Source organism: Ambystoma mexicanum, chromosome 10 (assembly GCF_040938575.1).
Source record: "Ambystoma mexicanum isolate Mex_15411 chromosome 10, UKY_AmexF1_1, whole genome shotgun sequence".
Classification (NCBI taxonomy): Eukaryota; Metazoa; Chordata; class Amphibia; order Caudata; family Ambystomatidae; genus Ambystoma; species Ambystoma mexicanum.
The window spans coordinates 1553240398-1553312486 of NC_090932.1; positions in this window are offsets into that span (position 1 = coordinate 1553240398).

The window sequence follows — 72089 nt, forward strand, 5'->3', positions numbered from 1 at the left end:
GCCCGTCCCATGCCCGGAGACTTAACCCCACGACCTATGGTACCGGTCAAACAGGACACAGGTAACCATGCACGGATAAATCACCATCAAACCCCTCACAAGGTGCATTCCTCCTGTGTTGCATTAACCTGTAGGATAACCTATTGATAGATTTACTAAAGGAGATAACATTGCAATGACTGAATGACTGCGGTGTGCATGGCATAGGGCAAATAAGTCAGGAGAGGACATTCATCTCTGACACTGGCCACAATGGCACAACAACACCGCCCGGATGAACTCAGCTGACCTGCCAGGCCCAGCCCAACCCACGAGGCTGACAAGTGACGTCCTCCAGCCAAGGCCAACCACATCGCAGCAGCACCTATAGCTAGTCATCGCCACCCAATCCCATTGAACTTGTGCCCCTTATAGTATGTAGGTACTGATGACGTTTTTTGTAAATAAATACGCCTGTCTTTGCTATTGTCAGACAGAGCGCTCTCGGAGGTTGCAGAGTTCTTTGCATGCCCTATTCTGATTGATACTCTCTCATTTAAGCTCACCCGCACTCTGTCTTGGCTTTATTCCCAACTTGGGAGAGTCCGTCATTGTCTCTCATTGCGGGGAGGATCGTGCTGGCTGGGGACGCTTGCCTTCATAATCCAGAATAGGACTACAAGATTTATCCTTGGCCATAAACCCAGAGACGGCATCTCTCCAGCCCTAAAGCCTCTCCACTGTCTCCTGGTTGCTGCGAGGATCAAGTTCAAGATCCTCTGCATCATCCACAAGGCTTTCTACATCCAACTATCTCTCCCTAGATACCTCACTGCTAGAGCGCTTCAGTCGTCTAGCTCGGACTCTCTGCAGACCAGACGCCTTTCCAAGCAGGGGGGGGGGGTGTGTAGATCTCGCTCTCCTCTGCAGGTTCCTCACTCTGGAATGGTCTCCCTACCCCTCTCAGACTTGAGCCGGATCTCCTTAAGTTCCGGAAAACATTTATTTTCTCTTTTTCCTTCCCTCTCCCTGCTAAGGTCTCTCTCTGCTTCTTGACTGGCTTTCTGGTTCCTTCTGAGTTCTCCAGGGCACCATCCCCCCATTCCAGTCTACCCCTGCACTTGGTCTCCTCAGACAACCCCCTCTCAACCTGCACTTGCCCTTCTGGCTCCCTCCCCCTGCACTTACCTGGCTGGTCCTGCACCCTTATATCCCTTCTAGCCCCTTACCTCGCACTTAGCTCGTGGGACCTTGCTTTCCCTCCGCTCTCTCCTCCCCTGGCACTCGCTTTTTCCTCACGGGCCCTTCTGCCCTGACTGGCACTTCTTCCCCACCCATCCCCCACTGTCCCCTCTCCCCTACTCTTCTCTTACTGCACATGCACGTTCCGAAAGTCTCAAGGCCTAGTAGGAAAGTTATTGTTTTGTCCTCCCTGTTCCCCCACCCTCTCATCTTAATGCGCCTTGAAACACATTGGGCGTCATTACGAGTATGGAGGTAGCCATGACGTTTTTAGTGGCATGGCTACCCCCAAACCGGGTACCGGGTCCGGGTCCCGCAAAAGGGGACATACCGGGCCATTCCGACCTTTGCGGGCCCGGTAATTCCCTTTCGCGTGACCCAGACCAGGTACATCCCCATTCCCATTTGATCCCCCTTAGGGCTCAATTGGAATGGGGAGGATGCTAATGACGGGCCTGTTGTTAGCATCCTGGTCTGCTAGCGGATCCTGCTCTGCACGTCTGGTCCTGCTCTGCACGTCTGGTCTGGCCAGGCGTCCAGAGCGGGATCCGCTGCAGACCTCGGGATGTGGCAGCCCGGAATTAACGGTGCCGGTCCCTTACCGGCACCGTTTATTCCGCGGCCGCACTCGTTGTAATGATGCCCATTGTGTATAGGTGCATTATAAATATCCAATAAATAAAATAAACTTAAACTGGACAACCAACTTCCATCTACTACAGGCCATCTTTTCAGAGATGGCCGCCACTTATTGTATAAGCGACTATGCCACTGTCTTCCTTTCGGGTAATTTGGCTGCCCGCCTCTCTATATGAATGAGAATCTGCGAGACCACTATCGGTTTAGTGATAACTGGGGGGATTTCTTATGATAGACTGTTTTGGCCTCCTCTACCCAATACGATACACAAATTAAATGGAGGGCTCTGCAAAAGATGAGAAAAACATTTCTGGAATAATGGCACAGGGGTGGGACACTGCAAGACATTGTGCAACTAATGTGAACAAACAATGTTTGTTCTCTCCAATGGAGCCACCCAAGCCGGTTTTGTATACAATTAAAAAAAAAGCTGATATATTATGGACCAGTGTGGTCAATCTCTTTTGTGTCACAGAAGGCCATGTAGGCTGTCAGCAAGGGGTTGGATGGCATTGTGCTTTACTTGAATGATGGTGACCTTTAGATAACGCTATTACTCTGTTGATGTATTTCTTCCCCCTTCTCCCATTTGAGGGGGTCGGGGTGAAAGGCAATAATATGTTCCAATCCCAATGAGCGGTTGTGACACAGTACAGCATGGAAATTCTCAGTAGCAAAACGTGAGCAACTTGTTTCCACTTGAGTGCTGTTTGGCAACTTAAAGGCTCACCAGGTTTCCTACTGGAAGCCCCTGGTTGCCAAAATCTAGATTAGCCGGGCTCGGCAATGGTGGGCATGGGTAGTGGGGCATTATTTGCAGGTATGGCACGACTGCCATTTCAGAAAGCCTGCCTGGAGAGTGAGATCCACCTGTTGTGAGAAGGCTGGTCAATAGAAGAGTGCAGGCCAGCAACGGAACCAGCAGGTGGAGGGAATCTGTGGAGATTGCTGGACCATAAGCCACTGGCACTGTGTTGGGTCTGACAAAATATTAATACCAGAGTTGGGGTTTCAGGGCCTTCCCTGGAACGGCTCCGGAGCTTGCTTTCTGAGAACAAAGCAGTTAGTTAAACTGGGTCCTTTTACTTCAGCCCTTCTGGTGGTCTACTGTAAGGTTCCTCGGGGCACCTCTTGTTTAAAATATACATTGCTCCATTAATAACCATACTCCGAACATCTCTTTTCATTCATAGGCCTACAATCTGAAATAGTTTTTCAGGGTCTCTGGTCCTCAGGAGAACTTCTCTCACTTTCAGTCCTGTCTGATGGAGGTCAGACTTTGGCTGGGTAATAATTAACATCAATTGACACCCTTCCGAGACAGATACTATGTTGCTCCGGACTGTGCATCTCCTGAAAGACCCAGCGAGATGCCCCCCACACTCATCTCACTGGCCATGTTCAATCTTCGCATTAGCTTCACCAAGAAGATTATAAATCTAGGAGTTATTTTGGAACCAGAAATGAAACTGGTTAAGCAAGAAAAATTCACTAAATGCACTTAACTGTCTACGTAGGATGACATGTACTGTTCCTTTTCTTCCATCTGGCAACCATTCCGTGGTTGCAGGTGACTTGGTTAATTCCCGTCTTGACTATGCCAATGCTCTCTATATCAGATTGCCAAACTATTTACTGAATCGGTTCCATGTGATTACAACGAAAACAGCAATAACGAAAACTTTTTTCACGATACTGAATTATTTTTTTAATTTGGGGGGTGGGGGGTCCGCCCCCAAGCTCCCCATTTCCCTAGGTCTATAACCCTACCCCAAGCTCCTCCCGACCCATTTTATTTAAATAATCATAATTTTTCGTTATTTTAGGGTTGTTTAAAAAGTTGTTTGTTATTCCTAATTCGTTAGTATCACTGTATACCACTGTATTGTCTCCAGAGTCTTCAACACACAGCAGTTGCGCGTGCTTGTATATTACCCAATTCTGCCTCATCTCTCCTTGCAGACGCTCCTTACTTGGGTTGCCCATCTCGCAGCGCATAATGTTTAAAAGCTTCTGCTTAGTTTTCAGATCCATTTATGGACTAGCACGCAAGTATTTATGTTCTAAATTCAAGCCACGTCTCACATCCCGTCCCTCCGGTCCACCAAACAGCATCTACTTCACATTCCTCAAGCTCGTTGATCTACTATTGGCAATAGACGTCTCTCAGTTTATGGTCCTCGCTTATGGAACAAGCTTCCTCCTGAGCTTCGCTCAGTGACTTCCTTGTTTAAATTCCGTAAGCAACAGAAAACGTATCTTTTTTAGCTAAACTTGCCTTTCTGGCCTAGCCTTGAGCAGCAGACACATGTTGGTCATGTTCTATACTTGTATCATGCAGATCTCCCTGTTCGCCAACTATTGGTTATGCTCAATTATAAATAAACAAACCGCATTATCAACCTAAGACAGACCGCTCTCAAGGATGCAGACAACCATATACGCATTTTACCCTCTTTAGGGGTCATCAGTGGGGTACAGTCTGGCATCCATGTGAATGGAGCATTTGGGGTATGTTCTGCAAACCCCATCAATATTATGGTGAGTTTAAAAAAATACATGAAAAAACCCTTGTACCTCAAATATGAGAGTAGAATATGCCATTGCAGCTAACTAGTCACTCATTCCTCAGTGTTATTTAGGAGTAAATGAAGTGTACCAGTGGGCAAAATCTTTGCATACTTGGAAAGAAAGTGTTAAAGAGTAAACTGTTTAAGAATCCTGAACTAAGTCGTAGCACCCATAGCTTTTGTTTGTACAATTGCATTCTGTGAAGGTGCAGTTAACTAAAAAAGCAAAGGTCCAAAACATTCTTTTTTTAATTGTATAGGGTCAAATAAAAAAAAAAATCAAATTGTATATCATGATACACATATAGTACATAATACAAAAAGATGGAACAATAATTGATTAAGCATATTTCCTCAGACGACATATCCTAAAATCAATTTCAACAGTATAAAACATACACAAGCAAATATCACAACATAAAAATACCCAATAAAACGGTTATCTAAAAACTAATTAAATTAAGACCACAATCACTTTAAATATACTTTTCAGAGCATTGATAAATCCGCACACAGCCAGTGCGACCTTTACATTACCAATACCCACACGCATTTTCCATAAAAATTCCTTAGCAATAGACCTGGTCAATACACAAACTGACCCAAGTACAACATTTTGAAGAACAGAAGTGCTGAGCAATGCAAAAACAGATGATTTCAGGTGGTGTCAAATTATGACAGTGCCCACAAAAAGGCTCACCTTTAGGAAGATTTCCTTTACAAGCCATGATTTCACCGGTCTGTAGAACATTGAATCTAAAACACATCAGAGCATTTCTAACATATCTACTCGGGCAACGGGATAAATAGTGAGCTAGTGCACCAGCATTTTTTAAAGAATCATTAGATCTTCTAGTCCTCTAGCTTACCAAGCTGATCAACTTATCATTTGATGAGGGCATGGTTCCAACTGCCTTGAAAACAGCCTGGATAACTCCACTGCAAAAAAAAGAAAAACCTGACCTGACCAACAAAGACAACTATCGGCCTATTACAAATGTACTTTTTATTTTGAAGGTTCTCGACAAGCTACTCTACATTCAACTTCAAGCTCATGTTGAAGAGCATAATATCCTAGGCAATTGTCAATCAGGTTATAGGGCTCGTCATGGCACAGTGAATGCCATGCTTGACCTTTAGTCCACCTTAGCAGGCATAGCAGATAAAAATCAAGCCGCTTTGTTGATGCTGTTAGACCTCTAAACACCCTTCGATCTTGTTCATCACACTCTGCTAGTGACAAGGCTCGGAGAGGTCGCAAACTTCTCCACGCTGGCATCCAAATGGATTTCCTCCTTTTTAGGTCTGCATACAGTGAAGGTTTGTGTGGGCAACAATCACTCCACTCCCATCTCTCAAACCTGCGGTGTTCTGCAGGGCTCATGCCTGTCGCCACTGCTCTTTAACTTGTATATTCGGCCACTATTAGACCTACTGAACAGCCTGGGTGTCCAATATACGTACTATGCAGTTGACACTCAGGTTGTTATTCAGCTCAGTGGCCAATACAAGAATGATGCAGAAACGCTTAATAACAACATCTATAGTGCAATCCAGAATTGGATGGCCTGTAACTCCTTAGCTGTTAACAACTGTAAAACTGAGCTTATGATTGTCTCCACCAAGAACACCCAGAGCAAGCTAACACCTAACTACTCCAAGCTCCTGATAGCAGACCATGTCATAACCGTCTTAAGAAAAGTGAAAACAATGGGCATTTATCTAGATGATGAACTCTCTATGAAGCCCCATGTTGCCAGCATCCGATCAAGTTATGGACTCATCAATAAACAAATACAATATATTCGACCTTTTATAACAACTGAAAACGGCCCTCTTCTGTCCATAGCATTGGTAAATTCCAGGCTAGACTATTGTAACAGTCTGCTGACCAGCACTACCGCCGCCAACATACAAGCACTCCAAGTCACACAGAATAATGCTGTGCGCACTATCTTTAAGCAATCGCACCTTACCCACATCTCCTCCTTCAGGAAAAAGCTACACTGGCTTCCTGTAAGACAAAGAATTACACCCAAAGCGCTCACTTTAGTACACAAATGTGTTTCCATCTCATGTCCTGTATATCTATCAGAGCGTATCAAAATGAAGCCTAATAATAGAAATGTGCGCTCTACTGCAGTTACAGCACTTGTCCAGCCGAGATCTAAACTGTTCAGATTTGGAGTCACTAGCTTTGATTCTCAAGCTCCCATGCTTTGGAATTCTCTCCTGTCGGCTATACGCCAAATACAGAATTACTCTTCTTTCAAAAAAGCTGTAAAACCTCATCTCTTTAACCTCAACTGAGAATATCTGTCTCTAATTCTTTTCCTCTGTTTGCTTTCATGTTTTGTGCGTCCTGTCTCTATTCTATGTGTGCCCTGAGGCCTGCGGGCATGTGGCGCGTTACAAGAATTAAAATAAATAAAATAAATAGTGTGCATAATTTGTTATGCTCCTGTTTCAAATGGGTTAAGGAGGCATATTGATGCATCTTTTCCGTAGTATGTATCCAATTGGCCTGCAACACAGCATACTTTGCACAAAATAAGGACCCCAGCGGAGACCCTCCTCTTTCAACCCTAGTTTACCCAGCAGGGTTTTACACCGGTCTACAAGGCACCCTCCGGTATCATTCTGGGTCCGGTCTATAAAGACTGCCATATTGATGTAGAGAGACTAAGGAACAGAGTTGCAACATTTTGAATATAAACATAAGGGCTTCCAGTCAACCCTGGCTTCTAGTGATTTTAGGCCCAGTTCAAATCTAATAAGGGCAATAGGAACACAATTTGGTAGTTTTAACGCTCGCTGCCATATAATCCCTTCCAAAATCAGGAATTCCACGGCTTCATTGTTTCAATTGCATACACTAGCTTCAGTACGATTTTCACCTCATAGCACTGTACAGCAGGACTTGCAGAGATTTTCCCAAATGTATTATTTACCTTTACCAATGGCGATGAAAGGGACTTTTCTCTGGTTATAAAATAGTCCCACACCTTGTCTTGATGGGTTTACTGAAGACCGGAATGCCCAGGAAGATTAAATTGTCTACCTGAGCCAGTTTCTCCTTATTTATAAACCAGTTTTCTTTACTTCCCTTCTGCTTAGCTGTAAACTCCATTATTTCGGTTTTAGATGGGCTTATCTGGAGCTCATTTTATTCAGCAAAGGATGAGAAGGCATAAATCAATCGTTGTAGTCTCAATCGCGTAAAATCAAACAAGAGATAGTCCTCTTCATAGAATAATAAAGAGTATCTAAAGTTCTGGGAAGTGTTGGCTGTTGGGCTGATAGGGTCGAGGGTGGGGGTACATGTGTGCGGATAATTTCTGTTTGACCAACTAATTCAAAATTGGACTCTAGTGTGTGTTGCATAGCAAGCATAGGAGGTGAGCCACTTCAAGCCTATTTTGAAAAATAGTGAACTGAACCCTGTAAGTATGTCGTCCGGTCTCGGTAGCGGATGGCTCACCGAGGCGTCGTCCAGTATTATTTGTAACATTGATGCTCTGGTGTGTCATGGCAATTTAACTTATCCCGGCTTCCACAAGGCTATGCTCAAGCCCGATCTGACTGCTGTTGTACACGGTAACAATCAAAGAGGGCAATCTGTTCCCGCTGACACAAGTTTGGCTAATGCGGCGAACTGAGAGATTGTAAACAATCTACCAATTAACAATCTGGGAACACACAGTGCTCAGGTGCACATTGAGAATGATAAAGAGGGAACGCATGATGAATATGTGAAAAAAGAAACGATTGTGAGGAGTGAGCTGGAGGCGACTACTTCTCCGGAGCCCAGTTCACAGAATTCCTCTGAGTTAAGCAGTGGAATTAGCAATAGGACATTGGGGATTGGAGCAGCAGCAGTGGAGGAACTTAACAATCGCATTAGCCACTCCATAGGTGTGCCGACCCCCCTGGTGAAATGTTGTAGGGGAACAAATGGCCATTGGAGCAATCCCCTGCACTATCCTTTGATAATATTATCCAACCTTTAAAATGTGCTACCCCTAGGTGTAAAGAGGCCCACGGTGAAGGTATAAAAGCTGATGCAAGTAGGGTAAGGAAGGAATCCTTAGTGTTTAAAACTGATGACCTCCGGACCTCCAGACCTCCATTAAAACCAACGGTGTTGATCTGGATTTACAGGGAGAGGACAGGAATGAAAATGTATTTTTTCCATCTAGTACTGAGAGTCCTTACTCCTTCCCTGTGATCATTAGAATACTGGATTTACTAGATAAGCGTCACAATTTCACCCACCTAGTAATTTGTGAAATAAAATTAGTATCTAATGATATTCTAACGAAATTAAATCGCTTGGAGGGATTTGTCATGGCAAGGGAGTCCAGTTGCTATCCGAAGCATTTTGAGTCTTTAGGTAGACATTCCACATGTCCATTGCATGAAGTATAAAACTGTGTAGACAAATGCACTCCACATTGTGAATCCTCGGTAAGTGATGGGGATTTGGAGGGGTGTAGAAAACCGCAGACGTTAATGATGGGTCTAAGTACATCTGTTATTAGTCATAGGTTTGAAGCCCTGTTTGATGATATTAATTCCATCAAAAATGACATTAAGTCAAATCTTGCAGTTCCCAATGTCCCTAGGTTGATTCAGTCTACACTTCAAGAGGAGGTAACTCCCGACAGTCTCTCTGCTCTCACTAAGATCATTGAGCAGATGGGGAAAGAAGATGAGTTGCAAGTTTCACCTAAAGATAAAATAGGTTTCTGGTCGAGACGCTCTAAAAGAATGCATCTTGCAGTGAAAAGAGCAGAAAAACATAGGAAGGAAAGTCATAATTTGAAGGGTAATAATAGCACAATTAATAATATAAATAAAAAGGAACCATCACAGCAAGGGAACCAACCATTAGTAGATGCAGATACCAAATCGGGAAATCGCACTGTAGATGAAGATATCATTGATGTGGAACAACTCTCTGAGGAGAGTCACACGCTCCTGTTACCACCTAAAGTATTGGTGGGTTTGGATACCTCTGACATATCTGCTAATGATATTATCAAGAAAGTCGTAGAGGTTAAACCAACTTTACCAACAAAGTATGCCACTCAGATGAGGGACAAAGGCAAGGTGGTACAAGGAATAATTAATAAAGCTTCTGTGACATTAGCCACTATGGATGATATCAAATCACAAAAGAATATGATTAATTTTTTCCCCATAGTAGGTAGGAAGCGAACAAGGATGCCCTGATGGCTGACATCAATCATGATCAGCAGCAAGGGGTTCAGCTGAGTAGTGACAATATACTCAATGTGCATGTGGATAATAGAAATACAAACGCATGTAGTACCTATGCAGATGTATGTACATTTCCACATTTACTGCAGCTCTGCAACAAGATTTTGTGATCGTCAGAGTGCTACCCGAGCAAAACATGGCCTCCTATAATAACATGGAGCATTCCGGGCAGATTAGTGCTCTAGGGGATAATGGTTTGACGATGTCAAAATGTATCCGTTCTAAAGTACCCAAACCCCACAAGAATTTGAGGAGCCTTTTGCCCACCCAAGCAGATCTTGATAGCTACCCTCAAAGGGTGTAATTGGCCCATAACTCACACTGCAACTTACCCCCCTTATTGACTATTACCTACCCTCATACTAATATAATAAGCTCACTGAAAGCAGCTTTGGAGTGTGGTGTGAATAAAGGCAGGAACATTAGTCAAGGAACTTGATTTGAATAGAGGAAAAAGCCCTGTTTCAAAATTAAATCAGGGGGTGAGCTCACATGAAACTAACCCAGTTAATGGCCTGCGAGGGGAAGGGATGGCAGCTCTACATATGTACTCTTCTGCCCAAGCATCTTCAGCTAATGAGATTAGGCATAAACCTTTAGAAAATGTAAACGATAGTACTAAGGGAGTGGATGAACCACAAAATGGTTATAACATTATTGGTTTAGAAGGCAATCAGGATACCTTAAGAAGTGCAAGAATTAATCACGGATACTTAATGGATCTGATTGCTCAAATTCCTTCACAAAAAATTCTGTTTCGAATAGTGTAGGAAATATATGTATTTTTGTAAAGGTTTTTTCTTAACCATACACAAATACATTTTTTTTAAAAAAGAGTATCTCTGATTTAGGAGGAACAAAAGAAACTGGCCTTACTGATTCATCGATGTCTGCCATAAACAGATTAAGGAGGCAAGGCGTCAATGCCACCCTTGCCTCCTTGCCTCAGCCCAAATTTGGTTTCTATTTTCGTACTCAGGGAATCATCCATATTCAGCCTCTGAATTTCATCAATATGCATAGTAACCCTGCAGGCAGACCCGACACCGCCAGCTCGACCCTTAGCTTTCCCCTGCTAACCAGGTCAAACGCTGATGTGAGGTCAATAGGAGCCATATAGTTGGAGTCATATTTCTTTTCCCAGGCCAAGCCCTGGAGACAATACAGAAAATAGCCATTCAACGCCGTCCCATGACCACGCCGGAATCCTGTTTGATATTTCAAAATAATATTTTGGTCTAAGGCCCATTTTTCAAGATGTGCTAAGACCGTGGGTGCGAATATCTTGCTATCCTAGTCCATGATCATAATCAGTTGATAGTTTTTAGGGTCTGTGCACGGTCCCTTTTTATAAATTGGTATGACAAATTAAGTTTGCCATGAAACTGGAAAGGTATTTGTTTGGAGAATCTGTCGAAAAAAATTCTCCAAGATTGCTCACCATGTTTCTGGGGCCGATTTAAACAGGACATTTGACAGCATGATGGGCCCCATTGCCTGAGAGCCACTTGCCTTCCTGATCTTATATAACACACCCATGATATCAAACTCCATGGCACATGTCCCCTGCACCAGATTAGTCCCATCTCCAGTATAAGATGACTCAATCTGCACCCCAAACTTCCTCATATAATATTTTGACCATTCTGCTTCCGATATGGTATTAGATTACATGGCTGCCTGACTAGTGCCCAGATTTTTCGCCAGTTCCCAGAAGCCATGTTATCTTTCCTCAACTTAACTTCCAACATCAACTTGTTATCCCGCTGCTCCATCTTCCACAGATGTTGCTTTAGCCATCTTCGATAGGCCCATTTAATTTTAGCAAAGGCCTCATTACGCAATTCTCAAGGCATTATGTTTCTCCTTACTTCTTTTAGCATTTCAGCCTTCCTCACCCTAACCTTGAGGTCAAATGCATGAGTGTGTTTCTTACAGTATGTCATGCTGCCCCTCAGTGAAAAGATTCTCAGTTTCCAATCATATGTCGTAGATGTTATTACCTGCTTCAGGCTCTCATTGTAGACTGAATCAAACAATTGGGCTCCTGGTATGGAACCTATTCTACCCAGGAGGGTTAGGTGAAGAACAAAGCACACAAGTGAATAGGTACAAGAACACTATTGCTCATACACGCGGAATCCCACAATTTTTTGTGTAAACTCTGCCGTTTCTTCAATGAGACAATACTCATAGAGGTTATATCGTAGAGAAACAAATCTCTCAGACACAATTATTTTATATATTGGAACTGTGTGAGTGGTATACATAAAAGCACAATTCCAGGGAGAAACCGACATCAAAATGGTTTCTTGGACCACAACAGAACAAACAAGAATATGTTTTCAACCCACTGTATCAAGGCGTTTTTCAGGCAAAAATAAAGACAGTGTGTGTATAACAAACCCAATCTGTGTGGGGGTTTGTCAAAAATGCACAATTCAATGGTGTAAAGTTACAAAACAAGGTTCTTAAAACAACATAAAACATTTGCAAGGACACAAAAGAGAAATTTGCATGTGTGGACAGCAATATATGTGCTGTAGTTTCAGGGAAATGGTGCGTCTACACCAGGTGTTTCGGCCATTTGGAGTTGAGCTAGATGAGCCTCATCTTTCATATGGCCATCATCAGGACGGGCTCTGTGTGAAATGACGTCTGTGCTCCAGGGGAGGGAGACCACAATCAGACGGGTGTATGAGCAAAATAATTTAAAAAGAATAAATCAGAGGTATTGTGTAATCAATGTGATTAGAAAACACACAGCTTACCTATGTAGTTTCAGGGAAATGGTGCGTCTACACCAGGTGTTTCGGCCATTTGGAGTTGAGCTAGATGAGCCTCATCATTCATATGGCCATCATCAGGACGGGTTCTGTGTGAAATGACGTCTGTGCTACAGGGGAGGGAGACCACAATCAGACGGGTGTATGAGCAAAATAATTTAAAAAGAATAAATCGGAGGTATTGTGTAATCAATGTGATTAGAAAACACACAGTTTACCTATGGGGTAAATTCACAGGCACTGTATAAGAGATCCGCTAGCCGCGTTGGCTGGTCTCTAGGTAATCCTGTTATACAAAACAGAACAAGTACTATTGGTGGGGAGTTGAAAAACCCTCCAGTGTCATGTACATAATAGTTATAAAAGTACATGCTTTGTTGAATGTAAATGAGTCTTACCTCTCACCGGCAAAATCCAGGTAAGAAGGTCAAGGAGTGCTCTCTCAAAAAACAACAATCTGCCGTTGGGTGCACGGCTAAAAGATAAATATAAAGTAACAATGCGAGTCCGGAATTTATTTGTGGTCGATGGTTGCCATGGCAACCTTTAGATTGAAAATAGCCCCTAAATTGCTTTTTCATAATCACTTGAACATTAGGCACACTCGTATTTGTTTTAGTACAATCATACTAATCTGGATCAAGTGCTATACACCAATTCCTGGGGGCACTCGATCCTAGCCTGACTCTAAGATGGCTGCCATATAAAACAGCCTCTCTGTCCTGGCAACAGCGTTACTAACACTTTGCTGCCGGCTCTCTCCAGTGACTCAGCAGCTTGAGGAGACGCTGCCCGCTGTCTTTTCCTGCAGACTACCAGTTCTGCCTGATACACGATCCAAGGTAATTCTACTTCTACGGTGCCCAGCTTAGACTAAAACGAGGATCCTGTAGTTCTGGGCTATCATTGTTACTTTATATTTATCCTTTAGCGCTGCACCCAACGGCGGATTGTTGTTTTTTGAGAGAGCACTCCTTGACCTTCTTACCTGGATTTTGCCGGTGAGAGGTAAGACTCATTTACATTCAACAAAGCATGTACTTTTATAACTATTATGTACATGACACTGAGGGTTTTTCAACTCCCCACCAATAGTACTTGTTCTGTTTTGTATAACAGGATTACCTAGAGACCAGCCAACGCGGCTAGCGGATCTCTTATACAGTGCCTGTGAATTTACCCCATAGGTAAGCTGTGTGTTTTCTAATCACATTGATTACACAATACCTCTGATTTATTCTTTTTAAATTATTTTGCTCATACACCCGTCTGATTGTGGTCTCCCTCCCCTGCAGCACAGACGTCATTTCACACAGAACCCGTCCTGATGATGGCCATATGAATGATGAGGCTCATCTAGCTCAACTCCAAATGGCTGAAACACCTGGTGTAGACGCACCATTTCTCTGAAACTACAGCACATATATTGCTGTCCACACATGCAAATTTCTCTTTTGTGTCCTTGCAAATGTTTTATGTTGTTTTAAGAACCTTGTTTTGTAACTTCACACCATTGAATTGTGCATTTTTGACAAACCCCCACACAGATTGGGTTTGTTATACACACACTGTCTTTATTTTTGCCTGAAAAACGCCTTGATACAGTGGGTTGAAAACATATTCTTGTTTGTTCTGTTGTGGTCCAAGAAACCATTTTGATGTCTGTTTCTCCCTGGAATTGTGCTTTTATGTATACCACTCACACAGTTCCAATATATAAAATAATTGTCTGAGAGATTTTTTTCTCTACGATATAAGCTCTATGAGTATTGTCTCATTGAAGAAACGGCAGAGTTTACACAAAAAATTGTGGGATTTCGTGTGTATGAGCAATAGTGTTTTTGAACCTATTCACTTGTGTGCTTTGTTCTCATTGTAGACTGCAATTTCCAGGGGGTTCCATCTTTTCCTACTATCAACCACTACTGTATCTCCAGACATAGAGCCCCTGCCTGAATATCATGCTGTTCCCCCACAATCGATTGTGGTGTAAACCTAGCCACAATTAATAGACCCCCCACAAAGGGCGCACTCCCGCCTTATGACTGGCGTTTTGCACCACCATAGTGTAACCATTCAAAACCGGCAGGGATCTCAGCCGCGTTTCTTGTAACATCCCAACCCCTCCTTTCCGGCAAACTATTGCCCGATTTCTATCACTCCTTTCCTGGGCAAACTCATGGAGAAGTTGGCTATCTCCCAGCTAACCCTCCACACCAAAGCTGTTGGTTGTCTCCATGACCATCAGTCTGGCTTCAGAGCAGCCAGAGGCACAGAAACTGCTCTCCTGAACACCTGTGAAGATCTGCTCTCTCACTCTGACTGTAGCTCTCCCTCTGTCCTCATTTTGCTCGGCCTATCCTCTGCTTTTGACACTGTGAACTACAGCATCTAGATCACTCATCTCCGCGATACCCTGGGCATTATGGATCAGGCCCTGGCATGGCTGTCCCTTCATGGACCGACCTTCCCAAGTTCAACTTGGGTCCTTCCTCGCCACCATCTCTCTCTCCACTTTTGGTGTTCCCCAGGGCTCTATCCTCTCCCCCTGGGTTTTCAATGTCTACTTGGCCCCTTCTGATCTCGACCTTTTCTTCTAACTGTCAGTGTTATGTGGATGACATGCAGCTCTCTTTCAGGCTACTCTCGGTCGCCCCCTCCTCCTCACTCCTGACTGGCTATCCACTATTCAGGCATGGTGTGCCTCTAATGATCTCTGCCTTGACGCCGGCTATACCTTTCCTATTACCTGAATTGCATTTCCTGTCTGTGCTCACTGTGCCTTAACAGTATCTTGGTTTTACTAAATTTAACCAAATTTTTATGAACTGCATTTTATGAACTGCTTTTAGCATTCAATTATATTTTTAAACACGAACATCTACTTTGATTTTTACGATACCTTCTGTGTTTGCATACTTCTTTAATTATTTTCTAAGTCTGCCATGCTCATAAAAAGCATACTTTACTGCTGGAAAGTACTGCCTTGTTATTTCGACCAGTGTGCAGTAGAAACTACACTTTCCAGTGCTTTTCTAGTTCTCGCAGGCTTTTCTTGACGTTGTCAGGCGCGTCAAAGCCTGTTTGTGCTGGGTGTTGTTAGACTGTGACCGTGCTCCTATGCTACGCTTTACCCAGCACTCGGCTGCTCAATTGTAACAGAATGTCCACACATTGCAACTCTCTGTCAGCCATTTAAAGGAATTGGCAAGTAAGACTTGCTGCCTTATCAGAGGATGTTTCTCCTCCTCACATCACTCCTGTCCCTTTCGAGCTGGAAGATGTTCTCAAATCGAATGATATGTCTGCTCCAGCGCCCTCTCGCCCAACCCCGGATGGATTGGATGACAGTCATAATTTCGTCTCAACCTCGGCATGAAAAACGCATTGGTGATAATAAGTCTGCTGATCAAAAATCTCCCTCTTCTCCCAAACAAACAGGTTTAAAATGTGTTCTACTCAACCCACGCTCCCTAGTTTGCCATGCAGTCGAAGTGGCTGATTTTATATCTGAGGCTAAACCCAACATTATGGCCATAACTGAGACTTGGCTTTATAAAGCTGCATTACACACTACACTACTGGCAGTCCCAGCGGGATATGATATCCTTGCAGTTTTAATGGGCATGTTTACATAGAAAGAGGTGGTGGTGTTGCCTTGATTTTTAAAAAGAATCTTTAAGTTGTATATTAATGATACATTTCATCTTGACCAGTGTGAGCCCATGCTAGTTAAGTAAAAAAATTAACCGTTACCACACTTAACATCCTGTTATTATATAGGCCACCCGAGGAACAATTTGTGGCCCTTCTAGGCTGTATATCCTAACCACACTCCCCTTTATTGTTTCTGGGTGATTTTAACATACAGGCAAATTACACTTTGGATCGAGAGACATTGTCCTTACTTCACACGCTTGCCTCTCTTGGCTTTAAATAACATTCCACAGCAGCAACACATTCTGGTGGAAACACTCTAGACTGCATCGTGACTACAAATTTGGAGATTGTATCTGATACACCCCAGGCCTGTCCATGGTCAGACCACCATATCCTTGGCTTTGAGACTTTTTTGTCCTCTGATATCATAAAATCCCCCATGTCCATTAAATGTATGGTCCTTACTAGGAAATCAAAAAGGACTACTCACAAGGATTTTGCTTCAGCTGCTCTCCCATTATTACCTTTGGACTCTGATGTGTTGCTTGATGACTTTACGTCTTCCCTTAGGAAGGTCCTCAATCAGACGTTAGAGTCGTTAGCACCACATACAATTGATCCAAAAAAGTTAAACCTGTTTAACCTATGGTTCTTCCCAGAGGTACTCTCTGCAAGGGTAGTAAAAAGGACAGCTGAACGCTTCGGGTGGAAACATCCAACTGAGGCTTCTCTTGAAGCCTACAAGATCACTGTGAAGACCTTTTAAAAAATTGTGTTGAAAGCCAAAGAAGCTAAGCTTAATGCTAGGATTGAGGCTGCTAAATCTAAGCCTAAGCAATTGTGTTTAGTTCTACAACAGCTAAAGGGTAGCCTGGTGGATCCTCATTCAGAGATAGATAATGAATGATGTCAGAAAATTCATGACAGCTTCATTCAGAAAACAAAACTGCACCTTCATAGTATTGGAGACCAACTCACTGCTGCAATCGCGTGGTAAACTAACGTCCCTGGCCTCCTCTCCCAATGTCTCGCTCTCTATTTGCTTCTCCTTTCAAGACTTATCAGAAGAAGTAGTCAGGGACACTGTGCTTAAGATGAAACAAACTTCGTGCTAAGGGGCAGGCTTCCCGGCCCTGCTGTTTAAAAAGATTCTGAGCTTCCTTGTGCCTTGGGTAACCATTTTTGTTAACCGTTCTTTTTCTGAAGCCTCTGTTCCCAACATTATCCAGGAGGCTTGGATCTCGCCATTGTTGAAGAAGGAGAATTTAGATTCTAGTGATCCTGGAAACTTTTGGCCCATTACTAATGTTCCATTCTTGTTGAAAATACTGGACAAGCTGGCTTTTATCAATATCAAAACTTTGTGCAACAAAATGACATCCTTGCTACTGGTCAGTCCGGGTTCCGTGCAATGCACGGAACTGAGACTGCTTTGTCAGATCTTAAATGTAACATTGCAAACATAATTGACAAGGGCGGCCAGGCACTGTTACTTCTTCTTGATCTGTCGGCTGCCTTTGATCTAGTGGATTATGCCTTTTGGCTAATAGAACGGTCAAGGTAGGTGGATGCAACAGTATTGCAGCAGGTTGGTCATTTCTTGGTCCTAGAACCGCTTATGTGACTAAGGACAATGCAGAATCACGGGTGGTCTCTTTGAAATGTGGCGTCCCCCAGGGTTCTTGTCTCTCGCCTCCCTTGTTTAATGTCTACATTAAACCACTCTGTGATTTGAGAACTATGCAGATGATACACAGATTGTGATTTTACTATCGGGTAGCTACAGTAAAGACCTAGAAAGGGTGAATGAAGTATTTGGTGCCGTAAAGTCCAGGGTGGCCACCAACACCCTGGCTTTAAATAACAAGAAAACTGAATTGTTGATTCTAGGCACTCCAATAAAGCTAAACTATCTCCATCATCCTGTAACAGCTTTCCACTGTGGGGAAACATGATTAAAGTCTCTAACTCAGTCAAAACACCGGGGATTTATTTTGACTACCATCTACCCTTTAAAAAACATGTGTTACATCTCAAATCTTCCTGTTCGTATTGCATCCACTTATTGTGACAGATACGTCCATACCTCTCTGAGTCTAACATGACTATGATTGCGGCAGCCATTATCAATACCAAACTGGATTACTGCAAAAGCCTGCTGTCTGGTTCTTCCCAGGCAAATATTAGGAGTCTTCAGGGGATCCAGAATGGAACTGTCCGTGGCGTTTTTGGTATGGGTCGTCGGGTCCATGTAACGGAGGTACGTAGGAGACTGCACTGGCTGCCGGTTGGTCAAAGGATCAGGTTTAAAGGCACTACTCTAGTCTAGATGTGCCTGGCAGGTGAAGCCCGTATCTCTCAGCCAGTCTCTAGGGTCCCTTTCAGGCGTACTCTTCATCTTCATAAGGACATCATCCGCTATCAACCTCGAGTCCTCTTAAAAAAATTGGAGGCTCTGGCTTTCATGCCTGGGCCCAAGTCTTTGGAATCTACTCCCTTTAATTTTGAAGGGTTGTGTGTCAAGTGCCCAATTCAAGAAACAATTAAAAACATCTCTTTTTGATCTGTGTACAGGCTAAGTCTTTTTTTCTCTTCGGTCTGACCATGTCTCTTGACCTGAGGTTAGTCCTCCTTATCTGACATATTGTGTTATTGTTATGTGAGCGCCTTGAGGCCCATGGGCGAATCACACTATACAAGAACTGAATGGATAAATAGATAAGACTAAGATCCTTCTCATTGGGACCCCTGCTCCCGCTGTTCCCCTCTCACTCTGGCCAGCCTCCCTTGGTCCTCTACCTCACCCTCTTGTGAGGCTAAAAACCTTGGGGTCATCTTCAACGCCACTCTCTCCACACATCATAGACCTTGCCAGAAAGGCCAATTTCCAGCTGCACCTCCTTAGAGGTATTCTCCCTTTTCTCACCTACCCCCAGAAGCTCACTGTCTCCAAAGCCCTAGTTCGCGCTAGGAAGGACTACTGCAAGAGCCTCTTTCTCGATATGCCCAACTCTACTCTTCGCCCTCTACAACTCATCCAGAACTGGCCCGCCAGAGTTATCCCCGGTCTCAAGCCCAGGTACTGCATCTCTGCGGCCCTGAAATCGGTATCAGGTAATAATATCGCCATATATATGGTCGCCGTAAATAATATCGCTGGGAAAATGTTGTGGCGATATTATTTGGGTGACCATATATATGGGGACAGGGGCAAGAAAAAAAAAAAGAAAAAAAAAGTTTGGGGGTTGCGGGGTTGTCCTCCGCATGTTCCATGCAATAATGTCGCCACAAAAAACGGCCATTTTTGGGCAATATTTTTGCATGGCGAGATTTTTGTGGCAACATTATTACATGGAACCCTGAAATCCTTCTACTGGCTCCCGGTGGCTGCAAGGATCAAGTCCAAGACCCTCTGCATCATCCACAAGGCTTTCTGGGGCTGGGGCTCTTGCTATCTCCAACTGTCTTCCTAAGTACCTTCCTACTAGAGCCCTCTACTCGTCTACTTTTAATTTTCTGCGGGTGAGTCGCTTCTCCAAGCAGAGGTTCCGAGGGTTGCTGTCTGCCATTCTTAAAAATGACGCAGGACAGGACACCCCCTCCTTCTCAGCCACCGGAACAGGAGCTTCAGGAAGAGCTGCAAGCCCTACTTTTGAAGGGTGCCATGGAAGTTACCTCCCGAGCAGAGAGGATCGGGCTGGTATTCTCTGTATTACCTGGTACCGAAGAAAGGGGGAGGACTACGTCCCATCTTGGTCCTCTGGGCCTTGAAAAAGTTCCTTTATAAAAGACCAGCTCAAAATGGTGATGTTGAGAGAAATTATCCACGCTCTCAAACTCAGGACTGGCTGGTGTCAATAGAGCTCCAGGACGCATATTTCCACGTGCCAATCTACCAGAAGCACAGGAAATTCCTGAGATTCCTCATAGGGGACAAGCACTACCAGTTCAAGGTGCTTCCCTTTGGGCTGACAAGGGACGTCATTTCACCAAAATGCCAGGGGTAGCGGAAGTGACATCACAAGACCCTTGACCCCCCCTGATAACATCACAAGAAGTGATGTCATTTGACCCCATTGCAGGAAGCGATGGAGCACGACCTTTCACCCATTTACAAAACAGGAAGTGGCATAACATGCGTTGTACACTACACTACAATGGTTACGATATCACTATAATGTGATGTACATTTCATAGAAGAATGGATCGCCATATGTATCGTTACGATCAGTGTGTATAGGCCCATATTACCAAATTACTGTGAATGCAAGCAGACGTCCATGACCAAATGATAATGATGTGTTATTATATAGCACTTACACTTAAGCGCTTTATATAGAAAAAATATACACCCAATATCACCCACCCTGTGTTGGTACTCATTATCGACTTCAGAAGGATGAAAGGCTGAGTTGAGGCATTTAAGAACAGACTCACCTCCTGAAGTGTGTCTGAAATAAACCTTTAATGAGTCTAGCAAATATTGTATAGAATTCCAGAAAGACATTATTTGATATTCCTATTCTTTCTTATTTAGGGTCAGTGCTGAAAGTGGTAGACTTGTGGCACTCCTGTTCTTATTTTTTTTGTTTTTTTTAAGGGGCCTGAACAAGAAAGCAAGCCACTCTAGAAGTAAAGAGCCACATGGTGCTGGCCAGGAGCCCAGGAGCATGCATTACAAAAAATAAAACATTAAAAAGTAAATGTTTTCTTTTTTATTAGTTTTTTTTTTTAGAGGTCGCAAGGAAGACCAGGGAGGTCGCAGGGAAGACCACAGAGGTCGCAGTTGCGACCTCTGTCGACCCCTAAATGAAGTCCCTGGGGCTGACCTCCACCCCAAGGGTTTTCACCAAACTAATGGCAGTAGTCGTGGCTAACCTCGGGAGATCTGGCGTCCCCAGGTATGTGTTCCCATACCTGGAAGACTTGCTCTGTCGACTCACTCGGTTCAGCCAGTCTTGTCCCATCTCAAGGACACTTTCTTGCTATTCCACAGGCTGGGCTTCTCCATGAACTTACAGAAGTCCCCCACGACACCAACACAGAGGCTTCAGTTCATCGGAGTGGTCCTGGACACTTGAGTGGGGAAGGATTTTTCCCCCGGGAACAGAGTCGCCAGTGTCAGCCAGATGGTTCAGCTTTTCCAGTAACACAACACCTTTCCAGCGGCTTCCTTCCTCTGCCTCTTAGATCTCATGGCCTCCTACATTTTTCTAGTGCCAGAGGCCAGACTTTGGATGCAGTCCCTGCAATGGCTCCTGTGGGGGTCAATGGTCTCAGTATTTCGGCACTTTGAAAGACATTCTAAAAATGTTAGGTCGGATCTCTCTTGATGGGCCCATCAGCAAGAATATGTTGGCGAGGGAGCCTTTCTGGCCTCCGTAGCCCCAGACCAGGGTGGTCACACATGCGTTACTGAAGGGTTGGGGTGCTCACTGCAAGGATTTGAAGGTGAGCAGCCTTTGGTGTGTGATGGAAGCACAATGGCACATCAACAGGCTGGAACTGCGAGCAATCAGGTTAGCCCTGAAAGCTTTCACCTCTCTAAAAGGCAAGCACATCCTGATCATGACAGACAATACGGTGACCATGCACTACCTGAACAAGCAAGGTGGCATGCACTCCCCTCCCCTTTGCAGAGGCGCGATGCAGCTGTGGCTCTGGCTTTTAGAGAATCAGATCTCAGTCTCAGCAGTACATCTGGAAGGGACGGAAAACACATTGGTGGACGCTCTGAGCAGGAAGAGCATGATCTCACCTGAGTGGGAAATGTGCCAGCAAGTCCTAGAGGTCTTCTCCCAGTGGGGTATCTCAGCAGTGGATCTGTTTGCCACATAGTCCAAAAGTAAGTGCAGACAGTTTTGCTCGAGGAAATTCCTGGCGTGATGCACTGGGGGATGCATTTCTGGTGTAGTGGACTTTTGACCTACAGTATGACTTCCCTACGATTCCCGTCATTCAGTGCGTTCTCAGGAGGTTTCGAGCATCCCTGATCTTCATGCCCCAAATTGGGTGAGTTGAACGTGGTACTCTGAGCTTCTGGATTTGGCCACCTGCCCACCTCTCTGGTTGCCTCGACGGCCGGATCTCCTATCTCAGTCGGAAGGTCGGGTACTCCACCCGAACCCGGACTCCCTCAACCTACATTCATGGCTCTTGAGAGGATGAGGTACAACTGGGACCTCTCAGAGAAGGTACTTGAGGTGCTACTGGCTGCACATAGACCATCAACAAGATTGCTGTATGTGTGCAGGAAGATTAGATTTGAGGCGTTGAGCAGGGAATGCAAGATTTACCCTATCTCTTGCCCCACTACTACAGTGATGGATTTCCTTCTGTCACTGGCCTTGTGAGGCCTTCAGGTTGCAACAGTCAAAAGATACCTGGCGGCTTTGTCTTTGTTCAAAAGGTCTCCAGATCAAGGGTCGTACTTTACGATCCCGCTAATGGCCGAGTTTGTGAAGGGCCTTGTATATAAGTTTCCGCCTGCTCCATTTGTTGTCCCAGACTGGGACCTTAACTTGGTTCTCACTTTCTTCTTGGCGGCTGTAATTGAGCCTTTGCACTCTTGCTCCATTTGTTTACTCACTCTAAAGACTGCTTTCTTTATGCCGTTATGTCTGCCAGACAGGTCAGTGAGCTGCAGGCCCTGTCATGCAAGTTTGCCATTTCTCCGTTTTTTCAGCGAGAAATTTTCTCTGAAGGTTCGACCATGGTTTTTACCAAAAGTGGTCTTGGATTTCCATCTGTCCCAGGTTATTGACCTGCCAGTTTTCTACCCGCCTCTGCACCCCTCCAAGGAGGAGGAGCGGTTCCATAGGCTAGACCTGAAGAGGGCTCTTAGCTTTTATGTTGCAAGAACTGGGAATTTAGGAAAGCGGACAAACTGTAGCCTTCTCGATGGCAAGAAAGGGTTTGGCTTTCTCCAAGCAGACCATCTTTAGGTGGATCACACACTGCATTTCAGAATATTACCTAAATGCAGGGGGGGAATTAACTCCAAGCATCAGAGCTGTAAGGAAGGCATGGTATCAACAGAAAGACAAACACAAGTGACCACAGTTCAAGGGTGTTTATTGAACTTCAACAGTGGTGTGATAAACGCCTATCTAATCCTAAATCAACTTATGGGAGCAAGCTATGACAATCAAATAATAAAACAAAAACACTGTCCTCGTTGTGTCGTGTCAAAATAAAGATGGCCTATACCAATAAAAACTATTGCCAATCCTTACAGCGAAATACAAATAGTATGGGGTAATGTTCATGAAAAAGAAAGAAGTGTTCACAAAATGATAGGTCAGGATGTTCAGGCCATTGGCCTCTTTTTCCCACATTTTCAGCAAGGGATAAGGCGGTTCACTTGAGCAAAGCACACACTCTGGCTTCTCCGGCTCGAGGATACAGTTCCATTACCAGCATCAGGGCCTTCCGTGCCCAAGTCTCTTTACTCATCAAAGTCTCTTGATTCAGAGAGCCTGATGTACCCAAACAAAACACACAAAGTTCCTTTCCTCTTATAAGCACTCAATTCATGCGATTCAGCCTGGACCCCCCCCTCAGCCGGCCTCAGATCACTTTTATCACAATTGTTACTGTGGATCCCCCTCTTCCAGGCTCAGATCCCCCAATGTTCAGAGAATATTCTTTCTCGGATGACTCCCGATTCACCCCGGATTCCCCTCAGCCAGGCTAAAATCCTTCCATTTACACAATTAGTTTCCCTCAGCCGTGCTCGTACTAATTTCAGTTTGCATTAAACTATCAAAGACCTTTGAATGTGAATAGGGTTTAGCTTGACCTGTTGGAGGACCACTTCAATCTCAAAATATCCTTCCACAGTTGCCAACCCGTTGGATACATTACAGAGACCTCCAAATGAACACCCACATGGCGCCGGACCATATATTTCTTCGCCTCCAAAGTTCAGTCACTCCTCTGGGTTTCAGTTATATCCGTGTTGCTCATTACATACTTTTCACACACTGTTTGCTTTAGATTTCTTCATACAATGTTGCTGCTTGCAACCTTGGTACAAACACAGGCTGGTCTAGTATCAGTCTCTCCGACTCACCGGCTGTGCTATCTTTACTGGCGCTGCTTTGTTGTAGGAGTTAATGACAATACCATGGCGGCAACCGTTCCTCCCTGCCTTGGTTATGGACACGGGAGAGGCCTGGGTACCTCAGACACACAATGCAGGTTTCTTCAGTTTAAGTCCCCGGTATCTATCTGATGAGGAATCTGCGGGAGAAGAACCCATGGAAAGAACATTATGATAAGTAATTTCTCCATCTTGCAAGTCTGATATTCATCCACCTACTCTGAGACAAATGCACAGAGATTTGGTGTAGGTGCATCAACCTGAACTGTTCTTTTAAAATACTGTGAATAAGTGAATAAAGCCTAAGTTGATCTGTGCCCTTCTTTTGCACTAGAACGTATCAGGAATAAATCCTCTTCCTTGGCTGCAATCTAGGCATCTTCTATGGAGTTCTACGACAGAAGCATACAAGCTTGTCCAAATGCTGTGGATTTAGTCCCCTTTCCGGGTGCATATTTGGTCAAGAACAGCGGATACACAGAAAATAACCATTCTCAACAATATTAAGCACCCAATTGGCTGGGCCTGGTCTAACGTCCTGGAAAGTGGTTGTCTTTGCTCCCCACTGAGTGCTCAGAAATTGAAGAGGCTGTATGAAGTCATTTTTTTGGGGGTGGCTGTTTCGCCTTAAACGCGTCTCACCTTTAGCAGTCTGATAGATTTGTTGATGGTGAGACAAAGGAGAAAGATGATGATGCTGCTGTTTCCGATATATGATATGGCATTTGTAACGCACCTACACACAAGTGTTTCAAGGTGTGACGAGCCAAATAAGGGGGAACAGAGATAGGACAGAGACAATGATATTACTAGGCCAAGTGACATTGAGATCGTGCAAGTGCAGGGGAGGGGGAAAGTGCCAGGGGAAAGGGGAGAGGGCATGGCTGTACATGGGATCAAAACAATAACATGAAGTGCAGACCGCGTTTGGCAGGTACAAGGGTAAGTGCAGACAGCAAGTGTCCAAAAGTGCAGGTAGGGGGACAGTAGGGTTACAGTTACAGACCCAAAGGCAAGGGTTGCCGGGAGGCAGTGCGAGTGTGCAACTGGGTGAGTCCGGAATCGGAGGGTAGTCAGGTGACCAGTGCAGTATCAGACAGGAAGTCTTGAGGTGCTTCGGGAACCGGAGATGGTTCTCCTCAAGTTTCAGAGAGGCAGGGAGGCTGTTCCACAGGGGGGCCCCAGCCAAAGAAAAAGATCTACCACCGACTTGTTGCTTGGAGAAGCGACTGACCCTGAGGGAGTTGGAGGAGCAAAGAGCTTGAATAGGAAGGTATTTACGAAGAGAGAGTTGGAGATATTGAGGACCCAGGCCCCAGAAGGTCTTGTGGACAATGCAGAGGGCCTTGAACGTAATCCTTGCAGCCACTGGGAGCCAATGCAGAGATTTCAGTGCTGAAGAGATACAATCCCTGGGCTTGAGGCCAAGGACAAGTCTCGCAGTCCTGTTCTGGATGAGTTGCAGAGGGCGGAGTGTAGAAGCAGACAGATTTAAAAAGAGGTCTGTTGCAGTAGTCCAGCCTAGAGACAAACAGAGCTCTAGAGACAGTGAGCTTCTGGGAGAAGAAGAGGAAAGGAAGAATACCTCTGAGGAGGTGCATTTGGTAGTTTGACTTCTTAAAGACGTCAGAGATGTGAGAAAAGAGAAAGAGAGTGTGCAATCGAAGGTGACCCCGAGGTTCTTAGCCTCACACGTGGGAGCAGGAAGAGGACCAAGGGGGGGCCGGCCAGAGAGCGACAGGAAAGGATGGTGCAGGTGTGCCGATGCAAAGAATCTCAGTCTTAATGGCATTAAGGCAGAGATCGTTGGTGGCACACCACATACAGCCCTGGAATCTGATATAGGAATTACCTCTTGCCAGAAGTGCAGTATCAAGGTTTCAATTAATTACTCTTGTGGCACAGCCCTACTGACCTCATGTTTTCATACTGGCTTCTTCTGTGCCACTTCATCCTCTTCCTGTCAACCAGCAGTACATGAGAAAGGCAGGCTTTGCATTTACTTTGAGCATCTGGTTGAAGGGTGGTGCGGTGCAGCCAGAGCAAACTCCTTGTGCGCAGGCCACTACAGTAGAAGTGTAAACTTTGACAACATCTTTAGACATACTGATTACATATCATGCATCCCTTTCTTGAAAGGTATTTTGTCTGCTGTGCAGTAGTTGGCCAGATTTTTTTACAGATTCCTGGAACTATCCATCATACCTGCCAAAAAGAGAAGCACCATGTTTAGACCGCAGATTTGGTATAGACTACATCCCCACTGGGCATTCTGCTTTATTTTTCAACATGAGGTACTGACGTAGGGACCTACCCTCATGTTGAGAGACCTTTCTTGAGTGAGTAAACATTTTTCATCTGTATTTGGTGCATAGAAGCAACTGTGAGGCCATTGCCATTGTCAATGCTGCTGTGGCACGTCCTGATCTAGGGGTAGAAGGGTAAAAGTGAGGGTAGAGCTGAGATTTGAGTGCCTTTTCTTTTCCTGTTCTAGTGTGGAACGCCTAACAGCCATTCAACAGGAACAGCTTCTACAGGACCATTGCATTGCATCCAGCAAATTAATCAAGACCAAGTCTACCTTCAACTCCCCAACGATTAACCTGTAGCCCTCTTTATCCTCTCCCTCCACACCCTTCCTACTGTACCCTTAATATACTCGCCTTCGAATTGTATCATATTGTCCCTTTTTTGTATAGCACTATCTTACTACACAGCCAAGTTTGCGATATATAAAACCCAGCACATACATAATGGCAGCAATCCATACTTGCACCTGGAGCTCGCTCCATGACCACCCACCAGAGTCCCATTTTAGCTACTTTCCACCTGGGCCTGAAGAGCATAATTGTTATAGCAGGCGCTCAGGGGATTGGGTGTGGAAATGAATGTAACCTCAGTCTATAGGCACCCACAGCAAAGGGCATGTACGATAAGGGTGATATCCACAGGACCTGTTAGGCCTCAAGTCCTAAGCCTCTGCCCTAGGGACCAAATGGTGCCCCTTTGCTTAATGGAGGCAAAAACATACTTCCCGCCTGATCAGCTACCATCAACTATGAGTTTTCATGTACCATCAGACTGTTCATTTTGACTAATTTGTCTTTACTGCATTGGAGCCCACTACTAACCTGTAGCATTGCCTCATTGATCTCTTGCAGCCCTGCACTTGCCATTCTAATGGATTGTGTCGTCCTACGGATTTCTAATCTTAGATATATTCTTCTGCAGCACTCAGAAAACTTTTTCCCCCCCCAGCAGAAGTGCCATGCAGCCTGGCATCATCGGGACCAGATTTGACATTGACATCAGTACAAATAGAGTGCTCGGCGCCCCGTGACCTCAGTTCCTTTTTTCTGCATGCCCAGCACGCTACTCTGGAACATGCCTCAGAGACATTCTATGACACACATGTAAACATACTTCGAATTTCTTCATAAAACTTGACTATGTCGACTCATAAACCTTCCGGTTTGAAAAGTGTTGCGATTGTGATGCTAAAATGTCCTTGACCGACCCTGGCAGAATTTGTATGTGGTGTCTTGGTACTGACAACATTGTGTCGGAATGTGGCTCATGTCAAACCATGATGCCAAAACCCTTCAAAGAGAGGGCCTCGAAATTATCTTTTGGTCGTTAGACATCAAAGTCGCTGAGTTTGACTTTATTGAAGTGAAGACCAGACGATGCCAAGATCCCCAAAGCTGAGAAATCGCCAGAGAGGGAAAAAAACGGTCAAAAAAACACTGCAAGCGTTGCCACTGAAGGAGCGACTCCTATTATTCATCCTCTTCTTAGTTCAAAAAGAACAAGAAAAGGAGGAGGCACTCATCCTTGGATTCTTCACCAGAACAGAAAAATGGGAAGAGTTTCATCATCAAGAGGGTGCAGGTCTTTGAGAAAGCAGGCACGTCCTCTCCATCCTCGGGGAAGAAGATCATCAAATCCACTGTGCCACCAAAACAGCTAGAAGGGACTTGGATCACCAACCTCCTCATGCACTTAAAATCCCATGAACGATGAAGGCCTCGAAACGCATTCGAGAGCTATCAATGCCACCAACGTCTTTTTTGGCCGCTGTGTTCTTTGAAGTCCCGGCAGCGCCATCTGCACCAATATCGAAGGATCGGTCAACAATAGAAGACCCATCAACGTCACTGTTTGCACCTAAGTCGACAAGGGATTTTATATCTTCCTTTCAAGGAATCTTCGATGAGGATGATGATCTGGTTCCCTCTGGGTTCGAGCCCATTGGTCCCTTTTGAGAACCTAAGGAGTTTCCACCTGAGGAGAGCAAATTTGCTGATCTAGCCTCCATGCTACTTGATACAAATGGCCTAGATACCTCCTCTGAGACAGATTTTCCACATGGAGTTCGTCAAGCCAAACCAGGAATATGATGGCCAAAGTGGATGATGCCTTGGGCTGGGGCCCACCAGCAAAGGAGATAGAAGAATGTGACCTCACAGACATCTTGGACAAAGGCACATATCCTACCATTCCTCAATGCCATAACAAAACCTCTTTTAGAGCTGTGGAAGACCCCCTGCTCAGGTCCAGTAGTCCATAAGGATTTTACCAGAAAGTACAGACCAGCTCCCTCAGACCCTCGGCAGCTACTATTGATAATAAGGTACAAACAAACAAATTTACAAATAAATGATTACAATTACAGTAAGGGCTTGATACAGCTGGCTTTGTTGGAAGGTCAATGGCAGCAAGTTCCGTCATGAGAAGGTTTGCTTGGCTAAGAGAATCTGGCTTTGCGGAAGACGTACAGGCAAAGCTACTTGACATGCCTTTTGATGGGTCACACCTATTTCAACCAAAGGCAGATGCCAACCATGTGAACCTGCAGGCTTCCAAGGCTGCAGCAACATCCCGAGGGGCGGTGGTAAGACAACTGGCTCAAACTTCCTCTCTGTGAAAAGGCAAGCCTTTTCGTTATTACAGCGACAGCCAAAAGAGGAAGCAAATGATCACCAACCAGGGTCACAGATGTTTCTATCGACCCGTCAGAGGTAGAGTATGTAAAGCACAAACCACTTGCGTGTCTATCCCCTCCAGTGCGTCCCCTGCCACAAAACCTCTGAGGACTTGTGCCATACCACACCGGTAGGGGGCGTCTGTCACCCCATTTTCAAGAATGGTGCATTACTACTTCAGAGGCATGAGCATTTCAAGTGGTCTCCCAAGGTTACGGTCTACCCTTTTGAAAGCACCCACCCGATTGCCCCCTTATGTACAGACCACCTCTTGTTCCAGACACACTGCTCCTGAAAGAGTTTTCCTCTTCTATTGAGAACGGTGGCATTGAGTTGGTACCAGTACAAGAAAGGAACAGGGGGTGGTACTCCCATTATGTTTTGGTCCCAAAAAAGTACAGAGGTCTGCGACACATCTTGGATCTGAGGAGCTTGAACAAGTTCCTCAGGATGGACAAGTTCAACACTCTTGCAGATCCTCCAGGCCCTAGAAATTCAAGATTGGTTGGTGTCACTCGACCTACAGGATGCTTACTTCTATGTGGCGATCTATCCAAAGCACAGGAAGTACCTGAGGTTTGTCACAGGCAACACTCACTTCCAGTTTCGAGTTCTACTTTTTCAGGCTTACCTCCACCCAGAGGGTTCTCACCAAGCTTTTGGCGGTAGTGGCAGCCAGTCTCAGGAAAGGGGCGATCCTTGTGTTTCCCTACAAGGACGATTGGTTAATCAGGGCATGGTCTCCGGATCAAGCCCTGGATCATCTCAATTTCACCTGCCACCTCCTTTACAAGCTGGCCCTCTCCCTCAACGTAAAGAAGTCTCAGTTGACACCCTCTCAAACGCTCCAATTCATCAGTGCGGTCTTGGATTCTCATCCTGAGGACAGGGCTTTACACATCCAGCAGATTTCACCAGATTACAGAACGCCCAGTAGCTGCCGGCCGAGACTTCATATGGTTGCTCGGCCTCATGGCATCCTGCATCTTTCTGGTGCCAGAGGCCCAAATGAGATCTCTCCAATGGGCCCACATCTCTCAATGGTCGCAGTTCTCTGGCAGTACAATAGATTTTATTCAAGTCCAGAGCAAAGTCGCCCATGATCTCCTGTGATGGACTCGCGGGGAGAAAGTAATGCCGGGAGAACCGTTTTGGCACATCTCTGAAAGGCTGGGGCGCTTACCTGGACGATCTGACGGTCAGTGGGTTGTGGTCCCTGGCACAGACAAAACTTCATATAAACCTGTTGGTGCTGAGGGTAATCAGACTGGCCCGAATGGCCGTTTTACCCTCCATACAGGGTAAGACTGTCCTGATCATGATGAACAACACAGTGGCCATGCACTACATCAACAAGAGAGGTGGTGTAGGGTCGCTCCACCTGTGCAGAGAGTAGATGCAGCTCTGGTTCTGGGTGTTACAGAACAAGATTTTCTTGTTGGCAATTAATCTCGCCGGGAAGGAGAATACGATAGTGGATGCTACGAGCAGGCAGGACTCTGTCTCCCACAAGTCATAGTCCTCCTAGAGATCTTCACCCTCTGGGTGAAACACCCAAGTAGGTCTGTTTTCATCCATTATGAACATGAAGTGAAAACGTTTCTGCTCCAGGTAATTTCCCCAGAAAAGAGCACTATGGGAAGCATTTGGGGTGGACTGGAACTTACAGCTCCACCAATTCCCGTCATCCCTCAAGTGCTCATGATATTGAAGAGGTACAGAGAAAACATGATCTCAGGAGAGGGCGCTGGTTCATCAGCTGAGTGTGCACACACTCAACCTGCACACCTAGCTTCTGAAAGGCTAATTTACAGGGATTGAGACTAAGGGTCTCTTGTGCTGCTGTTAGAAATAGTTTTGCAGCAGCTGGTGTAGAGCACAGGATGTGGATCCCTTTTTATGCAACACCTCAAGGGTGTTGTCTTTTCTACTTCATCTGGCAAGACAAGGCCTCCAGGTCCTCACTATCAAGCTCTACAAAGCGGCACTATTCATTTTTAAGCACACACCAGAACAAGGATCGTACTTCACAATCCCCTTGGTGTTTCCATTTTTGAAAGGCATGACTAACACCTTACCTCCGACCCCCTTTGTGGTGCCGGCATGGGACTTGAAGTTGGTGCTGACATTTCTTATGGCTTCTGCATTCATGTCTGTCCTCTAAGACTCCTGTCATAGAAAAGAGCCCCTTTGGTCGCTATTTCCTCAGCTCGAAGAGTGAGCGAATTGCAGGCCTTGTCTTGTAAGCCACCTTTAATAGTCTTTACTAAGGGCAAAGTGATGCTTAGAGTGTGCCCTTCATTAGTTCCGAAGTTAGTGTTGGTGTTTCGCTTATCGCAGAAAATGTGCTTGCCAGCTTTTTATCCACCTGTTCATCCATCTAAGGCGGAAGAAAGGCTGCCTAAACTCGACCCCAAAAGGGCTCTGAGTTTTTACATATCAAGGACAAACCAATTCAGACTGAAATATCAACTGTTTGTTGTTGGTTATATAACCGAAGACAGGCAAGGGAATAAGAAAGCAAACAATTTCTAGATGGATAGAGCTTTGTACTTGTGAATGGTATGCTAGAGCGGGTAAACAAATTGCTGAAGGCTAAAGGACTCACTCCACTAGTTGTGTGGCAACTACTTCAGTCAGCTCTTCAGAGGGGAGTACCTGGAAAGGATATCTCTCAAGCCGCGACATGGTCTTCGATACCCACATTCGCTAAACTCTATTGACTGGACACAGTAGTTAAAGTTACTCACTATAGTGATTGGAGTACTCATAGGCATAAGTCCCCTTTTTCCTCCATCCTTGTGGGCGTCCCCCATAACGTGGACGGTACCAGAATCTTTGGCAGTGAAAAAGTGAGCCTTAGAATTGTGCGTGGGGGTGACCCCGGGCGTGGGAAACACCCCTGAGGCCCCACCCTCCAGTGCCTCACCTCAGTCCCCTTTTGACATATCGCACACTTGTATACCCTCGGAACTGCCTGGCCGAACTCTGCATCCCGTCTGGAATTAGTGTCCAGGGAATAATGCTTACAAAAAGCGGACGGAGGGGCCCACATAGCAGCCCTACTAATGTCTTCGCAAAAAGCATGCCTCTGAAAGGCAACTGCCGTAACTTTGAACCTGGCCGCGTGAGCATGAATCCCTGGGGGCACCGTCTTACCCACGGCCACATAAGCTTCTGAAATGGACTGGACCATCAAACATGCGATGGAGGCCTAGGAGCCTGGGCCACAACCCTAAACGTGAGGAACAACACCTCTGACATCTGGAAATATCTTGTCCCATGGAGGTGTAACTTGAGCACTTTCCTGAAATGTAGGGAATGCAGGGCCCTCTCTGCTTCTGACTGAGGATTTGGAAAGAAAACGGCAAGCAGATTTTCTGATTCAAGTGGAACGTTGAGACCACCTTGGGCAAAAACATTGGATGAGTACTCAAGATGACCTTGTCATTGTGGAAGGTGTTGAAGGGTTCAAATGATGAAAGCGCCTGCAACTCGCTGACCCTGCACGCAGAGGTGAGAGCCACCAGCAGAACCACCTTTAGCGTAACCCACCTTATGTCGACCAAAGCCATTGGCTTGAAAGTTTTGTGCTGTAAGGCAGCAAGAATCACATTAAGGTCCCAGGCGGGATGGGGCCTATACACCAGAGGAAACCGTCTGACAACCCCTTGAGGAGGGCATCAGGAAGTATGATCTGGCGAGTTCTTTTATCCCCCTTGGCCACCAAGTAAGTGCAGCAAGTATCAACCTGGACCCCCGACCGAGCCAGGTGTTCAGAAAAAGACAGCACGCAGTCCAAGGAGCAAGTGAAGGGATCAAACCCCTCGCTGCATGCCCAGTGGCAAAACCGGGTCCACCTACTCTTGTACTGTGAGCGAGTGGACAGTCTTCTGGCCTCCTGTATGACATCCAAATTGCTCTCAGAGAACAGAGAGTGGTGAAGTTTCAGCTGGTCAGGAGCCAGGCTGAGAGCGCCAGCCTGGCTGGGTCCGGGTGTTCCAGCGCCCCGCCCTGCTGCGTGAGGAAGCCCCTGCTGGGGGCTAGGAAGATGGATCGGCCTCTGGGCCCGGGGTTGGAGGATGTCAGAGAACCATGCCCTCGACTGACAGTGGGGGGCAATCGGGATGAGGCTGCATCCCACCGATGCCTGAAATTTGCAGAGGGTGTGCTGGAGCAACAGAGGAGAAGGAAATGCATGGCACTTGCGGCCATGCCAACAGAGCTGGAACATGTCACTCGGAGATCCCTGGCTCTGACCCATCCACGAAGCAAAGAGGGAGCACTTTGAGTTTTGAGGCGATGCAAATACATCCAGATCTAGAAACCCCCACCTCTGGAAAAGGATAAACAATAAGTGTGTAACTCCCACTCGTATGTGTTGAACCCCAGGCGGCTTAGCTGGTCCACCTCTGCATTGTTGTATCCCGGGAGATGAACCGCAGGGATCCAGATCCCTTCTGACATAGCCCACTCCCAGATGGACACCGCTTCCATGCATAGAAGAAGAGAATGAGTACCCCCTGCTTGTTTAAGTAGAACATGGTCATCAAAAATAGTCGGTCCTGATCAGCGCCACCTTGCCCCCGATGACTAGCAAAAAGGCCATGAGCGCAGATCTGCCAGAAGAATGATATGCAGGAGGGCCACCGATGTGGACCATGCACCGTGAATCGAGTAGCCATCCAGGGTCGCCCCCAGCCCATGAGGGAGGAATCCATTGTCACCACCAGAGTAGGGTCTGACTGAGAAAAGGGGGGCCCCACTGCCACATTGCAGTCCAGGAGCCACCAGTGAAGATCCGGAAGAAGAGTAGGTGGGATGGGCAGTCTGTCAAATTGCGCCTCCATTTCCTGTTCTCAATTGGACACCAGATGAAGCTGGAGGCATCGCATCTTGAGTTGGGCGTACTGCACCAAGAGCACGCAAGAAGACCTAAGCCTCAGCAGGTGCTGGAACCACCTTGCTGAGGTGATCAAGTTGGCCAGGAAGTGACAAATCGCCCTCAGTCAGACCTGCCCTGTCGGGAGGACTTTTGCCCTGGCTTTGGCAGGATGGCCAAGGAAAGGACATAGCAGTCTGGGTGGAAGTCTTCTTTTTGTAAATTCGTCATCAGGGGACGAGCGAAACAGATCCGTCCTGTCGTATAGAAGCTTGAGGATCCTCTCCTGCACATTCGAGGACACTTTGGTAGATTGCATCCACGCTATCCGCCTCATCTCAACTCCCGGGCTGAGGCCTCGGCTGGCCGCATCGATGTGGGAGACCGAGGACTCCATGAGATCCTGTGCAATCGTGCAGGACTCCCCTAGACCTGCTTTGAAGGACGCCTGACTCCCTAGGGGAAGGTCCGTCAGGAACTCCCCAATCTCACGCCAGAGCTTCTGGTTTGCCGCGGCGAGGATAGCATCGCCGTTGGCCTGGCACAGGTGCATCCCAACATTTGAGGTAGCACCCCCTGCCGAAAGACTGGAGGGGCTTATCTTCTTTGGACAAACAGTTGGAGGCAGCCCCGGCTGCAGAAGACAAAGAAGAAGACTTTGAATACAAAGATGCTGCTGCACCAACCGAAGAATGTGGTTGAGTGTGGGACTCCAGGAGTACTGGTTTCCCATCCAACAGCCGAAAGCCGCCATCCATCTTCTTGTTCATCTGAACGTTGGCCCGAGGCTTTCCCAGACCTTATTGGCTAACGAAAGGATGTCTTTTTGTAGAGGATTGCCCGAGCGGCCAATGCTGTGCAGGTCCAAGACCTCCACCAGCACTCCTGGCTCTTGGGAGGCCTGCTCAGGAGGGGCACTCCCAAAAACTCTGCTAGGCCTTGCAGATGGTCATGAACCGCTTTCACAGATGCGAACAGGCTTCTCTTTTTGTGCGCTGCCGTCGCCTTGCCAGGCAGAGGGGAGTCTCTGTCCTGTATGGGAGGAGTCGGAGGGGTCCCCTCTGGTCGGCCCCCAGAGGTGGCTGCGTATCGACAGGCGACTGCGGAGGGGTGTCGGCTTTGGTGGTAGCGGTGGAACGGGCACTGGAAACGGAAGAATTTGAATACAAGGGGTGACCTGGACCAGAGCACCACGGGCTGCTGTACCAGGACCCTGGTGGAACTGGTGGAGGGCCCAAGGGAGGGAGACTTGGAAGCACCACCTGGGGAACCACTTCCCTGATGAGATCCTTGGGGAAATCCCACCATCTGTGCGAAGCACATTAGTAGGAAGAAGCGCTCGAAAAAATGATTCTTGCAGGACGCTGGGTCACAAGAGGGAGCACGGCCCTCCATCACGCTGGGCCTTCTGTCCTAATAGAAGCGCGGAGGAACCTGGGATGGGTATCCAAATGGCTGGGAGGCATAAATGTAATCCTGCGATGACCACCTGACTAAGCCATGGGTCCCGACGCTGCTCTCCGAAGGAAAAGGACTCAAATCGCCCTTTGTTGCCAATTCTGAAGGCGATTGGGCTTCCTGGGGCCTAGAGTCAGAATCTAAAATGGCCACCAGCTGTGTAGGCTCCACCACATGCTTGTCTGTCATTTTGGGGCCTTGCGTGATGCCCTTGGGGGGAGGGCAAAGGTCCTGGACCCTGTGCAGGGTTCCACATAGCCGTTTGTGCCCCGACTATGAAGCAGAAGTGCTGACCTCGGAGATGGCTCTGGGAGGCCTTCGGCCCTCAACCAGTGGGCTGGTAGTTCAATCGTTCCCCTCTGTCATGACCTCAGAGATGGCTCTGGTAGGCTGTAAGCCCTCAGCTGGGGAGCTGGTAGTCATATGGGACTGCACCTCAGGCTGCCACCTGGAACCAGAGCTCGAAAGCCCATTGCACCCTGGTGCAGAAGAAGAGTTGGAACACTCCTCGGTGGATCACCCGGAATAGCCCCTGCGACCCTCAGCTTGGGAGCCAGCAGCCTTAACGGCCTCAGTTCTGCCTCAAGTACCAGAGTCCAAGGTACGCTTCCTAGCCATAGGTCTCACGAAGGAGTCTCTGTGCTGGGGGACCATGGACTTCTTGACGCAATATCCTTTAGATGACAGGGTGGTAAAGAGTGGAAGGCCTCTCTCCAGCAGGAAAGACGATTCTTCAAGAATCGTTGACCAAGAGAGCTGCAAGACGCATACATGTCCCAACTGTGGGCGGACCCCAGGCACTCAAGGCAGAGCGCATGGGGGTCCGAGGCCGGGAACGACCAATCTCAGGATGCACATCTTGTGAAGCGGACTGCAGCCGGCACGCGCTGGGTGAGGCAAGGCACCGAAGGGAGGTGAAGACATTTGAAAAACAAAAGAACGGGGAGTATGCAAAATGTTGGAAAAGGTTACTGCGCCTAGCTGCCAGGTCCGACACCGTCCGTGCGGAAAAGGGGATTTAGTTGAGGCGCCGGAGGACGGGATCTCAGGGGCCTGGCTGTGCCCCGGCCCTATGCTAAATTTAAAGGGGTAGCTCACTTTTTCACTGCCAAAGGTTCTGGTACCGTCCCCATTATGGCAGACGCCCACAACGATGGAGGAAAGGGAATGGGAGTGCAAGTATCAGCAAATGAGTCTCATTTTGGCAGACCTGTCCTCCAACAGGTGAGTACATTATTCCTGTGGAGCGTGCTCCTTTCCTCGGCTGTCATATCTTACTGCTATGAGAGTCTATCTGAGATGAAAAATCTGAGGGAGGACACAATCCATTAGAAGAACAAATGACTTACCCCTGGTAATGTGTCCTTTCTAATGTATGTTTTCTCACTGATTTCTCATCGCCCTCCCAGCTTACCCCATGGTTAAGGAGCTTCCTCCTCTGATTTTACAATAACTTTCTCCTTTAACGTTTAAGCGTTCACTCTTTTGTCTCTAATCCCTAACGCGGCTGTGCAAGGGGACAAAATGATAACTGAGATCATGGGGCACCGAGCGTGCTATTTGTACAGACGTCTATGCCACATCCGGTCCCAATGCTGATGACTGGAGATGATTTGAGGATCCCCGATGACAGGTTGCACGGCGCCCCCACTGGAGGAAAAATCTTTGAGAGTGCTTCAAAGCAGCAGAATATATCTAAGATGAAGAATCGGAGGGAGGAACATCCATCAGAAGCACATTACCACAGGTAGGTAACTTGTTCTTTTGGTTGCCTACAGCCTTGTACTGTTTAAAACACTAAAAATGTGGTCGCTAGTGGCCCTATTTTATCTCTGTCTTCTACTCCCATTTCATCCAATCCCATTACAGTGCATCCTTCGCTACATACTGCTTGCACTCTTTCCTACCTCTGTGTCACTCCCTTGGTAGTCTCTCCCCTGAACATCCCCCACATCTCTTCTTCCCCACTTTCCAGGATCTGATGCCATTCATCAGATCCTGAAAATGTCGACTGACTAACACATTACAGCATGATCTATCCCACCCACCTCCCACTGCTTCTTCCTCCTGCCCAGCGCCCGCTCCCACTGCGATTAAACACACAAGCTCTAGAAAGCACAATCTGTAAAGTAAAGAAAATCCTCTTTTCTTATTGATCATAACCCCCCGACACTCATGGGAATGACTGAAACATGGATTACCCCACGACAGTTACACCTGCTACCCTCCACACTGACTCAGCCACCTTTTTCCACTCCTCCCTCCCAACCAAAACGTGTTGGTGTGGGCTTACTGATACAAACGGAAATCCCTCTGCTTTCTGCATCCATTTGACCTTCTACCTTGCTCTGTCGAGTTTGCTGCTACTTAACTTCTCCTCTCCTGCCAACCCTCCTGATCTGTAGAACCCAATTCAACTGCCCCTTGAATCTCAACCTTAGGTCCATTCCGACTGATGCGTTCATGCAAGACTTTAAACTCTTAACCACCAGCTGGACTTTAATCCCTCCTCTCTGACCACTCCCCAGCCTCCTTTCACAACTTACTCACTCACAATCATACTTTCCGACCTGGTCTTCCTCTCCTCCTCCATTCACCCTCTGTGTTGACCACTCCAGCCTCCACTTCAGCATCACTGTTCCTCCTCTGCTCCCCCCTCTATCTCTCATCTCTAAATGCAAATTAAAGCCTCAATCCATGGATCCTCCCTTCTTTCGCCTGCCCAGCTTCCTCCATTAAACAAACATTCTCTGACTTAAATCCAGCTCTCCGCTCTCCATTTTAGCACCACCATCCTTCTCAACCCTTTACCTCATCTACCCGTTGCCCCCAACTCTGCAACCTCCTTCAGACCCACCTTCTGAAAACATACATGCAATATCATCGAAGAAGGTAGTGCAAAGACTGTGCTCCTCGTCTCATTGTTTACAAATATGCCCTCTCCTTAACGTTGGCCCTCAAGTTGGACAAATTATATGACTTGTTGCTCTGAACCCCACAACTATTCTCAACACAAGCTACGCTTGCCGCCCCCACACCCCACACTTCCATGCTATCTCCTCCTATCTGTTAATGACTGCCCTCTACTTCTCGACTACGGTCTCTAAATTTAGGGGCAATTGCCACTCCCCTCTCGTACCCCCATTTCTTACTCCTCCTCCCATTACTTCCTATCCATGCTGTCTCTCCCCAACTTCACCTGAGGAACTGGCACCTATGCTACAGACAGCCAACCCTTCCTGGACCCCAGTGAACCCGTTCGTTCAACACACCATCAAGGAACTCGCACCTATCACCTACTCCCATTTCTCTTTCCTCTAACCACTCCCTTTCTCTTTGAATCTTTCATCTTGCTTTAAAGAAACTACTGTCCTACCAATCCAATGCGGATTCCAACTATTAGCCTACTTCTCTCTTACATCACTTTTCCAAAATGCTTGAAAAACATGTCTTTAACTGAATCTCCACTTACACTTCCCCAGCCCCCCGACACCAATATTCTGTGGGACCCCCTACAATCTGGCTTTCGGAACTGCCACCCTACCAAAATAGCCCTCACTCATGTCTCCAACTCTCTGACCTCTTCTCACCAATGTAAATTCTCCTTTATCCTCAACCTCTCCACTGTCTTTTATGCAAAGTGGATCACCCCTTTCTCCTTCCGACCCTTTCTCCCCTTGGTATCAAAGATCTTGTTCATCTGAATGACAATATCCCAGCACAGGCGACATGGAGGAGAGGAAAGGAGGCTAAAGTTATAGATTATATATTTACCTCGGTAAGTTTATATTCCCTTCTATCTGACTTTAGGGTCAAGAAGACTAATACAAGTGACCATGATATCCTATCAGTGTCAATGCATGGTCACACACCATCTCAACGACTGATTCTGCTGAATTAGCAGTTGAATAGGGGCGCAACAGATTGAAAACAACAAAGGGTCATTGAAAACAGGACGGTGGGAGTAAAATGTTGACATGTTTTAAAGAACAAATTGAATTAAATGGTAGGAAAAGCTTTAAGGACCATCATTGCTTTGATCCAGAAATTGCTACAAGAAAAAAAGACCTCAGACACAGAATTCGGAAATCCTTGAAAAGGATCCTATTGACAATTCTGTTGTAAGCAAGTTAAAACAACAACATAAATCTTGGATAAAAGGATACAGGGGACTTTGTATCAAAGGGAAGCTGAAATAATGCTGCGCATTATTGCTACTACCAACACTTCAGCAATTTGGAGGATTTTACATAAGGAAATGGCACCCCAATCCTCCTTACTAACAAACGAAGTATCGGCCGCAATTTGGTGTACCTATTTCGACGCCCTATTTAATTCAGGTAAACACCGGGGTGAAACTAAATCCACCTTGTTGGTGCCTTGGACATTTTCGACAGAAAGATCGGATATTGAGGCCTTAATAATGAGGGTGAGTAACTTAAGAGCTGCCGTGCCTGATGGGCTAACAAATCAGGTATTGAAGGAAGTCCCGTTAGCCTGGTCGGAAGTTATGTGCGCTCTTCACAAAGATTAAAGAAACAAAGACAATTCCTGACTCATGGCACTCCTCCATTATAGTTTCAATATTTAAGAAGGGCAATAGGTCCCGCCCTAGTAACTATAGACCCATCACTCTTTTAGACATAATGGGAAAGATCTTTGGCGTGCTTGTTCTCAAAATGCTTAACGTGTGGAAGCTGTCCACGGGCCGTTATGACAAATGGCAGGCAGGGTTCGAGAATGAAATAGGCACAGCCTTGAACCTATTCCTAATTAATCTAATAAAATCATGAGCCAAAGGATGGAGGAAGAATTTACCTGGCTTCGATTGACCTCACCTAGGCGTTCGATACAATCGAAAGGGAAAAACTTTGGGAAAGATTGAAAGTCTGGAACTGTCCTGTCGACGTGAGAGAAGCCCTCATCTCCTTACAGACCAATACAACTCTCCCGAGTGAGACTGGACAAAAGAGGCCACTTGTCTAATGAAATCAAAACATCTAAAGGGTTAAAGCAGGGGTGCACTCTGGCCCCTGCACTGTTCAACCAATTTATATCTGATGCCCTGGACGCTTTTGCTGAAATTAGGATGTTTCCCCCCAATTTGGCCAGTGAGTCAATAGGTCATCTGCTACATGCAGACGATCTAATTCTACTGGACCAAACTCAAGTGGGCCTCCAGAGGCAGTTAAATGCCTTAGCCACTTATGTTGATGACAACAGACTAAAAGTTAATGTGGCTAAGTCCAGAATACTGACTATAGGTGGTAAATCTGGAAGAAAAATCTGTAATAAACAGGCATGGTACTTGAAGGAGGAAAAAATCATAGAAGTACAAAGCATCACCTACCTAGGAGTTTGTGTGAATAACAGCGCCGTGGATGCACCTTGGGCGGCAGTTCTAAAAAGTAAAATCAGAAATCTGACCTCGAAGACGTGCATAATTAAACGTAAGCCCTGTAAGTTTAGACTGTGGCCTGTAAATGACTTTTACAAAATGAAAGTGGTCCCTAATGTCACACATGGATCTGAAACCTCATTCTTTCACTCTCCAACTCTATGGCCAAAATTGGAAGGTCAATTTTGAAGAAAGGTACTTTCGCTTCCTTCATCTTTTCCTGTTCAACTCATTAGAGAAAAATTGGGTTTGGTATCTTTATTTGCTGTTGTTCATTGGAAAACCCTAGCATTCTATGGGAAATGTCTGCAGGGCCAAAGTGAAGGCGGCTTTAAGGTCTTAAAGAAAGCACTAATGAATGGAAATGAGCCAATTTTGGAGAACTGGAAAAACCCACGTCTAAAGACTATGCAGGAGACAAATGTCTCGGAAGATCTTCTACTGAACAACCGGTCTAAGGCAAAAAGAAATCTGTTTGATATGGACTGGATCAATGCAAGGGAAAAGGGGAGACAATTGATCCTGTATGGGCACAGAGGGTTGGAGCACAGCTTAAGAGGAAAAATTCCAAGATATTTGGAAAAATTCCCAAGCACGCAGTTAAGGAGTCGTAGAGTCAATTTCTACGTTTCAGATTAAACCTGATGCCTACAGCAGAGATTCTCGAAGTACGCAAAGAAAAAAGTCTTCGCAAATATGAATGTCGACTATGTGCAGCCAAAAGAGAAATGCTATTTCATCCGAGTGTCCTGAATTGAAACAGCAAAGAGAGAGATGGCTGTGGAACTTCTTTTAGAAATGTACCACCTGGACAATGGAGGAGTGGTGGCTGACTTTATTACAGGGAACCCAAATTTCTCTGATGCTATCGCTCTTGGCATTCTTCAAAGTTGTTTTTCTCCGTTTGAGCTAAGAGCCGACTTGTTTGATCCTTGCTTAACAGACCGAGTCTTTCTGTTGCCTTTGGTTTACAATGCTCAGATGGGCTTAATAAAGGAGGGCATACCCTCATGTGAAATGAAGGAATTTTCTTTTCCTTTTCTTGTTTATTTTTTTATTGTTTCTTCTTATTATTTGTTCTTCTTCTACACCTTTCTCATCTTCTCTTTCGCATTCCTTTCAGTCGCCTCTTCAAGTTTTTAAGTTTTTTATTTTTAAAAGGAAAAATGTTTTACTAATATGCTTTCTATTTTATGATAAAAATAGCAATTAAGCCAAATGCTAATAAATAATAAAAACATTAAAAAAAAGATCTTCTTTCCAGGGTTGCTTCTTTTGCTTCTCTTGTGCCTTCACCATGTGTAGCATGGTCACCTCTGCGCCGACATCCCTCCCTGTTGGAGTCCCCCTACTATTCACCGTCTAGACTACCTCACATGATCATTGCATATCCTCCATTGAGGTTTTCCTACCACCTCTTTGCAAATGACATCAGGATCATCATCTCCTTCCCTACTCTCACTCCAGATTTCTCTGTACATACTTTAGGCTGCTTCACGGCACTCTGCCACATGGCGGCACTTTCATGTCTCATGGCGAACTCCTTGAAGACAGAAGTCTGTTACCTCCCGGCTGCCAATGCCCTGTCTGCCAGCTCTTTTCCCACCAACCTGCTTTGCCCTTCTGCCAAGACACGCAACCTTAGGATTCTCTTTGATAGCAGCGTTAATCTCCATCACTTTATTAAGGCTACATCTATTGCCATAGGATCTGCCTACTTCCCATCAGAAAAATCTGCCATCTTACAACCAACCACTCCCATTCAAACGCTTGTTCTCAGTTTTCTTGACCATCACACCAGCCACTTCCTTGGTTTCCCTCTCTACTCCCCCGTGCACCCTGATCTCCATGCATCCCCCATAACCTCCCCCACTTCTTATCACTTCGCATCACTGCCTCCATGCTGTCTGCTGTCAGGCTCTCTATAAGAAATATGTGCCCGTGCACATTTCTATTGCTTGTTTTCTAGTCTATCAATCGGCTCAATACTCTTTTACATGGAGGATACTCCCATGTAACCCGTATTTTTAACTCATACCTTACTTTCTATTCTTCACCCACCCTGAGCATCCTTTGGCTTCTCCCTTCTTGCCACTGGAATGCACTACCCATCCACATAAAAATACCATCCTCTCTTTTAAATGTGCACTGAAACTCCACTTTCTTAGCCTGTATAGAGCACTTTATGCCCCACCACATACCTCCCCCTATGCAAATACCCTTTACCCAAACCTCACTGCATTTAGTCCCTTGCTTAGCACAGTCCCACTGCTAACTTTCTGTCATGTCTGGTCTTGTCCCTGGTGGAACTCACCTGGTCAATATTTGAGTACCATTTTCTCTTTTGTAAGGCACCTTTACAGGTGTTTGTACCATTTCTGGTCAAAACACAGTTTCCTCTCAATTAAATCAAATGCAAATTCATATGAAAGCATACATATAGAAGAGATAATCAATAGGTCTCAATTTTGAAACAAACAACGAGTCTGGTTGAGGATCCTTTTTTTGGAATGGAGTTTGGGAAAGTTGCGATGCACATGTTCCGAAAATAGTGTATATAAATATTAATGAAGACCCCATGATGAAATAAAGGTCTGCCCGCGTAGGGTTGTGGTTGCCTCCTCTGTGTCTAAGATTTGTGAAGTCTAGAAGTTGCCTTTGAGTGGTGAACCCAGGGATGTTGCTAGGTTTGCAAAAGATCTGGGACTGCGCTAATGCAGGGGCTAGCTAGCCTTTTCATTGTAGCCCCTGAGTGTCTATCCAGGCTACAACCAAAATATCCAGGGCTATATCCCCCACCCCCCAGACCCACCTAGCGACGCCTCTGGGTGAACCCAAAAATGAATGACCAATGCAGTGGGTGGCTATTAAGAAATCAGAAAGTGGACTGCAGTGTGCAATAAGACAAAAGATGTGTTGGCCGGCTTAGTTAAGGCAATGGTAGCTTTGTCGAATGGAGCACCGCAATTTGTATGAAGTGTATCGCTCAACACTGGTTGTTGACAACCTACTGGAAGTCAGCTGTCCATGATGGGAGCAGAGGACCAGAAAAGAGATAAAGTAGGTTGGGCAGGGAATAGACTAACTAGCAAAGATTTGTTATGTACAAAGGGGCAGAGTCTATGGTGATCAAGGTGATGAAAGTTCCCATTTTAAAATAATCTTCCAAGACGGGTTGCGCTATGCTATGGATGCAGGATATCACAACAATCAGGAAAAAAAGTGGATAGGACAAACCAGTTAGCCCATGTTTATAGCACACAATGCCTGCAAAAAATAACTTTCTTTAGGTCATTGGTCTTTGAAAACATATTGATCCATTTCATGTTTCTAATTTTAAAGTCTGAAGACTGCATTTTTGGAGAAATACACCAATTTGCAACAGTGCAGACAGCAACTGGGTAGCTTTGTGACAACTGTAGCAAACAACAAGTTGTTTTAAGGGTGTGAAAGTAATTTTAAAAAGAATTCTACAATTCACAACAAAGGGTTTATTTAAAATGTGGCACATTTTCAAGCGGAGGTGGGCATTGTGCAGGCTACCCTACTGATGGCAAAGGCAAAGTGCTAATTTTGCGCGAGACTAGTAATGAATACAGCTCAAAGAAACAAGGTCCTTGTGGCAGGAGCCAGGTTTCTGTGAAGATAAAGACTTTCAACAAGGTGCACTAAGAGAACAAACTCAAAGTAGAGACATCACCACTTCTGATCCGAGGCCATACCCAAAAGATGACAGCTTAAATTAACATGCTTTACCAGTGAGCTCGGTCAGAAGATCTTCCCCTTAACCTAGGAGAACAACAATTACTTCTTACAGCCTGCTCCGAAATGTTTTCAAAAGCCACCATTTGGCCCTGTGCAGCCTAGAGTTGGCTCCATCCCGACTGTCACCATGTTGTGCTGAAAGTCTTGTCATTCATACGTATATTCTGAGTCGCTGACACCATTTCCCCAGTGCAACCTTTTCACCTTCCACAAGGAGCAACAAAACTGTCGCAATGTAAAAAATGTTTAACCAGTTTCACAAATTTATATTAGAGGACTGATTTTGCAGGAGGGTGATGAGGAATCTGTCGGGGGAATCGTATCCATCAGAAAGAACATGGGCAGAGGTACAGAAAACGGATCTGCGTGATTTACCCCAATACATTTTTTATACTCTTTACCCCCCGCCCACATATATATACATATATGCGGAAAATTGGGGGTCGGACTTTGGGAGTCGAACTTTTGGTATTCGTTCCTCTTGTACAATACCGCAAAAAACATTGTGTTCTTCTAATGGATACACTGCTCCCACAAATTCCTCTCCTCTTATGAAATACTCCCAAAACCAAAACGATGCCAGAGAACAATATAGAGGAGGTAGTTGGACAGGAATGTGCCTATAGTAGGACGCTTTGCCTAAAACGACCTAATTACGCTAGTATTCTCACCAACCAGGAAATCCAAATAGTAGTTGGGAAAGTTTATCTTTTTCAACTGTCCTTCATGGACATCAATAAAACCCCCTGTTATTTGCTATGGCGTGAATCCTGTCCTGTCACTTGGAGGCAAGTCAAGTATTTTTACTTTACCCCCCTTGCTCAACTCACCTATTTTTGAGGCGTTGGTCAGCCCATATGGTTAACAGTGCAAGGGGGTCCCCTGTGCAAGATTCCTGTACTGTTACTGCAGCACACATCACGTTACAGTGAATTGCTGAAGGGGTACTATGTACCCCTATCTCTAGTGGATTTCTTCCTCCCACGCATTCCTAATCTATCATTTCGATCTCCAGCAAAGCTGATCTCCGGAAACCTTTCCGCCACAAGAGGGTGTAGCTTGGCTCTGTTCGACACCCTCTACACACACCACGCTGGGCGAGATGTCGAGCCAGTATATATTGAGGGGCAGCGCCCATGACCTCAGTTCCTTTTTTCTCTGCACTCTGTTCGTTTCGAGAAACACTGCTAACAGATTTTGCTATGCCTAACCCGCAAAGGCCTCAGTCTTAAAGCTCTGCACGGAGTGCAATTGACAGATGTTGGTATCTGAGGCCCACACTAACTGTCTTTAGTGTTTGGAGAAAGAACGCAACCTCCAGGACTGCAGGTCGTGTCAGTTGATGAATCCAGGACCAGGCATCAAAACTTGTCACATTTTCTCACAAGGAAAAAGAGTTCTTAGGATGCAGAGCAAAGGACAGAGGTCTGATCCCAGGCCAGAAAAGAATAAGAAGAAACACTGCAGGAGGTTCCTCTCACCAAGCAGTTCATTTTTCACCACTTTGACTTCTGCCAAGAAAAGGAGTCATTGCTGCAGAGACTCCCCAGAAGCGGATCCACACGTGCCATTTCCTACTCAATCCTCCACCCTAGAGGAATGGGTGACTTTTTAGATGAAGATGCTTGACACCTTTGCCAAGGCCCCGGATCCTTTGGCCCCAGCAGCACCATCAGGATCCACAATGCTTGGACAAACTGACAGTGATCCTGAGAAGGAACACAACCGTGTCTTAGGTGAGGACCCGCCCATGCGAGCACACACGCTGTATCCTCAGTCGATTAGTCAGCACTTGGCCACTCCGCCTCTGCGTTGTTAGTGCCAAAGCATCTCTGGAGTTTGCTCTACTCCCTATTGGGACGTTCATGTCGAAGATGGGTGAAATATTTGATGAGAGGGGAGATCATATCCTTTTTGGGATGGTACCCCTGTGCCCTAGAGATGTAAGAGACTTTCTGGGAGAGTTCTATGGAGAAGGAGGTGGTCTGTTGCAACTGGCCTCCGAATTACAGGAGGCCAGTGGTCTTGATACAACTCCGGAGTTGGACATTTTATCAGTGCCTACTCTGGTGAAACTACAGAATTTATTTCAATGGCTATTGGCAAAAGTGGTGATGCTAGGCTTGTCATCCCCGTCCGGGCCAAAAAATCAGTCCAAACTTAGACATTCTAAATGAAGGTCCTCAGAAGGAGACATTGCTGCCCTTCAATCTGGCAGTCTCTTGCTCCGGTTCTGGAAGTCTGGGAAAAACCTGCCTCCATCTCTGCAGTTGACCGGGACTTAGCAAAGAAACACCACCTCGCCCCTTGGGACCCCGGCGGCCTTTCTATCCACCCACAACTCCCACAAGAGCTTGGTAGTGCAGGCTGTGACCACCGACCTGAAAATGTCCATGCTTCCTTTTCCTCCTGACAGGAAGAGAGCAAGAGGTTGGATGCATGTGGGTGTTTGGGGTGGGTTCACCTCGGGCAGTCTTGTCCTTAGAACAATTAATTCTGCCGGTGTCCTGGACACATTTTGCTTTAGACTCTTTTTGGCAGTCTCTAGTGCAGCTGAGCACATGCCCGACATACAGATAAGAGAAGTCTTTAGGGCTCTAGACCAGGATGGCAAGGAGGCATCCCGACAGATACTACAGACAAGGCTGGACACAGCTGACCGTGTGGGATGGGCAATGGCTATGGGTACCGTAGTGAGTAGGCACTCCTGAACAAAAACCTCTGGGTTCACCCAGGAACAACTTCAGGATATGCCTTTTGATGTTTGATGAGCATAATCTTTTCTGGGACAAGGCTGCTGACTGCTTACAATGGCTCCGGTCCTTAAAAACCACAGTGAAATCTTTGGGTCCAGTGGTACAACAACCTTCGGCTTTTGCTAGAATAGGTAGGGAATTTTGACCCTCCACCTCCTATGCCCACCATAGAAGAGGTCAAGAGACTTGTGCAAACCGCAACCACACCGTTTACCCAGAGGTAGGGAAAGAGGAGCTCCCAGAGGTGGTGCCTCCACAGTACTTATACCACCCCTGGTGCTAAGCCCCTCACCACATCCAATGCTTGGGCTTTCAAGGTTGTTCCCCTTGTCTCCCCTTCACTCAACACCCTCCAGACCATCCTCCTTCCAGCCCCCCCCCTTTTAACCTCCTCCAAAAGGAGATGGTCTGGATGTCACAATAGAACTGGTACCGCACTTTGAAAGAGGCAGAGGCTAGAATTCAGTTTATTTTCTACTTATGAAGGAGGGCAGGTGCTTGTGGCCCATCCTGGATCTGACACTACTGAATTTGCTTCTGTGTAAGGACACATTGACTCTGGCCCAGATCCTCCAAGGCCTCCATTGACAGGACTGGCTGTTTTTCCTAGTTCTTCAGAGTGCCTACTTCCATGTTATGTGGTATTTATATAGTGCCTACTGCCATTGGTGTGGCCTCTAACTGCTGTGAGGATTAACGCCCTTTGTAAGACGGTAGTCTGTGTTGAAAAGGGATGAAAGGAGTTGTAAGATGTGTTGTATTTGCGTTTATTGCCAAATCGAAGGTAGGTAGAGAATGGCTAGGCCTCTAACAGCAGCCCATATTGCAAAGGCGCGAGGAACGGGTGCTGTGTCAAAGTGTCAAGCTATGTGAAAAACTGGACCAAATTTTGCGTGGAACTCAACTGTAGTCTCTGGGTCATAGCGATGTAAGTTAAGGGTAAGTGTGATGACTCCAGACCCCAGCCTAAAGTCAGAATGAGACACAGCTTGAGAGAGGGCAGGAAGAAGATGACAGCGATTTTGAAGGCCGTGCAGGAGGCTTAGCTGCTGAAGCAGAAGTCTTGAGTGGTGCAGGAGCAGCCACGGAAAGAAGAGGCTGATGTACAAAGAGTGGGACTTGTCGTAAAATGTCCTGAATGGGCTTCTCTCAGCTCGGAGGCCTGCCACTAAGGTCATTTATGCCTGCAGATGTTGTAATTCGAAGTTTGATACCAACAGAGGGAACCAGACCCTCCTCCATTGTAGATGTTCTGCTCTCCTTGGCCTGGCCTGGCCTGGCCTGCAGAGCAGCATTGTAAGGGGGTACCTGTCTACTTTCTCGGTTTTCAAAAAGACCCCCGAGCAAGGCTCTTTTTTCACAATTCCCACCATAATGCAATCTTTGTGGAGATTGCGTAATCCCTTTCCACCAACCAGTTTGTAGACCACCATAGGTTCTGCTGTCCCTCAGAAAGCGAGTGCTAGGGGGAAAAGGCAGAAGTGAGGTCACCATGCGTGGCACCTCGATATATACTGGGCCGACACCGCGTCTGGTGTGGGCATCATAGAGGCGTCCAGCTAAGCCACACCCCCTTGTTGTGGAAAGTTTTCCAGAGATCAGGTACACTGGAGAACATCATAGATGAGAAATCTGTGAGGTGACATCCATCAGAAAAATTCATTACCGGAAGGTAAGTCCATTTTTTGTTCTTTTTCTGTTGCAACATTTTTGTTACCTTTCTGCTGTGTCCAGAATGGGCTGGTGGCAGTAGATTAAATTCTACTGTTTTTTCCAATGAACTCCAGTGCACTTTAATTTCTTTGCAGCTTAATGCCATTTTGAGTACCATATACTCAAAATGGTCATGCCATGTGGATTTTGCCCTGCCGTTTGGCCTTCTCCCTGCTTACTCAGGTCGGGAAATACTTCATAAAGCATGCACTTTCTCGGGATCCAGCTTGGATTGCCAGGCAAAGTGAGTGTTTTTGCTACCTGGATGGATATGGGGGGATGGTAGTTTCCCAGTCCACATTATGTCTGTAGAGCGCAGATATTGGGTATGTGGCTGTCTTTAATTTGACGGCTCTTCCTGCAGGAAGAACTTTGAAACCGTAGCATTGGCGCGCGTAACCGCTGACTAGCCAGAAATAATCCCAATGCCGACTTCAGCAGTAGCACCAGCAATTCAAAGTACCCGAGTGGCAGTCACACTGAACAATTGGAGTTCAGGACTCAAAACTACATGCCTGTTTTCTCACCTACCTACCACCATATGGATTGCATGGGTGTAAGGTCCACCACCTACCTCTTCCATGCCTATTTGGGATCAATGGAGTTCTGGCCAAGGATACTCCCCCTACTAGAGTAACCCATTGTGTGGTAGTATTGGGAGTGTACCCCTAAATTCTTTGTACCTACCTTCTGACCCCCAACGTGCTTTTGTTCTAGAACTGCAATCACCTGTTGGCTTTGTCAACGCTTGTTGTTGAGGGACTTTTAAGAATTCCCGCTCCTTACTATGTTAATTAAATCACCTGGAATTATGACTGTTTTGAGGCAGAAGACTTCCTTACCTAGTAGTGATGGATTACTTAAGGTATAGTGGCCTTATATAAGACCGAGTGTATGGTTTAGGATTTAATTGCATTTATCTTTTCACTTTACTGCTCTTGTTTTCTATTCTTTCATTAACTGGTATTTCTTTTACTGTTTTACTGTAAAGTGTAGGTGATCTCACATTGAGATCATCAACTGGGTATATGTGTGTGTGTTTTTCTAAGTGTGTTTTAGTGATCGCTGCACGACTTCTACTTTGCCTGCTTAGAATGTAAAGACCTAATAAATGAGTATATTCATGTACTCCTGTATTACACCGTCGCCATATCTCCTGAATTCTGCCTTACTGTTCAGTCAACGTTACCGTGTTAGAATTTGGCTGGAAACAAGTGTCAAGAACCATGCTTACTACCTACGATGGCCTCTCAAAACCTTGCCACAGGTCTGGTTCTGAAAATCCAGCTTAACAGTAGTGTTTGGTAACAATTTGCAGAGATGACAAAGTTCTGATGCCTCCTTATGTGCCAACTCAAAACAGGTCTTAATACAAAGTGCAATCCATCTAGAAATGGTCTGTTTGGAAATAACTGTGCCCAGCTGGGGCCAGCAAAGTCCACAAAACGTTTGCCATCCGACTATACCATTGGATCTATAGAGGTAATAATTCAGCATCCTTTTTGGATCCAGTGAATAAAAGCACCCTTCTGTAATAGATGAAGAGGTGGAAAGTAGACCTGTGAGGAATACTGCAGAGTCGTCACTGATCCCCAGCCTAGAGTCTCCCATGTGGAAAGGGGAAGGCAGCCGCTACCTGATCCTGACCGTGGGGGTGGTATTTTGAGGGTGGATCACATGGGAGGAGATGTCTGTTAGGCGAGAGTGGTAACTCCAACAGGAGAGATGCAATATACTCCTCTTTCTTGTGAAGATCCCTTAATTCTGGAGTTTTTAAAGGCCTGGTGTCATTATTCAAAACCATCTAATTGTAAAACTCTAAAAGCCACTTTGTCTAAACAAAACCCTAGTCAGTCTTCATGCGTACATGGTAAATTTATAACGTATGAAACATCCTTGGACTTCAAGTCCCAGAACGCCTCAGGTACTGCAACGAGGAAAAGGAGCAAGGACTCCATGTGGAGGAAATGTGACGCTAAGAGTAATGTGCAGTCTAGTCCCAAACCTAATCAGCTGCACAGGACATTTAAACCCACATATCACCTACAGCAAGGGGAACAAAGGAGAGAGGAGAAAGGCTGCCGAGTACACTGAGCGGGAAGGGAGACTGGGGGCAGAGGCAATCCCAAAGAGAAGAGCCATGGGGAGAAGAGGAGACGTCTGCCAGCAGCATTCCGGACCGTAGAGGATCCCCGATAAAGCTGAGGTGAACAGTTGGACACAAATTCCTTGCGGCCGCACAGTGAACCGATGAGTCAGCCAAGAAGCGTAGGAGGGCCCCGGGATGTGCAAACATGTTAAAGAGTGTTTGGCAGGCATTTTTGAATACCGACCAAATATAACTGAAAAGAGAAGACAAAACATGGTACAATTCTCCTGACATGACATGTCAATTGGGGAAAACCTGGAACCAGCATTGCCTAAGCCAAAAGACACAGTGAGAGAAACAAAGAGGAAAAAGTTGTACAATTCTCCTGACATGAGATGTCAGTTGAGGGAAACCTAGAACAAGCATTGCCAAAAGAGAATGAAAGAAAGCTTGAACAAACCTCATATATGGGATGTCAGCATGAGGGAAATTGACACAAGTACTGATTTCAACAACGTTGTGCTTTTAAAGAATTACAATTGTGTGATACTTAAGGAGAATGTGAATGTTGTGAAGAGCCCAATAAGAGTATCGGGCAGTGAACCTTTTTGGAAAGATACCTGGCAGGAGAGTACACCAGGGGATCTATGTGAGCCAAAACGGGGATATTCCTGGCAGGAGAGTAAACCAGGATGTCAAGAGTTTTCAGTTGAGATGTTTCCTGGCAGGACAGTGTACAATCAAGGGGCAGGGAATTGACCCCTGGACACAAGGATTGTTTTGATTGAAGTTATATGTTTGAGTTTTTGCACATTTCTGTTGAGTTGAACTTTGAAATATTTATCTTGCACCTTTTGCATGTGTGTGTTAGTGTGAGGGTCAGATTTGATTTGGACACAAGGTCAGCCTATTTTAGTTTCATAGGAAGGGACATTTGCTTTAGTATAGGAAAAGTTAGGCCTTTATTCAAACCCCTTTCTGTTAATAAAATGGGTGATGTTTAGAATATTACCACTTTGTGTCTGCCTCTCATTTCTGACCCCTTACAACTAGGTCATTTTTTGTGATAGATGGAATTCAGCAACCAATATAGGTTGAAATTAATGCTCGACTCAAAGTAGTCTGGTGGCCCGGAACAAGGAGTCGGATACAATGTGGACATTTTAGGTTTTTTAAATTAAAATAATAAAACAAATGGGGGCGCTGTTGAGCAGCCCAGAAAATGGCTGCCTAGCCCGTGAGCTCTGTTCCTGCCCACTTGAATCTGCCAAATATCGGCGCTTATCCTTGGCATCCCCTGACCACACTGCCACGATTTGTCTGCAGACACCCTTCTCTCTGTGTGCCTGAAGTTTGGAGAGGAATCAGTGCCTGGGGACCCGAGAAAAGGACATTGGACCCTACAACGGCTGCGCGGCCTCCTGGCAGAGCCTCGCCGTTGCCCTGCTCGCGGCTGTGTGTTGCAGCCCCGCCTGGGGGGCGCCGCCTTGCCTGCTCCCCTCGCGCCGCCAGCTACAAGTGACCTGTGATGTTTCCCAATCGGGGAGATTTGCTCTCCTGCTGACGGCCGCTGGAGTGAGGCCCCCTAGCTGATCATCACCCCGCCCGGGGACCCGTGACAGGGCGGCCCGGCGCTGCCTGCCCGGAGGCCGCCATAACTAGACTGTGGAGTCATAAGCGCGGCCCCGGGGCCTGCTGGTGCGGGGGGCCGCTCCGGCTGCGCCGCAGTGCTGCACTAATCAACGCATGGTGACCTGTGTGAGCGGGGCTGCTTACCCCACCTGACGCCTCAATTATCTGGGCCACAGTGCCGACACCCGACTACGCCCACGGGGCATGGGTTGGCCCCCCACGGCTCTCTGCATCCACAGCCCCATGGCCCTACCAAGGATTTGCCACCAGTGTCCCCCAGCGGCGTGCCCCTGCTGGGGAAGTGCACGTCCACCAGTGCGCCCCTCTGCTGTGGTGTTGCCCTGCGGCCAGCCACTGCCCCCTCACCTCATCGGCCCGTGGGCTGGCCCGGCCTCGGTGAGTGGGGCACCTGCCCTCTGGGGTCACCATCCTACGCCGCGGGACACACAGGTTAAGCCACCCTAAAGGCTATAAGGTGGGTGCCGGAGACCGCACAATATCTCCTTGCTTCATCCTGACCCCGCTAACTGCACTTTGCTCAGCGAACCCAAATACAACTTAAGCGATAGTGCCTACACGGGAGCCCTCCTGTCACCCCCCATCTCTCTCCACCCACGGTGCCAGTGTCCGCGGTGGAACAACCGCTGGAACCCACCAGTATACAACCCCCTCGGCTACTCTTTGGCCGCAACTCCCTCATCACCACTACCCAGCCACCGGCTAGCCACTCTTAATCCTTCGGGGCAAATACTTGCGCTATCACGCTCAAACTACCTACACACCGAAACCATTGCCCAACAACCACCCCCTATTATGAGACTCCTGACCTGCGATCACCACCAAACCTGTCTGGCTAAGCGCTGCTCCCCACCACAGCAATGTCTAACAGATCGCGAGGAGCTAGCAAGGTAGGCGCCATGGATAAATTCACCAAGGCAGCGCCTAAAGCTGACCAGGCGTCCTCCCCCGCGGCACAGGAAGATGGCGATATCCTGTCGGACCCTCCGCAGCCCGACCTGACTACAATAATGGAGTCCATGGCCAAAAACTTCACAGCCTTCCATGAAAAACTTGATCATATCAACGCAAATGTAGCCTCCTTAAGATCCAAACTCGACCAACATGGAGCTAGAATCACTGAGCCAGAGCAAAGGATAGGAGCCAATGAGGACAATGTTCACTCCCTACAAAGCACAGTCACAGAGCTCGTCCGAGACATGAAACAGGTCAAAGCTAAGTGCGATGACCTCGAATCAAGGTCGCGAAGAAACAACATTCGCATAGTGGGGGTTCCTGAATCTGCACTAAGGGGGTGAATGGAACTTGCGGTCGAACACCTTCTCAAAGACCTCCTAGGTAACCCGGAGATATCACCATTCTTCTCTGTCGAACAAGTACATCGCTCACTGGCACCCCGGCCTAAACCAGGAGACTTCCCCAGACCAATCATTGAAAAACTGCTGAGCTACACGGACAGGGACCACATACTTCTCCTGGCCAGAGAGAAGGGGGAACTAAGGCTAGACTCACAAATCATTAAGATTTTCCCTGACTTTTCAGTGGGGGTACAGATGGAGCGACGTCAATTTGGAGGTGTGAAAAAAATGTTAAGAGAAAGGAAAATCGAGCACACGATGCTCTTCCCGGCCCGACTAAAATTCACCCATCGCAACAAGCTGTACTTCTTCACGGTCCCAGACGAGGCAGTCAAATTCATTGAGGCACAAATCCCACTAAGGGATCCCCTGGGGGAACCAATGAACAATGACTAAAACTAAGGCTCCCATGGCTTTACTGTTGGCCTCACCGGCCTTTGCCGATCTATGAACTGCCTCCCTGGAGGGCTGGCTCGCCCCCTCTTCTCCGTCCTGCTCTGGGCCTATCATAGCCCCGACACCAGCAGCTTAAGAACACAACCATTGGAGGTGGACACATCCCATTACTATGTTGCCTGACTATTACGACACACACCGAGCCCAAACCTCGGAACCCAAGCATTACTGTCAGACAACAGCCTACGGCAATATCTGCCTAGATCTCGCTACCTGGAAATAAGTTTGCTTTCCTTGTAACCTACGTTTCATCAGCCGATCAGAAGATTAATGTTGTTTCATCACAATATGCATTAACCAATGCTGGACAGACGGCAGTGTCAGCCCCCACTGCAGCTGCAATGCCTTTTAAGGCAGAGTGTTTATGTTTAAGCCCCAGTTGGGCTATTGGTTTAGCGTTGCCGAATTGGGGATGGCACGCAGTTGGTCACTCCGGGGGTGGGTACTATTACACTGCTAGGCTGCACCGGGCGGTGAGGGTGCGGGGTGGTAATGTTGGGGTATGTTACGTTAAAATCGGCAGGAAGATAATGACTGGTTTTAATAAGAAGCGTGTTCACGCTACCGCAGTACATATGACTGGAAACAGAGACAAATCCTTTACTTGGGATGTCCCATAAATTGTCAGCATGAGTATTAAAATGGTGACATGGAATGTTCGGGGATTGACAAATTTCACAAAGTCCCGTAGGATCACAGCATATGCACAAAGACATGGGATCAAAGTACTCCTATTGCAGGAGACGCACGCTCTGAAACTCCTATCATCAAACCTAGCTCAGACCTGGGGCCCCCACAGATTCTTTCCCCAATACTCTACCCAATCCAGAGGAGTCCTGACTCTCATCCACAAATCTGTAAAATTCACTCTCCACACACCCCACATTGACACAGAAGGCACATATGTGATTCTCCACTGCACTCTGGCTAACGAGGAATGCTTGCTCGTAAACTCATACGGTCCCAATACCGATTCTCCCGAATTTATAGACGCAGTGATCGCCATCCTCATGAAATATGTGGAAGTCCCTATTATATGGGGAGGGAGACATGAATCTCATACTGGACAATGTCCTCGATATAACAACCACATCCCACAGGGTCATGTCTCGAGCCGCCAAGCGACTCCACATACACATGTCCCTAAATCTACACGACGCATGGAGTACGCTCCATTCCCAAGAGAGAGATTACACTTTCTATTCAATGGTACATGATAGCTCTTCCAGAATAGACATGTTCCTACTGTCGGGGTGTCGGGTGGGCAGGGTGACGGATGTCAAGATCCTCGCACGCACGCTTTCTGACCACTCCCCTGTGCTGCTGCAGATCCAAATGGGTAATGCCCGGACCGCCTGCCCCGCCTGGCGCTTTAAATTTGATGCTCTTTCTGACATTGTCTTCAAGGCCGAGATCCTCTCGGACTTAAACGCGTTTTTTTGAGAATAGCAACACACAAGACACACCCGAGGGGACCTGCTGGGAAGCATTCAAGGTTTACATTAGAGGGATGTGCATCTCGAGAGAGCCGGGGGTCCTCAAAGCCATAAGACAGGCTCTAAGCAACTCTGAAACCAAGGTCAAAACGCTAGAACAAGAACATGCTTCCGCCCCGGCTGCGGCAAGCCTAGCAAAGATCAGAACAGAACTGGAACTATACGTATCTCTCGCCTTGAGCGAGGCTCGGTACTATGCTTGGCCCGTGGCTGCCCGCAGGTACGATGAGGGAGATAGGCCAGGAAGAACCCTGGTTAAACTAGTGCGCGCGGAGGTGGAAGGGCCCCTATAGATAGCATTTTAGATGGACATGGCTAACGACACTGGGCCGACCAAGACATCCTGGACACCTCTGTCAGCTTTTATGCCAGCCTATATGGCCCCCAGACGGAACACACAGCCCACGACCTAGACGACCTGCTAGAACGTATCCCTATGACCCTCATCTCCCAAAACACCAAAGAACAACTCGATGCCCCTTTCACCTTGGATGAGATAGTCCAGGTGACTTCAGATCTCCCTAAGAACAAGGCCTCGGGTCCCGACGGGCTCACATCTGAGTTCTATCAGGAACATGTTGCTATTTTAGCCCCCATACTGTACGGGGTCTGGTCCGATTCACTCCGCTCAACTACTCTCCCTCCCTCCTTGAGAGAAGCCCTAATAACAGTCCTTCCCAAACCAGGGAAACCCCCAGACGAATGCGGATCCAATAGGCCCTTATGGCTCATCAACGCAGACATGAAAATCTTTGCCAAAATAATAGTGAACAGGTTCCTCCCAGTATTGCCCCATCTGGTCCACGCAGACCAAAGTGGATTTTTCCCGGGCCGCTCTACTGCACTTAACATTCGCAGGCTATTCAATGTGATGTCCAGAATTGACCCGAAGGCTGACGCAGTGGCGGTCACACATGGTTTCATGGCAATACCTATGGGCCGTGTTGGGGAAAATGGCAATAGGACCGAATATGATCTCCTATATAAAACTGCTATATACAGGACCAATGGCCAGGGTGCTAGTTAACTCCACTGTCTCCTCCCCATTTGCGCTACACAGGGGCACCCGTCAGGGATGCCCGTTCTCCCCCATCCTTTTCGCGCTCGCCATTGAACCCATGGCGGACCATGTCAGGGATCGACACACCCGCAAAGTTATCCGCCTACTGGACACACTGGAAATCATCTCACTGTACGCTGATGATGTACTCCTATATCAGAAACCCTTCCGTATACCTAGACCCGATCATCCGCGACATAACTAAAATAGGCACGTACTCCGGCTTCACCATCAACTATTCTAAATCAGAAATATTGACCCTCACTACACCAACCCAGCAACTGTCATGTGAATTCCCCCTACGCTAGTCCCCAGGTGGTATCAGGTACCTCAGGGTGCAAGTGTCACTAACCAAAGCCTCCTTCCTTGCTGGCGGATAACTACGAGACTACGTCAAAGCTAATCGAATCCAAGATGCTGAAATGGCGCAACCTCCCACTGTCCCTGGCGGCAGACTGTCCCTAATAAAAATGATCGTGGTCCCTAAGCTCCTCTATATCTTTGCCAACGTACCAGTGTGTCCCGGGAAGCAATATTTCAAAAGGCATCACTCGGCGGGCGCCCAGTTTCTGTGGCATTCTGGTGCTGTCCGGAAGAAGTGGCAACACTGACCCTATCCTATGAGAAGGGGGGTTTCGCAGCCCCAGACCTTACACTGTACTGGATTGCAGCACAGGCCCAACACGCCACACACTGGTACGCACACTCAAACCCGCCCCCTCATGTCAAATTAGAGAAACTGGCAGGTGACGGGACCAACATCATGACCTTAATACTACATTGAACATTCCAAACAGACACCCCGTCAGACCCTGTGGCTACCACGATTAGAGCATGGGATGCCATTCTGCATTCGAAACAAGAGCATCGCCCATACTATAAATGGCTCCCCATATGGCAATTTCCTTGACTCTCCCCCACACACGACCAACATTTTCTGCGACACTGGGAGAACCTGGGCTATCGGGCGCTAACTGATCTATACCCTGACGGTAAATGTATTACCCCTCAAACGTGGTGGCCCGAACATTCCAACTCAGCACTTGAGCTGCTACAATACTTCAGGTTACGTGCAGCGGTCCGTGCAATGTGGCCCTCCTACCCAGACGAACCCCCAGACTCTCCTGAACTTCAATACATCGCAAAATTCTGCAGGCGGCAGGGGCATAATATCCTCTCTGTATAAAATGCAACTGGCAAAATTGGAGAATCCGTCCCTCAAACCACGGGAAGCATGAGCCCGGGAACTAGAAATGGAAATCACTGAAGGGATGTGAAATAAAATTTGTGCACACACGTGCAAAATCTCCCTGAGCCCCAGATTCCGTTGCATACAATATAAACTCCTTAACAGACTTTATTATACACCGCAAAGAGTAGCGAAATTCACACACACCCCGACTCACACATGCCCGAAATGCAAATCTGAAGTAGCAGATCATATACATATGTTTTGGTCCTGTGCTGCGCTGAGTGCGTTTTGGACAGAGGTGAAAACACCGCTCTCAGAGATAATTGGGTCCCCAGTGGACCTTGACCCATTAGCCTTGTTGTTCGGTATATGGGCTGGAGAAAATGCAAAAAAAAGTCAAGATTTTTAAATGTAAGTGCTGTTGTCACTAAAAGATGTATATTACAATGTTGGAAACGCCGCTCCCCCCCTACCTTTGAGATGTGGTTGAATGCCCTCACCTGGGTACAAGTGTGTGAGGAAGAGTATATTGGATCCCTGCCCATGCCATCCCGCCCCAAAAATGTGTGGACCGAATTCTGCAGCTATCTGAACAATGGAGACGGGGTAGAATGGAGCTCCACTCCCCCGCCTGATCCGCCTGACCCACCATAAGGACTGAACACTTCGCCTTCCTCCGTGCTGTCAATCCCCCCCCCCCACAATCTGGACTGCTTGTAATAGTGCATGATGTAATGCCTAAATGTGATATTGTACTCCCTGTTTACCTCGGTGCAATGTGTGCTATACCTGTCTTAACTTTCTGCCAATAAACAAAAGTAAAAAAAATAATAATAATAATAATAATAATAATAATAATAATAATACAAAGGCCTCTCTTGCCCTCTTGCTATAGGGAAAGTCCCTACCTAACTAAAAAATAAATGGTGCTAGTCTATTGTCAGAACGTTAAAACCAAAAGTGTGTCATCAGTGCAAAACCTAAATCTACCTAACCCTACCACTAATAAACAATAACTAAACTTGAACCAAAGAAATGTCTCTCTTCTCCCCTCCCCACCCCCCTTTGGCCTTTTCCTCATGAAGCAGCCTTTCAGGAATCTGGGATTCAACACAGTTCTTCCGTGTACAAATGTCTCTGTTTAACAAAATACTTTTTGTACTTTCAGTATGGTGATCTTTTCTGATAAAACTATTGGGTTTGATTTAAGAGTTCTTCTTTCAAACATCTTCCTTTCACTTTAGAAGGTTCGCTGGGTTTATCAGCTCTCAGACTTCCCCCAACCCTGGGTGCTCTGTGACAAACTACTTTTCTCCTTGTATATTTCACTTGGTACTTTCAACTCACAATATGGTTTACAAACTTTCAATTAAGTGGTTTCACCACTCTTCAGCAAAGATCTTGGCTCCTGGGATTCCCTCTCTCTTTCCCAGTGTCCTTGTCTCCACTTCTTTAAGGACTTAAAATGATTCGTATCCTTCAGATTCTTGAACAGTTCATTAAATGCTTCCCTATATCTCTGCCTCGTTATTGCCCTTGTGGTGCACACATTCTCTACTCATTATCACACGTTTGCCTGGCGGCCTCTCGCTACTCCAGTCAACCCCGGTACCTGTATTTGTCACGAGGGACCTTGCAGGGCTTGGCACATGTCTCTCGCATCTTCCTTCAGGGCTTCTTGCACATTCTGATCTCAGTGCCTCTGCTGTTTGCCCCGTTCTGTGAACGGCGGCGGATGGGTAACTTTCCACTCTCTAACTGCCAGGTTTCGGCGTGGTTCTGCGGGTGCTAGTCCCACCATGGCACCTCCATGGTCATGTCACCACATCGGATGGCTCTGTGTTCCCTGTCCTGACAACAGCTTCTCTGTTGCCTGCTTTGCCGGGCCTCTGGCGTTTCCGATATGCATCCTCTGCTTCTCGGAGGACTACAGGTTCTGCAGCCACACTTTGCTCCGCCTCTCCACGCCACTCTGACATCAGGAGGCTTCCCCAGCGTACCGTTCTCTCTCCTTCATTCTGGCTTCCTCATCCCATTTTCATAGGAACTCCTTAAAGAGATATTCTCCTTTTCTTCACAGAACGTGTTAATTCATCATTGCCTATAACAAAACAGCAGGATGACAATGTTTTGGATAAAAGGCAGTCCCATATATGCCGATAACGTGTCCTGCATAGGGATTTCCCTTTGGGAATGGGAGTCCTTGTTCCCTAAGGGGGAGTCACTCCCAGTGAGATCCACTTGCCCAGACCACTAGGGAGGGTCTTGCGGAGAGATCTCACCTCCCTAGCCTCAAAGGGAGAGGCTCCCTCTAGGGGAGCATGGATGAATACTACTGATTCATCACATTCCCTTCCCCTTAAGTGTGTTGTTTCCCCATCGGATTTGAGTGGGAATTGACCCAGAAAATCCACATTTCCTTGTGCCTTTCCTTTTCTGTGTTCTACTGAAAAGCAAAAGGGATGCAGGTCGAGGAATCATCTCGTGACTCTTGGGTTAGTGTCTTTAATAAACGGTGAATGATCAGTATGAACCTGAATTTCATCCCCGTCGGTGCCGTCTTAAGTGCATGTTGGCCCACTTGATTGCCAAGGGTTCAAGCGCCACTGTGGCATAGGACTGTTCACCGGGAAAGAGCTTCCTGCTGGTATAGAGAATGGAGTGTTTGATACTGTCATGCTCTTGCAACAGTACTGCACCCAAGCCGACTTTGGAAGCATCAGTTTTCAGGATGAAGTCTTTGTTAAAACCCAGCATCTTGAGAACTGGCTCCTGGCAAAGGATGTGATTTAGGCCTTCAAAGCTGGATTGGTCTTTCTCATCCCAAGTCAGTTTTTTTGTTTGTTGGTGAGGGTAGCCACCAAGGTGAAATAGTTGGGGATAAATCAAAGATAGTATCCGGTTAACCCCATGAAGGCTCGTAAATCCCTTTTTGACTTGAGCATCAGCGTTTCCTGTACTGTTTTTACCTTGTCCGTCTGGGGTTGTATGATGACATTCCCTACAAATTATCCAAGAATTCGACGGCCGATTGGGCTAGGTGACATTTTCTGGGATTAACCCGTAGGCCGGCTTTCCTAAGACCATGGGTGATGGAATACAGATGTTGTAAGTGCTCTGGCCAGCTGTTGCTGTGGACTACAATACAGTTCAGCTAAGCCCCCACAGAAGGCTGCATAGGGTTTTAATATTTTGTCCATGAGCCGTTGAAAGGTGGGAGGAGCTCTGTGTAGGCCAAAGGGAGAACCTTAAATTGGAATACGCCTTGAGGCATAGAGAAGGGTGTTTTCTCTCCATCTACTGGATTCAAGGGCACTTGCCAATATCATTTAGTCAAATCAAGGGTGAAAATATACTTGGACATGCCCAACTTCTCAATTAATGAATCTGTGGCATGAGATATTTGTCATGAGATATTTATCAAAAAGGGAGATTGAGTTGACCTTTCTAAAACGATACAGAAACGCTAACGCTAAGATTGGTTGGGGTTGGCGACCAAAACGATTGGAGAGGACCAGCGACTGATGATATCAGCCTTGAGCATCTCCTCCATTTGTGTTTCAATGATTTCTCTCCTTCCTTCACGAATCCCATACAGTTTTAGGTTGATCGTTTTCCCTGCCAGCATCTAGATATCACAAAAGAAATTAGTAACTCTACCCAGTTTTTCCAAAATTACTTCGGGAATTGGGATAGTAAGTCACTAAGATCTTCTTGTTGGGATTGGGGTAATGACTGGGGAATCAATGTATTCTCTATTTCAGTCAGTAAGGAGAGCAACCATAGTGAGCATGGATGTCTCGCTAGGGTCTACCTTCCATTATTTTAGTAGATTTATATGGTACATTTGTGTTTTTTGATGCCTGTCAGGTTGTGATATTAAGTCATTTAGAGGACCTTTTGTATTCTAAGCTCTTGTATGTTTCGTACCTCTTGGAAACCATTTTGTTCTCAGGTTTAAGAAGGGGAACTAACACTGATTGACCAACAGACAAAGATCTGATCACAGCCTGTTTGTTATAGGCTGCATGTTTATGTTCTTGGCCAAAGTTGTTTCACAATTTCTCGTATCGCTGCCATATGGGTTTTCAATTTTTGTGCGGTCTGGGGAATAGGCAAACGGGTCTCCTCTCTTTCTTCCCATGTTTATTTCAGCATGTCTAAAACATCTAGAGGTTCCCTCCCATAAAGTAACTCAAAAGGGGAAAATCCCAAGGAGGCCTGAGGTGTCTTACGAACAGCACATAAAGCCCAGTGTATCATTATGTCCCAATTCTTTCTTTCGGCTTCGGACAGTATGTGTAAGATTCTTTTCAATGTCTGATTGAATCTTTCACCCAATCCATCCGCAGGGTTTTAATATGGAATAACTCCTTTACCTCCCTTCATCAGACTCAACATAAACGGGGTGCCTTTGTCCGTAAGAATCTTTTTTCGGGAATCCTACTCGAACGAAACAAAAGGCAACAGATGCTTTAGTATCTGGTGGCTGATGTCATTTCGCAGGGGAAATACATCATTATATCTAATGTCATGGTCCACAACCACTAGAATATATTTGTTTCCAAGCTTGGATGTTTTGAGCAAGCCAGCTATGTCAATGGCTATTCTAGAGAAAGGGATCTCAATAACTGGCAAGGGTTGCAAGGGTGCTGGTGGGACCGCAGTAGCCGCAGTCTTCTGGCAGAAGTCACAAGCCAAGACATAATTCTAAACATCATCGAAAGACTCTGGGCCAGAATAATCCAGGAACTACTTGACTGAGTCTTCCCAATGCCTTGGTGAGCTGCTATGAGGTGCAAATGTACGAACTCTAGCATCACCCTTTGATGGTTCTGAGAAATGACTGACCGTGTTCTGGGGAGGCCATCTCTCCCAACGTCATCCCGATACAACAAACCCTCATTCAGAAAGAAAAAAGGCCCACCCTGGCTGTGTCCACTCTCTTCTGTAGCTACCTTACCAAAGGCCCCTATAAGGACCGTATTGTTTCTTTGGGCAAAGGTGAGATCGGGAAGGAGGCAGGGGGAGGTCAATCTCCTCTACCTCCGCTATGGGGACTTCCTATATGGGGATGTCTGCTTCTCGAAAAACCCCTTCATCCTCTTTTAGTCCTTTCTAATCTTGTTGCATCTTGGGGCAGAGGAAACAATGCCTGTTCCAGAATCCCGTAGGCTGTTTCTTTCCCCCCCTCCTTCATGGTATACAGATTATTCCTGTGATTGTGTAATAAGACCTTGACTTTGCCTTTAAGGTCAGAATCTATTACGGCCGCCATGGCATCTAGGCCATGCCTCTAAGCGAGTTCTAACTTTGAGGCCAGTCTAATTCAAGTATCTTGGTGTGATAAAAGACTAAGGCCTGTGGGTATTACCCTCCTCTCATTTGGTGCAACCAAAATGTCTATCACACTCAGTAAATCAAAACCTATGGACTGGTCAGTGACCACAGTAGGTTTTGTATCTCTGGGGGGTTCAACTTCATGAATAGCACAGGTCCACAACTTTTATCAGTTGTCTGACATCCCATTTCTGACACCATATGTGTGGCAGTTCAGAAGACGGAGTCGGGCACAATGACGACATTTAAGGATTTTTTTAATTAAAATAATTAAGCAAACCACTCTTGCCCTATCGTTATAGGGCAAATCCCTACCTAACTAACTGAAAAACTAAGGATGCACGTCTATCGTCAGAACGCCAAAATCAAAAGCATTCCAAAACCTAAATCTACCTGACCCTACCACTAAAACAATAAATAAAGAATGTCTCTTCTTCTTCCCCTCTCTCTTTCCCAGTGGCCGTGTCTCTACTTCTTTAAGAACACTCTAACATCTACCTTGCTCTCCTTGCCCGCCTCAACTCCTCTTTTGCCTCCAACTTTCAGTGTTACGCAGATGACACACCGCTCTTCTTCAGACTCCCTGCTGACCCTCCATCATTCCGACTGACGATCTGCCATCTAGTCCTGGTGTGTCTCCAATGATCGCCTGGAAAACATAGATCCTTCTCATTGCGACCCCTGCTCCCTCCTCCTTCCCTTCACTCTGGCCTTCCTCCTTGGGCTCTCCCCCTGCGCCCTTTCCTTCCTCCCTCACACTCAGGACATTGCTAAGAAGTCCAACCATCAGCTCATCCTTCTCAAAGGAATTCTACCCTTTCTCACTTTTGCGCAGAGGCTCAATGTGACTCAACCTCTTGTTCACTCTAGACTTGACTACTGTAACAGCCTCCTCCTGAACCTTCTTTTTCCACTCTGTGACCCCTTCAGCTTATCCAGAATAGGGCAGCAAGACTTATCCTTGGCCTTAAGCCTATGGACTGCATATCTCCTGCACTAAAAAGTCTTCACTGGCTCCCGGTTGCTGCACGGATTAAATTCAAATCTCTCTGCATTATCCACAAGGCTGTCTGGGCCCGGGGACCACACTATCTTCAGCTTTATCTCACTAAATACTCCCCTCTAGACCAGTTTGCTCCTCTGGCACCAACTCTTTGTGTGTAAATCGTTTTTCTAAGCAGAGGTTGGGGGTCGCTCACTTTCATCTATGGGCTCCCTCCTTTGGAATAGCCTCCCCCTGCGCCTTGACCAGGTTATTCTCAAATTCCAGAAGCTCCTTAAGACTTTCCTCTTTTCCTCCTCCTTCCCTCCTCTGCTAATCTCACAGTGGCTGAAACATTGTCCTTGACCCTTATGCATCTTGGGGGCCTTAAACTCCCACACCAATTCTTCCCAGCTCCTGTCTTTCCACAGCACTTTGCATCTGCACACCCTCTGCTCTGGAACTCGCACTTACACCTCCAACGGCACAGGCCATGTAGCACTCAACATTCCAGCAGTTCGTCCATGGCTCATCCACAGGCTCGGACTCCCCAGCACTTAGCCCCTTTTCCCTCTTTCTTTCTGCACTTGCACGTACTGAATACTCACAAGGCATAGTAGGTTCGTCCCTCTCTGCTCTTAAATATTGTGTTGTAATGTTGTAATGTATTTCCCCTCTCTCCATTCCTGCTCCGTGGGCGCTTTGAAACAGTATATTCTTATTGTATAAGCGCCTAACAAGCAAACAATAAAAAAAACAAACACAAAAATTCTGATTCTTTTTCAAATTCTTGAACAGTTCATTAAATGCTTCTGTATACTTGTTCTCTGACTGGTTATCGCTCTTGTGGCACACCTTCTCTACTCGTTATCACATGTTTGCCCAGCATCCCTCCCTCTATTCCGTTCAAACTTGGTTACTTGTATTATTTGACGTGGGGGACGTGGTGGAGCTCGGGTAATCCTGCTCTGCTCTCTCGCTTCTTCCTGCCATGCTTCTTGCTTGTTCTGATCTCAGCATCTCTGCGGTTTGCCCAGTTCTGTGAACGGTGGCAGATAGGAGCTTTCCACCCTCCCAGTATTCCAGGAATCTGCATTGTTCTGCGGGTCCCAGGCCTACCATGCCACCTCTGTGGTCATGCCACCATATCAGACGATTCCTTGTTCCCCCGCCTGACAACAGCTTCTCCATTGTCCGCTTAGCCGGGCCTCCTTTTATCTATGATGTGCATCCTCAGCTTCTCAGAGGACCACAGGATCCGCCTCCACACTTTGCTCAGCCTCTCCATGGCACTCTCATGTCAAGGGGATTCCCCTGCATACTGTTCCCTCTCCTCCGTTCTGGCTTCCTCTTCTCATTTTCATAGGAACTCCTTAAAGAGATATTGTCCCTTTTCTCTTCACATGCTGCATTTGATTCACCATTGCCTATAGCAAAACAACAGCAGGACACAGTGTTTTGGATACAAGGCAGTTCCATATATGCTGATAACATGTCCTGCATAGGGAGTTCCCTTTGGGAATCGGAGTTCTTGCCCCCTAATGGGGAGTCACTCCTAGTGAGGTCCCACTGGCCCAGACCCCTAGGGAGAGTCTTGCAGAGCTGGCTTCCTCCCCATCCTCATAAAACTACTCTGTGACACCCTCGACATCACGGACCAGGCACTGGATTTGGTGATCCTCTTTTCTCACTAACTGCCCTTCCCATTTGCAATTGGGTCCTTTCTCCTCCACCTCACTCTCTACCTGTGGCGTCCCCAGGGCTCTATCCTATTACCATGGCTCTTCAATAGCTATCTTGCCCCTCTTGCTCACCTGATTTCCTCCTGCTCATTTCCAGATGACACATAACTTTCCTTCAAACTTCCCCCTACTACTTCCACTTCCTTCTCGCTGATCCCCGACTGTCTGTCCGCCATTCAGGCACAGTGTGCAGCTAATGATCTCTACCTTAATGCCAGTAAGACAGAGATACTTAAGATTGGGACACCTGTGCCTTCTTTTCCTCCTTCCCTCTGGCCACCCTATTTCGGCCATGTACCCTCACCATCATGTGAGGCCAAAATCCTCAGCGTCATCTTCAATTCCGCTCTCTCCTTCATTCCTCATATCATGGACTTTACCAAGAAGTCCCACTTCTAGCTCCTCCTCCTCAGAGGCATTCTTCCTTTCTCCTCACCTTCCCCCAGAAGCTCAATGTCTCAAGAGCTCTGGACCTCTACAGGCGGGACTACTGCAACAGCCTCCAGCTAATCCAGAATAGGGCTACAAGACTTATCCTGGTCTCAAGCCCAGGCACTCTATCTCTCCAACCCTAAAATCTCCCCACTTGCTCCCGGTGGCTGCAAGGATCAAATTCAAGACCCCCTGGCTGCAAGGATCAAATTCAAGACCCCCTTGATGATCCACAAGGCGTTCTGGGGCCTGGGACCACGCTATCTCCAACATTCCCTCCCTAAATACTCCCCTGCAAGAGCCCTACGCTCCCTTCTCCAAGCAGAGTGTGGGGTGAAGGGGCAGCTCTCTCTCCTCGGCTTGTGGCTCCATTTGGAACAGCCTCCCTTTCCCTCTCAGACTTGAACCGGACCTCCTCACTGCTAAAAACTCTGCTGTTCTCTACCTCTTTCCCATCCCTGTTAATCACCCCACTGCCACTGGTGGCCTGATCCCCATGAATCTCACAGGATTCCAGGTCCCTTCTTGCCAGTCGATATCAGCACCCTGCTCAACCCACCCCTTACCCCCAACTGCACTGCAATTTGGGTCCCTGCTTGGCAGCTCTGTATCCCACCCTTGGGAGTGGCCAGCACTAACACTTAGATTGAGGTTCTTCTGCTTGGCTCCCCTTAGCACTTCCATCCCGGGCCCTCTACCAGCACTTACCCACTCCTCAGCCCCCTCACCTTTTCTCCTGCACTTCTCATCAATGCACTTGCACGTTCGAATTCCACAATGTCTCGTATCGTATGACCATAACTGTATTTTACTGATTTTGCCATTGTTATTTTCCCCTGTTCCCTTCCCATTTAGCCTTGTGGTGCTTTGAAACACTATTCGGTTGTATAAGCACTTAACTAATGCTCAACGAAATAAAAATAAAATAAAGGAGGTGGCTCCTCCCTTGGGGAGAAGGGACGAATACGCCTGATTTGTCACAGTAACTTCATCTTTAGAACACTGTAGAAAAGGTGATGAAACGTACAAGACTTGCATCTATGCCATCTTCATTGCCAAGGTGGTAGCCACCAGAAATGTATCCTTGAAAGATAAAAGGCATAAGGGGCCTGAAAGCATAAGCTCAATTGGAGCCACTATCAGAAATGTCACCCACATTAAGGTCCCAACGCAAAACAAACTGCGGGGAGACAAAGACTAGGTGAGGGCTCTGAGAAACTGAAACACCATGGGCACCTCAACGTAAGAGGCCTCTCCGGGTGTTCACTTGAATACATATTGATAGAGCGGATAGATTGACCTTAACAGTGCTACTATTTAACCCTGATTTGATAAGCAACAACAAAAATGACTGAACTGTACCAGTGGTGCTCAACAACGAGTCAAGCTCCTTATTCCACCAGTGTGTGTATTTACTCCAGCGACAAGCATAGATGGACTTGGTGTACAGGCTCCTCTGATGAATCCTGCGGAGTCATCACTGGTCCCCAGCCTAAAGCCTCCTCCTATGTGGCGAGGGGAAGGCAGCCGCTACCTGATCACGACCCTGGAGGTGGTATTCTGAGGGTGGATCACATGGGAGGAGATGGCTGTAAGGGGAGAGTGGTGACGCCACAAGGAGAGATGCGATATACTTCTCCTTACTGTGAAGAAGATCCATTAATTCCAGGATTTTTAATGGCATGTTGCCATTATTCAACGCCAAGGGTGCGGCCAAGGTATAAAAGTCAAGCAACCTCAACCTTTGTGTGAAAATGAAAAAGAAACCAAGAACCTGTATTCTAATTAGGATTTTGTAAACACTCCTACAAATATACAAGTTGTCCGTAGGGTATAGTAGCTGAAAGAATTCAAGTCTACGCTATTGCAGTTTTTTACTCAAAACGTAATGTTCGAATTTAATCAAATCATCTTTTCACATCAATCAGGTAAGCATCATCAAACACAATACATATATCAATACAAAAAAATTATGATGCTAAAAACAAAACACAAAATATATACATTGTACAAAATTAAGACCGATCAAACGAAAGTATAGTGTTATTAATAACATACAATTCTTTTTGTATAGTTGAGATTATACAAAGAGTGGGTCTATGGACAACTGTGGAACTCAACATAAACAAGAATCTAACAGCAGGTCTATGTCAATGAAACTAGTATGTCAACAGTATATGAATTATTGTGATTCCTTATATGGCATCATGGTATTTAAACCATGCACTAGGCGCCTTGTATAGATGGATGGCCTATCCGTGTGGTTGGCTGGACGTTTCGGCTGGTGTCTCTTATTCTAGTACCGTAGCCTTATTCAGCATACAGAACAATTGCTTTGGGGGGACCCTGTATGTAAACATAAACCTCTAATGTGTATAATAATAATTTAATAATAATTTGGCATTTATATAGCGCTACAAACCCTCAGGCATCGGAGCGCTGTATGTGTGGCATAGTGGAGAAGTTAAAAATTAAAATTAAAAATTGCAATATAAAAGGGGGCAAAGGTAGGGGATCAGCCCCATACAGTAGAGCATAATGATAGAGACACAAGCAACAGTAGTTGTAAGACTAACCTCTGTGCGTTCCTATGCTGGTCTACTTGAAATTGAATTTCAATGGAATGTCGTGATTTCCAGCACAATTTCTGTGGCTGTAGAAAAATGCGAAGAGGGAAAATTGTCTGAAATAATCATCAGATTGAATATAGACGGCCACATACATGAAGCTGTAGATGGCAGCTATATCCTTTCACCATAAAGTCCAATGAAAGTTGGGCAAGTGGAAAGACAGCGGGTTAACTTACCCGAGCCCAAACATAAGCTGTAGGGGCAGTAGAGCGTAGTCCAAAGGTGTTGGACCAATATAGTCTACTCCTGCCAATGGAGCGAGTCTATGCATAGTTTGTGGTACTCCAAATATTCTGTATCTCCCCAGGCACAGGACCAGAATGATTTGTATGTCCGGGCTCGTGGTCATATAAAACAGCCGCGGCAGGGTAGTGCTGTCTGATGGACTGTGCAGCGTCAGTGTGCTCTGTGTGGCAAGAGTGGGCGCCACCTGAGGAGGAAAGGAAACAGGGGAAGGGGGAGAAACAGAAATAGGGAGGGATTCAGTTAGGATAAGTCGGACACAATCTGGAATTAACGATACGTTGGTCCTATATGAGGAAAAAAGCTTCTTCAAATTGCCGCAAGTCCAGTGGCATGCCGGTAATTGATGAAAACTTACTGTGGAATCCTAGTAAAATTAATTACTGGTAACGCTGAGCTGGCTCAAATCTCGAAGCGTCGAGGCAGATTGGCGCATTCGGGCAAAGACGGTAGCTTTTGTAGGATGTTACTATATATGTATTTTTTTTTTAGGTTATTCAATGTCGTTTTTAGTTTGATCAACACACATTTACAACTTTCATTTACATTTCTCATTTCATTTACAATTCTCAGTCTATAAAAAGAAAAACAGGCAAACAAACCACTGAGGAAAACACACTACAATCATCATCCTTCCATTAAAATAAGATATTTACACATATTAACAACCACATTTAAAATAACAATATAATCACAAAATACTCCACTGCACGGGCAAGATGTTAACTATTATTCTTAGCTTCAAATACCACACATGGTTGCGTTTGTACATCTGACATATATATAGATCACGCATCATGCCCTTCCATAAGCCTCCTTGAAGCTGGTGAAGAAACTGATCAGTGTCTGCTGAACACATGTCCAATCCGTACAATAGGATTGACTCTACTTTGAGGGTATAAAATTCAAAGAGAGGAAGTAATGAAAATGTACAATATTTGTTGTAGGCCATACGCATTTGAGTAGCGACAATTTTGGACTTCTTTTTGGCATTTAAAACTTCTTTCCACATTGTAACTGCAATGGAGTCAGATATTGAGTAGCCTAAATATTTAATTGTGGAGGCCTTTGGAATAGGAATGCTTCCGATTTACCATTTCCAAGTGCACTGACGTCTCTTGAGGTTTTTAAACATAAGTCTCTTGAGGTTTTTAAACATAAATATGTGGGATTTTTCTACATTGAATAGTAAATTATGTGTGCAGCAATACTCAGAAAACGGGGACAATTTTGTTTGCAAGCGGAAATGTGTTCGATCGAAGATCACGATATCATTAGCAAAGGCGAGCCAGTGTAGTTTTGGATGAGCTAACCTTGCAGGATAGCTGACTTGTTGCGCCCACATTGCGTTGATGCCGCATAAGTACAAATTAAATAAGGTGGCTGCCAAATTACAACCCTGCTTAACAGCCAACCCAATTGGGATGGCATTGGTGGTAGCCCCTGTCTGATTTACCCTGACATAATATGCAGTGTCTTGGTGCAATTTAGCAATTAGAAAAATAATGTGTAATGGAATGCCCATCAATAAAATGTTTTGCCAAAGCAGCCCCCGAACCACGCAATCGAAGGTGGCCAGTCAAGTCTTTGGATGCTATGTATAGTGGCCCAGAGCCGGCAACTTTTGCTTTGGCGACCAGATGGGCCATTATTGTTGCATTTAATGCAGTCCCCATCCTGGCCCGAAGCCCAATTTGGAAGCGAGAAAGAATATTATGTTGCCTCAAATAGGCGTGGAAATCACGCAGCAATAAGATTACAAATACGTTGGCCGCAGCGTCGATAAGGGCGATGGACCGAAAGTTAGCTGGGTTTTCTCTTTTTTGTGTATCGGGACAATTATTGAACATAACCAGGAAGGGGGAAAGTCAAGCGTGGCTAAGATGTTATCAAATTGACACTTCAATATGTTTGCCCGCAGCACAGGATAGCGCTACACCAGAATATTTCAGGGTGTAAATTGCACATTCTATATCCTGAATGGTCCATACCGGTATGGGTCATTTTGGAGTGTTCAATTTTTTGGCGTTAATGGTGTCAAACCTCGAAGGGAGGGCACATTTACTCTTGAAAAACTCTGACCAGGTATCTGCGGCTATCATAGAGGCCTGGTTTGTGTTCGAGATATGAGAATAAGCCCTAAGGATGGCCCAGGTGGTACGCCTGGCATTACGACAGTGCTACTAGCATCTTTTGATT